The following is a 72,089-nucleotide window of genomic DNA, read 5'->3' on the forward strand; positions in this document are numbered from 1 at the left end:
TTATAGTCCAATTTTGAAGGAGTTGTGATTGCATCGATTTCTATTCGCGAAAGAGCATCAGCAATTATGTTATCTCTTCCGCTAACATGACGAATGTCGGTTGAAAATTGTGATATGTAATCTAAATATTGAGCTGAGTGGCGTACATTTTTCAGGTTTTTGTTTGAATGCAAAAATTAAGGGTTTCCGACCCGTGTAAATTGAGAAATTTCGACCTTCAAGCATATGACGGAATTTTCTTATCGATGCATAAATAACATACAATTCCGGATCATAGGTGGACCATTTTTTCTGACTTTTAGCTAGTCTCCTTGACAAAAAGGCAATTGGTTCCCATTTATCATTGCACAACTGCATCAAAGAGCTTCCAATTTCATCTGATGCATCCGACCAAAGGCTTAATGCAGCACCAGGAATTGGGTATTTTAGTAAGGTAGCATTAGCAAGAGCCTGCTTGGTTAAAATAAATGCTTGATCTGCTTCATCAGACCACTGAAGTGGATTTTCTGGCTTTTTAGAAGGACGAGAGGATTTCTTTTTATTTTTGTGACCTTCTATGAATTTATTCAAAAATCTGAGCAGCTTTAGGAATAAATCTTCTATAAAAATTATACATGCCCAAAAATCTACTCAACTGAGTTAAAGTTTGTGGTCTGGGAAACTTCTGAATAGCTTCAACACGATCAGGTAATGGTTGTAAACCATTTTCTGAAATTTGATATCCTAGAAATTCTAAACTAGATACACCAAATTTACATTTTGAATGATTAATTGTCAATCCATATTTACATAATTTAGTAAAAATAGCTCTCAGATAGTGCATATGCTCCTGATGAGTATTTGAGGCTATTAAAATATCATCAATAAAGGCATATACACCCTCTTAGTTACTTCAACTATAAACCTTTGAAAAGTGGCAGAAGCATTGCATAGACCAAATTGCATTCTTGTACTTTCAAAAAGACCGAAAGGAGTAGTTATTGTTGTTTTATGAATATCCTCGGAAGCTATAGGAATTTGATAAAATGCTTTTACAAGATCGATATGCGAAAAAAAAATTATTACCATGTAAATCACTAGCAAAACTATAAATAGGATTGCGTATTTATCTTTGACTGTTTGGACATTGAAGAAGCGATAATCGCCAACCGGGCGCTAATCTAATGATCCTTTTTTCGGAACCATATGTAATGGAGATGAATAATTACTACTTGAAGGACGTACATATGTGGCCTAAATTAAGCATGTGTTGGAATTTCATTTTGACAATTTTTTGTCTATCAGGTGCCAGACGTCAAGATTTGGCAAATATACGTGCACCAAATGTTTATATATGATGCATTGCATTATTGCATTGATCTATGCAAGGCGATTTAGTTAAGTTAAGAAATTCACTTAATTGCTTAGTATACTGGTCATTGCCACATATAGGTTTTACAGATACAACATTAGCATTTTTAAATACAGCATTACATTTCAATGTAGTATCGTTGTCATGCAAACAACGTTTTCTTAGATCAGCTTTTAAGTTGAAATGATACAAAAAATCAGCACCCATTATTGCTCTAAAAACATTACAAATACAAAAAGGAAATACAAAATTTTTCCGAAGTCTGAAATCTAAAGATATTATTATTATTTTTTTTCATAAACCTCTATTGGTGAGCCATTTCCAGCAAGAAAAAATTGAATGGATTTTGTTTTATTTCATTTTTATTTGCCGGGAATATAAAACAATCCCTTCCAGTATCTATTAGAGATGACGAATATTTTCAGAGCGGTTATTACGTAACCAATATCAAAAAGTCACAAATACAAGTGATCAATACTTTTCAAAGAGGGGTGTGATTCAAATACTTCATACGATCTTACTGATGATATTTCGATTACAAGTTTTGGATCACGATAGAAACTAACAATCGATACGATATCACTGAAATTTGCCAGAGCGGTGACGATACGATCTGTCCAATGGAAGCTCTCGAAAGAAATCTGTGATTGGATTGAAAAGTGAACGGAATGGTTATTGGAATTATCGTATCGTATCATTCAATTGCATATCACTGAAATTTATCGCAGCGGTGATTTCACCGGAAAGTGCGAGGCTTCATTGGAAAGTGCGAAGTCACCGATATTCGTATTTGATAATGCACTATTTCATACAGATCATTTTTTATTGCTCGTGACATGATTGACTTTGATTACATGTACTCTGTTTACTGCTGGCGCCATCTATTGGTAGAATATAGGACTAAAGTAAACATTTTAAAGAAATGACATATATTTTTAACTCATCTTTTCCAGAAAATGGTTCACTCTAATAAATAAATTAAATAAATAGTTTTGAGGAAAAAAATAAAATTTAAGAAGTAAGCTGAAACAGATAAATTAATTCATTCACACGTTAATTAAATTAGTAAATTAAGTATTAATTACAATTAATAAATTTTGTATTTAATATTAAGTAATAATTTTTATATAATAATATGATTGAAATAACAGATATTTGGAACGCATATTTAAAAATAACAATAGCAATATTATTTGTTATTCAAAAAATCGCGGATTATGCATCTCTAGTATCTATAAGGAAAGAAAGTTTTAATTTTTTATCAAATATGAATAGGCGACAATTTTGTGATGGCTCAGCGGTCAGAAGGTGAGTCGCCTCTAAGGCTGCCCGTCGATATTTCCCGAGAAGGAGCACGGCTTAACACACTCCTTGGCGTTGTTTTGGAACTTTTCATGATACTAGCAGATGTCCTTGGAAGCAGAAGAGCTGCGCTTTTGAAAGCGAAAGTGATTACATCGCCGACAGACGCTTTTTGATCTGCGTAAAACCGCAACTTCTTTTCGAAGTGCTCTAATTTCTTCAATAAGATCTGAGTGAGAATTAGCACTATTCAAATTTGCACTAGAATCAGAGCTTGAAATTTTGCTTACTTCTGGTGGTGTCACTTCTAAAATTCTATCAGCTATTTCTGAAACTTTAGTAGCGTTGAGAGGAGTGATAGCTGTTAGAATAGATTGCACGTTACTTGGCATTTGTTGAAGAAAGAGTTCTAACAGTAGAGCATCAGAAATGTGGTGACTTTCCGTACGCCTCTGCATACTACGAAGTAGCTCGCTGTTTTTCCGATCTCCTAATTCCTCACCGTTAAGAAGACTTCAGATTTTGTCAGATTTCGATTCTCCGTATATTTTTATTACCTCCGATTTCAATTGCAGTTAAGGATCATTTTCATCAGGGTAAATTATGATGTCACGAACAATAAATGCAGCTTCAGGTGGAATATGCGCAACACAGTAGCTGAATTTTGTTTTACTTGCAGTTATAGGTTTTGGCACTGCTAATTCAAATGTAGCTTCTACCATAAAAAACCAAAGTTGCGGATCAGCTGATTAAATGGGGGTATAATCACTGCAGATACTTCACCCGTGTCAGAATTCGTTGAAAACGGAAGTATGCTTAATCAAATGACAACTGATAAAAATTTTAACGTCCGCAAGTCACCATGTTGTAATTAGGGTTGCGTGTATTTTTTGTTGACTCCAATTATTACAACGTTTTATAAAAATAATTATATTTACATTTTAACTAAAGAAATTAAACATTTGATTATTATGATCGGGGCAGTGCGCGCGAGAGCGTTCCGAAGAGAAGGAGAGTGAATAGCTTTTTTAGCAATACCCGGATGACGAGCGGCGCGGCAATTACATCACACACAGCCTCGACGGAGCATGTAGTTTAATCATAATTGATATGATTTATATGATTTACTAGCTATTTCCCGCGACTTCGTTCGCGTGGAAATTTTGATGTGTATGAGAACTGAAGGTCTGATCAAAATGTAAAATGTTATCAAACCGTATTTTTATAGTGCTGTTGAAAGCAGAGTCTAATATGATATAATTAAGAAACTTGTAACTGATTGAGAAAGATCTACGGGTAAATTTTAACATTTATTTTTATTCTGATGTATACAACATTAAGCCCTGGTTTGGCCCTGGGATTTGTTGATTGTCATTGTAAAAGCCAATTTTAAGGGAAATTGCAACCTCTTGAAACAAAATGGCAAGATGTTTGGAATAACAGATATGCTGGGAATTAAAACACTGTCTCCTTTATCAGCTCCTGTAATAATGGTAGCTTTTATAATATTACTGCCAAGCTCTCTGATACGAAGTCTGGTGCCATTGCACAGTCTTTGTGCATCAAGATTTCGCATCAGCAGAGCTAGAACGCCAAACCTAAGCTCCAGCTTATGCAAAGATACACCTATTAACTCTGAGGAGTTGAGAAATTCAACGGGGTAAGCAGTATTATCTTCATTAGCTATCACAGTTTCTATGGATGTGTGTAGTTTTGAATTTCCAACGATCCTGTCTAATTTTTTTTTTTTTTATTGACTCACTCGTTCTTTGGCGACAGTACTTCCCTCTCACACAACCATTCTTCATTGCTTATATTAACCTCCAAATTGGAAAAAACTTTCATGATAAGTTCATCTTCTGTAACCACTGGATAGAAAAATTCTTCTGGAAATAGAATTATTCCATCTGCATCTGTTTCTAGATGACCCTCTCCAATATGCAGAATCTTCTTTGCAAAGACACCCGATTCATGGTCGTTGTATAGTTGTACGCGCATGTTGCACATAAGATGGAACTTTTCAGTCCTAGACCACAGAGGCGATGCCTTGAGAAATGCGTTTATTTCATCCGTCGGTGTTGCCCTCTCTTAATTTGGCAGTGTTTGATTAAATCGCCTGTACGCAAAACGACAACGCCGCCCATCACCGCCTGGTTGCCGCGTATGTCCTGCAGGTTGTGATTTAATACCTCTAATGCATGCTTGTGTGACATTGTGTACTCGTCCCATACTATTAACTTGCACTGCTACAAAAGAACTCCCCGGCCACTGTTTTTGGTGATGTTGCATGTTGGGGTATCTTCGCTTGCAAGATTAAGCGGCAATTTGAAAACGGAATGAGCAGTCCGGCCACCATTAAGCAAAGTTGCAGCAATGCCCGAGGAAGCTACAGCCTGAGCTATATTGCAGTCCTTGCGGAGTTGGGCTAGCAGAGATTCAGCACAAACGTCTTACCCTTACCCCCTGGTGCGCCAAGAAAGAATAACCCTCCTCCCCTCTATCACTCGGTGCAGAATCGTTTCGTAGACTTGACGCTACTTGGGAAGTAATAGTAGTGTCATTTCATTAAACTGCACTTCTAAGACCGCGGTGTCGTAGTTTAGCTCCTTCAAAACTTCGCTTAATAATACCCCTTTTCGCCGCGATGTGTGTAAGCTGAAATCAGCTAGACATTTTCCAGATATGGAAATAAATCATTTTATCCTCAATCAACACCAAAGTTCCGTTAATGATTAGGTCATTGTGAGTGCCCTCCAGCCTATGCACGATATCTTCTTATAAAGCGTCCTTGTATGTATCCCACAGCTGGAGGGGGTTTGACAGCCCGCAAGTGCTCACTAAAATTGCAAACAGGTCTTCTAGCTACTTTCGTAGCCCGAGCTTTATTACTCCTCTTCAAGATATTAGATTTGCGATTTCTGGGCATTTCGAAAAAGTATCAAATAATAAAAAATTTTAAAAATTAAAACTAACTTAAAGACGATGTACTTAAAACTATAAATAATTTTTTAAAGTATATAATAAAATAAAATGGAAAATCAAGTCTGTATTTCTTTAAAATCAAGTCAAGTCTATTTTATTTGTCGATCGAGTTTCAGATACCTTCAACAGTATAATACACATAATTTTTAAACTTTTATTTAAAATGAAATATTGTTGTCAACAATCAAAACACGCTGAGCATGCATGAATTTTCCACACCAGATAGGGTAAAGCAATACAGATTAGAAATTTTTTATTTCCTTTATTCTGTTTTATTTTAATTTAAAAATACTTTAGAATGAACCCGAAAGATCGATTCATTAACAATGTTTAATTTTAAATGCATCAAATACTAAGAAAATGAACAGAATCATTTGAAATAATCGATCGAAAACGTATTAAGCCTAGCCTCTTTGACGTGGGAAAGAAAAATAACTGAAGCCAGCCCTACTCATTTGGCGGCGGGGAAATGAAGACTTCTGGCGGGAAAGTTAGTTTTTAATTAATAAAAAATTATCCACTCAATTAACAGAAACAAATAGTAACCTACGTCCTATTACAGACTATAATCTATCCCTGTGCTAAATTTCATCTAATTCCGTTCAGTCGTTCTGGCGTGATTGACTAACAAACATCCATCCATCCAAACTTTCACATTTATAATAGTAGTATAGATGATAGATACATAAATGATTTATGATAGGCATTCAATCCCCCATTAATACTTAACTCTTAACTGCGGACGTGCAGTCTGTGAGACCGCTAGCGATGGATTTTCGGTGACCCCTATTCTATTTTTAGCTCAATTGAATGGATGGACCCTGTAGGTTCCTGTTTTGTGACTTTCAATACACGTGCACTTTTTCAACCAATTTCAGCTGATGCTTTTTAAAATAATTCAGTTATTTCTTTGAATGCGATCTCTAAGGCCGCACCTACCTGTTAGTGTCCCAGTGATAAATAAGGCTTAGAAGATGGAGCTAAAACATGAGCCTCGAAATATTATTGTTGAATTTTACATTATATTGTCATATTATATTCATATTATTGTTGAATTTTACATTATATTGTCTTCTATATACCTTCATATACTTTAAAAATAAATATGATTTAAAAAGTAATATGTTTTTTTAAAGAATATTATTTATTGTAACATGTAATTTGAGAAGAAAATGTATGTTCTAACGCACTTATTTTTTCAATGATAATAGATTTTGAAAAATTTCTAAAACATATCTATATATCAAGAAAAACACCGCCACCGTCCTTGCATTGGGGTAGCGCATCTTCCCCATAATCTGGACGTTCTGGGTTCGAATCCCGGTTCGGGCATGGTTGTTTTTCATCTGTATTCTATCTGTGAGGTGTGTGTATCTGCCCCCCTGTAAAAAGGGGTTGTGCAAGCGAATGTGTGAGTTTCATCTTCATATGAGCTAGAAGTCAGAGTTCTGCCCTCGGGTGCTCAGGGGTCTTTACCCTCAGAAGCTACTTTACCCACTTTCCGTGGTAACGCAGGACACGACATCATCATCATCAAGAAAAATATCTGCAAAATATATTGGCAGGCTTTCATACTAATATATTCATTAGAAATTTAATTTGAATGTAAATGAAATGCGTTCTCGTAGACCGCCCCTCTCCAATTAAATCCTAAAATTTTACCTCTACAGTTGAGCGTTAATGGAAATTTTTAGCAACCATTAATCATGGCCCCAAAAGCTACTAGTTATTAGTAAATAGAAACTAACTAAGCGCGTGTCTGTTCATTGAATAATATGTGAATTCGTTTTAGATTTAGCAGATTTTTTTATTTGTTTATTTTTTAAAATTTAGTATGTATGAAATGCAGTTAGAAATGTAAGAGAGAATAATAATAGCTAAATAAATTAATTTTATTCAAATACTACTTATATGTATTGAGATTGTGCGCCAAAAATTACAGACTGAAGAAACTGCACAGATCTGAGAAATCTTATATTTAGTTCGCAGTATTTATCTAAAAAAATTAGTCAAAAGAAGGAATTCTCAGAAATTGCTTTTCTAGTAGGGCTTTTTAAAAGAAACTGAACGATATATTTAATTCTTTTTGAAAATGTAGTGCAACACAAGTCTTTAAATGCGCATGCACTTTCTGCTGGCTATAATGATTAGATGGGGAAGAAGTATATATGGTAATCGAATAGCTGGGATGAATAGCTGACATAACTACAACAGAGCATTGAACAGATATTTCATATTAATCATTTTTTCCCCTATCTAATATTTTTGCGAAAAATGAATTTTAAAAAAGCGGGTTTTTTTTTCAATTTCTTAGTTTGATTAAATTTAATTTACATACACGACTCCTTTTAAAGATTTTAAACTAAGGGTCTGTGGTGAAAAGCTTATAAGCCAGTTAACAAATACGCTATCCAAGCAGTTGCTTTTGTATTGTGGTCATGTTACTGTGCTGCGAACCACAAGGTCCCAGGTTCTATCCTCGCGCATCACAAACCGCCACAGCTCTTTTGCCATTTTGATTGAGAGTAAAAAAACTTTGAAGCAAATTAAATATTATTCTTTCTTATCATTTAAAAAATAAATTGCTTCAATACAAGAATTTCTTTGGCTAATCCTTAGATTTAAAAAAAAATTTTTTTTACATATTTTTGAACAAATTTATTTTGATTTCTCTGAAAGGCTTTAGAAAGAAAGACATTTAAATTCAATTATTCATTTTTTTTTTTTTTTTTTTTTTACATTAGTACTGAAATTAGTTTAATCCCATTTATCTCTAATTTTCTGAGTTCCATCTTCTGACATTTCATTGGATTGAATTTCTTAAAGTATTTAAATGTTAATATTAATAAGCTGCTAAAGTTAGTATGAATTTCAATTTACATCTTTATACAATTACATTAGACACAAAGAATTTGGAGAATCTCGGAAAATTCAGAAGGTTCCTCAAAAGTTTATACTTCAGGTTTCGCATTTTTAAGCATATAAATAAACACTGCACAAAAAATATTATTTTGCTAACATTGCCATATGTGTGACTAGCATCTAAAGCACAACACGCTGTGTATGAGACGGACGAGTCCATTGAATGACGTAGGGATAAGGTTTAAAGAGGAAGAGACTAGTTTTTGTTTACAAAACTGCAGGAGTTAGCCAATTGTACAGACAAAGGATACCGACGTGCTCTAATTGGTAGATTTCTTTCTCACAGAATTTTCTGTGCTGTATTTGCTGCAACCAATACGTGTTATTTAGTTTCATTTATGCGTTCTTTTTCGTCTGAACTTTTTCAAAACGGAGAAAATAAATCTTCATAGAAATATAAGTATATAGTAATTGAGATTGATGGAAATTTGTCTGTTTTCCGTATTTCCGATATTATAAATAATTAGCGTGAAGAAATATTAAAATAAGACTTGAAAATCAAGCTTTTATAAGCTACTATAAAATATCTATATGCAGATATATTATATTTATTAAGATATTTCGATGACATTAAACGGTATAGAAATCATTATAATTCTTACTGAATATGCATGTGCAAGAAGAGATTTATTTTTTTAATTTTATATTAAAATTATTACCATTAGATGTCTATCTGGAAATGTATTATGTTTATTAAGTTATTTTCGATGAAATTAAATGGTATAGAAATCTTTTCAATTCACTCTGAATATGCATATAAAATATCATAAGAGGAGACATATTGAATCCAGAGAGATTCAAAATAAATGAATTAAAAATCAAACTGTTTATTTTGCTGATTTTTTAAATTTAAATATGATATTAAAATTTATCTATATTTATCTGAAAACAAAATATATAATTTTATTAAAAAAAGAGTTCAAATTTAGATAAAATTCTTACTTGTGGCAATAAAAAAATTACTTCACTTATAAATTCATATTCTAAAATATGAAACGTTGATGGTATGTATCAAGAAAGAGATAAATGTAGTAAAGTGGTGAGCACCAGTTGCTCCTCGAATATTTCAACTCTGTTATGGATAAAAATCACAATATTTTTGACTTATCTTGCAATGAAGAAACAACATTCCCAATGGTTTCATTTTTTAAGGATTGCCCAGAGATTTCTGACTTTTCTTTGAGCTGTAAACTTTTAGGAAGTTCTTTTTTGGCAAACTGGAATTTTCAGAAAACAGAGAATTGAATTCTGTTTAGTTATTAACTTAATATCAAGATTTATAAATATATAAATAGTTTATATATCTCTTTTGAATACTTATTGCTTGCATTTTTGTAACACATATTTTAGGAAGGGATTAAAGAATATGAACAAAAATCAGAAACAGTTAGGCGTGTTCAGAAAACACACAAATCAACTGGGCGCCTTAATGTTTATAAATGTGACTTAATATGCCAGCACAATGTGCGACAAGTAATAACTAATATTTCATATTTTATTGCTTCAAATGCATTACATGTGTGATTTTAGACACTTTTTATTTTATTATTTAGATAATAACAAGGTTAGATTTAAAGTTTATTTGCATGTGGCAAGAGACATATTTGTATCTATCTAGTTACAGATATATTTAATTCCAGCAAATTTCATTATAATAAATATTTGTATTATTCATGTTTTTTAAATTGTTTTAGTGTTACAAATCCTTAAAAGTTTTAGAGCTTCCATACTCTGTACTATATATTGACATATATTTTTAACCAAAGTCTGATCTAAAGTTCATTTTGCTTGAGGCATGAATGATATTTGGTGCCCCCCTTGTTACACAGCACTTAGCAAATGGTGCATAGTTTATATGTATTTTCCTCATAAGGAAATATTTTTTCTTTTTATTCTATTTTCAATCTTCTGATCAGTTCGATGAATAAAAGAAAGTCCAGTGATTTTTTTGTGTGTGTGCTGTTATTTGTGATCTTCACAATGCACATTTCATTAATAAGAGCACATTTTATGTTAAGAAAACATTTTAAAAATTTCAGATCTAGACCTGAATCAATAAAATTTTTAATTTGCAAACATACTAATTATATTTGTCAAAAATTAGAAACGAATGATAACTCGCAACAAAATGTAGATAACATTGAAGACAATTTAATTATACATATCGAAATCACTGAAGACCTAAATATTAGGAAAAATCGAATGATTCAACATTTAAAAGAACTGCAATCAATAATATTAGAATGGGACACATTACATCCTCTTCCAAATGTGGAAGAAAAAATCAAAGCCATAAAAGCAAGTTTTCAGGTAGACACTGCTTCGACTAGTAGTTCTCATAAAGAAAAGGAAATGTTAAAAGTATCCAAAGCTCCACCAAACAAACATATTAGCAAACAAAGAAAATTTATAGTAAAGAGGAAAAAATCAAAACAAAATCCTCAATAACAATTTTTTAAACTAATTATTGTATTTAAGTTAAATGTTATTTTAAATTATATTAGAAATATTAGTCCTTGAGAGACTTTAATAGAAATTTTGGAAAATGTATATTTCTGTATAAATGTGTGTATTTTTTCTTTTTTATTTACATATAAATAAAGTATTTCTATTTTTTTATTTGAAATTTTTATAAATTTACAAGGACTGCCTAGTTATTAATTTAATTTAATTTCATTTTTTCTTTATTTCATTTAAAGGAGTGCAAAATAATAATAAAAAAAACATGTTGACATAGATTTAAGTAATTGAATGAAAATAAGAGAGTAGATATTTGAATAAACAATACAAAAAGCCTTGAGTTTCATTACAATAACAAAAAATGTGGTACTTATGAATTGACAGAGAAAGATTGGCGATTCGTTGGCGATAACACGATTTTTTTTTTTTTTTTTTTTTTTTTTGTATAAACAGCACATGCAAATGCTTGTTTTCTTCTCATAATTTATCGCTTATAGGTTGATGCACTTTGGTGTTACATTTAGAGATTTTTGGCCCTTCCGTCGTTAATTACTATCAAAATATACTTTAAAGGGGAAAGTATTGAGTAATTCATTAAAACAGGAAAAATCAATGAAAAACATAATTCTTGTATGAAAACCCATATGATATTTTAAAAAAATAACATCTTAATGGCAGTTTTTAATGATTGAATAAAATTTTTTAAAAAGCGATTGAGTTAAATGGTTTGAGTCTTAGTCCAACAACAATATATATAAATATATACTTCTTCAAAGGTAAGGGGAGGGGGAAATCTTCGTAAATTACTCGTAACTTCAAAAGAAATTTAATCCACAATTAGAATATCTGTAAATAATATTTAAATCGCAGAAAGAGCGCCTTTAAATGGTATTTAATCATTAGGTAATGTACCTGCAATATATATTTTCATTCAATCGTAGTAAATTATTAGTAATATAAAATTAATTTAATTCACTACTTAAATTTTAATTAATTTTTTATTTTAAAATTGTGGTGGAAACATTCACTAAAGTATTCTGATACAGATAAAAATGAGCTGGTAGATCAAATTGTTAATTAATTTAGAATTTTGAATAGCGTTTGTTTGTTAGTGATGGAAAATACTCGGTTTCGTTTTCGGATGCAGTATTTCTATAAAAAATTACATAACTTGAATTCTATTATTCATAAAAAAAAAATTAAGAAAACACAGATGTGGGGATCCAAATAAATAGGCTTTAAAACAAAACAATAAAAAACTCAATCTTTAAAAAAAAAAACCCAATCTGCCTTTTCAATGAAGTAAGATTCCTTCAATCCTCAACATAGCTGCGGACGAAAGCAGCAACACGGTTGCGTATGATAACCGGACTTACCTACGAATAAAATAGATTCGCCCATCCAATCCACAACCGTGTTGAGCTTTAGCCGCTAGTATATGTGTGGCTTTTGAATAGAATAAATGAGCACAGACTCATGGCTGAGAGATTAGTTTCGATATCATAATAATATCGTAATCGTTGCCAGAAATTGTTATCGACATTATTGTTGATATTTAACGTATTTGTGAAAGGTTTGTGTAATTGATATCAGAATCCAAGTATGCTCCATAAACATCTATTTCCTGTTGCAGTATTATATCTTTTTATCTTGCAAATTGTTTCGTGTTCTGTTGTAGATGGTTTATTAAAACGAGCCAAAGCTTGTGAATCAAAGTGCGAGCAGAATATTTCTACATCTGCACCTGTAAGTTGACTAAATATTGTGCTTATATAAACAAACACTGAATTTCCTTGTTATTACGAAATATTTTAATGCATTCAAAATGTAAAAGTTAAAATTATACAAATCTGATAATAAAACATAGAACTTGAAAAACAGTCATTTCATATATTCTATGATTGAAAACATATATATTTTTTGAAAGAATATAATTAGTAATGAATCTGCATATATACAGTACTGTGCAAATTAATTGGGACAAACACAAAAATTTTCACAAATGTTGTTTAATTATTATAGGTTACCTTACATGCACAGTATTGCAATCTAATATAAAATATGTCCTCCTCTAGCTTGAATGAGATCCTGTACACGGTTTAGCATGGATTCCACTAAATTAGAACATAAATTTTTGATCCCGTCATCTCGAAACCAAACTTTTATAGCATTCTCAATCATTGTTTTCTTTGTTGAGCAGTCCATTTTACTCAGATGGCTCATTACAATGCTCTACAAATTTTCGATGGGATTTACATCAGGAGAATTACTAGACCAATCTAAAACTGCTATTTTCTGTTTTTGAAAAAAATTCGTTGTTAGCTTAGAAGGATGGCATGGAGCAAGATCTTTTTGAAAGATACCAACACTACCAGCGAACGTTTCCATCATAGACAAAATTTTACTTTCTATTATAGAAATGTATTGTTTAGAGTTCATCATCCCTTCAACTGGTACTAAGCTGCCAGGTCTTTCAGAAGTAAAATAACAGTAAAACATCTGTTTCTGAGGGTTCTTAACTGCTTGAATAGGATGTTGTTCCATGATGGGTTCTCCACCACTTCGTCTGACAAATCTTGGTCGAAACCCTTGCACAAGAAAATGCGTTTTGTCGCTGAATACAACCTTCTTCCAATCTTGTGCAATCCAGAATTGATATTTTCTATCCGAATCCAAATGTTTTTTCTTCATTGCAGGTGTCAATAACTGTTTTTCTATTGGTTTTCTTGCAAATCTCCCAGCTTCACTAAACCTTCGTCGAACTGTTGATCAATTCACGCTCACACCAGTAGCTAATAATTCTCTCTGAAGATCCCTACTTGTTTTGTAAGGATGCATTGTACTATTTCGTGCAAGAAATTTGTCTGTTCGAAGTGTGGTCTTGCGTTTGCGTCCACATTTACTCTTTCATTTTGGAGACACTGCCCCAAAATTCTTTTGCTGATTAATAATCCTAGAAACACTGGATTTTCCAACTCCAATTACTGCAGCAATATCCCTCACAGCCATAGAAGTATGCTGACTAAGGGTAACAATTCTATTCTTTTTCCTGGGAGTGATATCCATTTTTTTTTAATACATGTCAGAAGGACACAATTGACACAAGCAACCACTTTTTACAGAAACTGAAGGGAAAAATTTTCGCCATGTCATGATCACGTGGTCAAACCGGTTTAGATTAGTCAAGGGCAGTCGCACATTCTAAGAAAATACAGTTGAAAACGGTTTCAGGCAGAAAATCTCCGAGAAAGGAACAATTTTCTTAAAAAATCTGTTTGTCCCAATTAATTTGCACAGTACTGTACTATATTATAATAGAAATTGAATTATAATCTTAATTTAATCAACTTTTATAACACCTTATTTTGTGAAATAATAAAATTGTTATTATTTTCCAAATCAACTGTTGTGTAATTTATATAAACTGAGATTTCAGGTAAGATTTGTGCTTAATAATGCGTCTTCTTAAAAGAATGTGTTTATTCTCATTAAATTTGATTTTTCACATATGTTATGTTTTGAATCATGTCAATGTTAGAATATAGTTTCCTGAAGAAAAAAAATTAATTTAATAAATATAAATTTATTTTAGGATCTGAAGCAACCCTGTGCGGAAGGATGCCGTCTATACATGGTGTTTGGTGTGCGCAAAGATTTTCGTGATTCAAATAAAACATTAAAATTGTGTGAAAATGGTATATATTTACATTACTTATTTGATGCATTTTGTTTAAGCAATAAAATATTGATTAAGAAGGTATTTAAATAGAGTAAAAAAATCTTGCATACAAGTTGCAATGACTTAAAATCTGAGATAATTTTTACAAATAATAAAGAAAAATGTGCATGTTGGCATCTGAAAGGGGAGATTTTTTTTTAACCTTAAGTTATTTGGTGTCAATGTGCCTTGAAGGATGGAATGTACATCTCAGAATGTTTTTAAAAAATTTAATTGGAATTTAAAATAATGGAAAAGTTGAGAGTCAATGTTTTTCAATGAAACTTCCAAATATATTATTTTTAAAAAATATCTTTTTGTTGATGCAAGTATAATTTCTTTGAAACAATTTTTTTAACAATATTGAAACAATTTTTTTTTTTTTAATAATTCCAGTTAATTTCAATAATTTTCATTGTTTGAACAATGAAAATGTTGCTTCATTTCTTAATCATGTTATTTTTCTCGAGTGTTAAAAATTAAAGCGGAAAAATACGGCTAATTATATATGAATGTTATATGAGGGATAAGAAAATGAAGCTTCTGTGCTGTGAAAAACAACATGTAATTAGATATTAGAATAAATAGATAATCATATTTTTAATTGCCTTATGATATTATAAGATTTGACTCTTCTGAGCTGCTTCATATGTGCTATAAACAGAACAAGTTTAAAGTAATTAAAATAATACAGCTCTAATATTTTTTTAGAATTTGGCCCTTGAAAAGTTATTAACTTGAATTATTTTAATGATCACTTTTCATATATATTTAATTTCTTTTGCATGCTTAAAACATCTAATGGCATTTCCTTTTGTAAATACTTTTGCCTTTTAGATTTGTATCTTGTGTTTTAATGAATTTCTTTTGATTGATTGCTTCTTCAAATAGTTAATTTGAGTTTTGTGACAGTCAAATTTATGAAATCAAATATGATCAACTCCTTTTATGGAAATTTTTCTCCCACAGAACTTTCTCATAAAAAAATAGCATCACATGTCCATGGGAAATTTGATTTGTATATATTAAACAGAATATATTTCTGCCTACACACTATGTCATTCATAAATTAAATTTCTGTTGTCTACGAAAAAGTTATATGTTTTTATTTCTTCTCTTAAATTTTAACCATCTGTTATAATTTTCAGCTGTTATTTCTTAGATTTGAAAAAATGCCTTTTAAATTAAGTAAATTGTATTGTTTTGTATTCAATCAAATCCTTGTTACCTTAAGAATAATTTACCTCTAGAATTTGGATTTGTGGACTATTTTAAAATTGAAAGTGAAAAATCGCAAACATTGTTTTGACCAGATTGAGAGTTAATTATATCATTTTATGAAATGGCTATGACATAGGGCATTTTACTACTCAATATAAAATTATCTGTGTCTCAATTTGTTTGTATAATATCTTAATAATTTTTTCTTTCATCCTTTTTTTGTCTCTCACTTTTCCCCTCGTATGTGTGTAACTTTGTGTAGAACAGTTCTTTTACCTTATTAAAACTTACGGTTTTTGTATGCAAATTTTAATTTAAATGTTCTTTTTTTGTTGAGTTATAATTTTGTTTTTGCTACCTAATGATTAAGAATAATTTACATGTGTTCCCTTTTTTGATCATAAATGCTCTATTAATAATTGTCCATTAAAGTATCTTATATGATTGAGCTAAATAAAAACATGAATTTTATTACCAGTAATTAATTATATAACAAACCAAAACATTAATCATCATTAAGAAAGTCCGCCACTTTTGTTATATCTTGTGTTTAGATTGTAGTCTTAAAAATCTAGAAATAATGTATTGTTAATAATGCTGATAATAAGTCATAGAACTACATTAAATACTTTTTTTTTAAGCTTGCTCTGAAGGATATGTCAATGAATCACATGCAAATGCTTGTAGATATGGTTGCAATTCTCAATCAGAATCTAGAGAATGGAAAGTAAGTATTAGGTATTTTAATTTTATATTGCAAATCTTTTATTTTATGATGCATTTTAAACCTAAAATTCATTAAATAGCAATTTTTTGTATTAATTATCCATCTGAATTGAAACAATTCTCAGAAGCATTTAGTGACCATTTTGATAATTTTTTACTGTTCCGTTAAATATATAAAAAAATGAGAGAATCATTTTTTATTATAATTGTTACAAAAACTTTTGTTGAAAAATCTGTTTTCTATATTTGCTGTATTTGGTATCTAAATATCAATTATGATCAGTTTCTCAGTACTCCATGGAGAGCACGTCTTATTAAACTTTTTTCTTTGTGATCCATTTTAATTTTTAAAACTTATTTCAACTAACATTTATTTTACTTCTAAATATTTTTGAAATGCAAAGTACACTTGGCACAGTTTGAACCACTTTTAGATCTTGTACCATAAAAAGACAGTCAATCAAATAAACATTTACTTGAGAAATGGAGGCATATAAATGAATACTTATTTTGTAATAGAAAATATTCATATCATTTAACTGTTTGATAAATTCTTTGTTAGTTTTCTCAAAAATGTCAACTCGCATTTTCCACCATTAAAGTTTGGGCTTATAGCTTAAAAAATTTTGGTGTAGAAGATCAATAGTTAATATGTTAATGCTTAACCCTTAACTGGGGACGTGCGGTCTGTGAGACCGCTAGCGATGGAATTTCTGTCACCCCTATTCTATTTTTAGCTCAATTGAATGAATTGACCCTGTAGCTTCCTGTTTTGTGACCTTCAATACACATGCACTTTTTCAACCGATTTCAGCAGGTGCTTTTTAAAATAATTCATTTATTTCTTCGAGTGGGGTCTCTAAGACCACATCTCCCTGTTAGTGTCCCAGTGATAAACAAGGCTTATCAGAGGGCGCTAATACTTGGGCCCCGAAATATCATCCAGTTTACTGATCCTATTATGAAGCAGTGCTCCAGACACTTTTAAATGAGGCAGAAAGTGGTTTTAGTGATAAGAATAATTGTACAGAAGAGTTTTTCGATGAAAGTTTGAATTCAACTGATTTTGATATGTATGTTCAAACATAATTCATTTTTCTAGTGATAATGTATTTTGAAAAATTTATAAAATATATTAATATACCAAGATATATATATATATACAGAATTTATATACTCTGTTTCACCCTAACTTGGCAGTAGTGTATATTCTAGGGATGCCGAATCGCAGTCGTTATCAGGTTACTTTAAAGTACAAAGTTGCTAGAAATGCAAATCACTGGCGAAACTTTATCTTGCAAATTTTTCGCCAAATAGTAAATATTTATTTACTTTATTATATTATCACTTTATCGTAGAATTGTTTCCTTATTTTCATTATTTTTTTAATATTATTGATACATTATTTAAATAAATCATTAATGTTATTTCATTTCGTTTCATTGTTTCTGAAAAGAAAACCCTAAATCTTTCAATATTCGGTAAAGCGTAGTTCGGCTAATGTTTTTCGAAAAGATATCTGTATAATCGTTCACATCTTTTAAAAGTTTATCTAATGTTGGGATCTCATTTCTACGAAAATATGCATAGATTTTTTGTCAAATACAGGATAATGTAAAATCATCATATTTTACAAGACCTGAATGTTTGGCGGAGATGTAAAAGAAAAGAGTGCCAAATATTTGACCTTGAAGACCGGTTCTAGCCAAAGTGGAATTCATTATGTCAATCTTTTAGTTTTATTCGTTCGCTTTATTTACAAAATACTTAACATATAAGCACTTCTAACTTGAGAATAATTTTAAATACATATTGATAAAAAAAGGATTTCTGTAATTTATGATATTATTTGATAAATTTCTGCTCATTTTAACTATTTTAAAGTCGGAATTGATGGGGAACTCTTTCCCAACGCGGAGCATCACATTTTCTACCTTTTACAATACTGCCAAGTTAGGGTGAAACAGAGTATAGGTTGATTTTTATACTATTTCTTAACTTATATGTTTAAAATACCCTAGAAAACTGCGCTTTTGAAAGTCACACTAGCCAATAAAAAAAGGGCAAATTTTACCTATTGTCAATTTTTTTATTTTTCATATAATTGCCGATTTTTATATTATATTGTTTTCTATGTACCTTCATATACTGTAAAAATAAATATGATTTAAAAAGTAATATACTTTTTCAAGAATATTATTTATTGTAACATGTAATTTGAGGAGAAAATGTATGTTCCAACGCATTTACTTTTTTCAATAATAATATATTTTGAAAAATTTCTAAAACATATCTATATATCAAGAAAAATATATTGGCAGTTTTTCATACTAATATGTTCATTAAAAAATTTAATTTGTGTGTAAATGAAATGCAGTCTCGTAGACCGCACCTCCCCAGTTAAGGGTTAGCTTAATTTAAAACATTTATTCATTGTGAATTTATTTAAAATTATATTTAGAATACCAAGATTAAAATCATTATGAATTAAAGTCAAATCCTTTTTCTTAGCTCCTCCCCCTCCTACCAAAATATTTCAGTGCTATACTTTTCTCCATTGATATTTGCTACCTAATGGGTAATATAATCAATGGAAAATATTAGGGGAATATATAATGACTTATTAGACAAAGTAAAAAAAGAAACCATAGAATGCAATAAGTTTAGCTACAGAAGTGAAATATAACTGCTTTGAGAATAGAATGCTGTGTATTAACCAGTTAATTGTAAACATATGCATAAAAAAAAGAGAAGTAAAGGAATATAAAGGTAATGATTAGACAATTTTGATAGTATTTAGCTCCCTACTGTCATCATTTGTAATAAGAAAACAAAAATAAGTCAAACCTTTATGCCATTCTCTGTATCTTTGTTTTATATGAAGGATTTTGTTATTTTATTATTTATTTAAATTTTTCTGTTTGGAGAATTATTGTTTTCTATTATGTATATGTTTTCATAGGACGAGGAGGCACAAACATTACACCTTGTCACTCCTTGGATGTATATACGAAGTGCTTACAGCTCTTTGGCTCATCATGTAAAGCAGTTCATAACTACAAGTTGGATGGTATATGTACAAGAAGATTCTGGAAAGATGGTGATTGTCCAGACTAGTCCAAAAGTTGTTGAAAGTGTGGAATATTGTATGTTATTTTTTTATATTTATAAAAATTTATGTTATTCTTATATTTGTGTATCTTTATATTTTGCATAAGTGAGAATAAGAGGCTTATGGCATGGTGGTTGGTTCTCACCACCCTTGTGGGTATACGAAAAGGTGAGGGTGGCTACCTCAAATTGATGACGGGATGTACTTCCTTAGGGAAGAGTTGTACCGTGGGTCTTAGTTACCATGTATCCCACGGTTCGCGCCAGTGTTGCTGTTGCAGCGGTCCACACATTCATTCCAGTGTGTCCACAGGCGGGTTAAAGTTGTCAGTCTATGATGCTTCTTTATTCCTCACTTTAAAATTATTTTCTGTTTAATTATCTAATGAAATGTTAATCCCTTTATGGTATTGGGACTCACTGGATTTGTTTTATTTTATTAATTTTACTATTCTCTCAATTTCTGAATGAAAGTTTTTGAATGAATAATGTCTTTTGAATGATGGGTTTTTTTCATTATCTTTATATTTTGTTCTTTGATTTCAAATAACTTTGTTTAATCACAAATTTATATGTAGGTTTTGTGTGTGTGTGTGTATGTGCATGCATCATATTATGTAGCTTCGAAATCACCTTTGTTTTAATACAACATTCAGCTCAAGGCAGTGCTACTCAGTGTATTTTGTGTTTGATATAAAAAAATTTTTAGCATTATTTAAATAAATAGATTTTAACATTTGGCAAGTAAAAGGTTCCATTCTGTATTATCAACATTTTATTTATATATGTAACATAGTTATGCAGATGAATGTCCAAAAAGAAAACAAATTGGGAATTCAATTTATTTTCCTGGATGAGCATGATTTGAACAAGGGAATGGCCAGTGAAACACATCCTTTTACATCAAGACACTCGCACACAAAGTGTATAAAGTTTCTCTCTTAGTGCTTCTACTAAGAGATTCTTATAGGGATTTCTTTTGACTAATGTCCATTCAGGAAAAAGAATCTTGGGTATCTTTGGAAGTTATTAAGGATTTTGTTTTGCCCCTTTGCCTGCAGATTGATAATTACAGGCTCGGCAATTTTTTTAAAGTTGATGTTAGAAATAATTAAACAGAAAAAGTAGTATTTGGATCAATAAGTAATAGAAAGTGTTAGAGTAAAGTAATATGAGCTGATTTTCTGGTTTAAAAATTAGAATTAGAGATATCATTGAATATATATATACATATACTATTGTTTTAGATTTATACATATATAACTTAACTTTAAAAAAAAAAAAATTGGCTGTGTAAAAAGAGCTGACAAATTTTATTGTAGTGCTCTGGATGTTAAGAATTGAACAGTTCAGCTGCGCAATCCCCCCCTTTTCCCCCTTTAATTTCATATCCATTTTTTAAAAATATATGTTAGAATTCTCAAGGTAATTTTATGAATTTCTTCAAGCATTGATTTAAACTTATGTAATAATTTGTAATAACACTAATTACTATACTGTTTCTTTGACAATAATTGTCAATATTTTACTGAGAAAATGAGGCGGATATTGAAAATATTTATTGTTATAACTTTTATACATTGTTTTTTTATTACTAATGTCTAATTGCTTACACAGAACTTAGTAAATAATCCATAAAGAAGTATTATTAATTATTCATTTAAAAATCTAACAGCAAAATAGTATGGCATGGCAATGAATTGACAAGGAAGAGATAAATGCTTCCTGTTAGTAATCTTGTGGGTATTTGTATCTGAAAGCAGTATTATTGTTGTTGTTTTTTTTCAGTCAGAAATGAATGAATGAATAAGATGAGAAAAGCCAAAAAATAAATACTATGCATCAGATGCTATTTAACCTTGTTGCACCATTTCAAAAAAATTGGATTTTAAACAGGTTAATTATTTAGTCTACAAAATTTTATTGTGTATATAAATTCTTTTGCAGGTATAATAAATAATTTTTTTAAAAAAATTTATTTAGTTAAAGACTTTTTTACCATTATATAAATTCTTATAAAAGTACCAAAATAGAATATGTCGAGTTTTATTTATTGAGTAGTTTTCATCAAGAATGCCAGTTAAAATTCAACTAGAAACATTTAAGGGAAGGGGGTGAGTTTAATAAATTACTGCAGTGATTAATTAAAGCTTCTATTAAATCCACCAGTACATGGAATTTCAGGTTCTTTAATAATGCTTCTAGTTGGTAAGAGCTTGTTACTCAGAAACTGAATCGAAAGTATTAAAATCAGCTGTAACAATGCAATTTACCATCCATTCTCCTGTGTTAATGAATAATTCATATTTTCAGCTGTATCTAGTGATGATGACAACAGTGTGAAAGATTATCAACAAGACTGGCAAGAAGCTAAACTTGATTGGATGGATTGTATTTCACATCAGTCTGGCATTCCACGCTGGCTTTTAGTTGTAGTTCTTTTTGGATTCATCTTTGCACTCTTGTGGCTTTGTTGTGCTACAGCTGTCACAGCTCCTAACCATTATTTATCACCATCAAAGGTAAAAATTACAAAATTTACTATTATTAATAATTTTTTTATTATTAGTTTCTTTTTCTTTTTTATTTTGATAGTTGTCAATTTTTAAAAATATTTCTTCAATATAATAGCCATAAAAAAAAAGTTGGTATTAATTTTGATTCATGCAATGCAGCAAAATATATTTTTCACTTATTATAGTTGGTGTTGTGAATGCAATAATTGACATACTGCTTCACCTGGATAATTTTTAAAAAATTATAATTAACAAAATAAACATACTAAGTATGTTTCTCTAAGGTAAATTCAGTAACTCAAAAATAAATGCATAAGCGTGGCATTAAACAAAATGGCTATATAGCTTTCAAACATTATCATGTAGATGTTTGAAATATATTTTGTATTGAATATTGCAAGACCATTCTTAAACTTTTAACATCCTTATCTTGATATTTTCAGGTAACTCTCTCTCTTAAATCTTTTCATAAATGTATTTAAAAAATGTTACTTATTCACTAAATATAAATTCTGACTTTGTAATGATTTTGAGTCATTCCATTATGATCAACACGTCATTGAAAAGATTTTGACAAGCTATAATATGACAAAATATTCTTAATATTGAAAATATTCTTATTCAAATATATTCTCTGAGACAACCTTTTATCCTTATATTTTATGTAACATTAATCAATATAACATATCTAAGCATGACATTATTTTTAAAGATAATGTTTTAATCCTTTCCAGGGCGGTGGTTGTAAAAGAGGACACGAATTTTAAAATTTTGTATTAAAAAAATATATTGGCTTTAAAATCTTCAAAATTGTTGGAAAAATAGTATTTAATCCTCTTTTAGCAAAATAGATGGCAGCCTGAGCAATTTTTGCTTCTTTTATGGCATTAATTTTATGTTAAAAATACCTTTTTTTTTCTTCTTTTTTTTTTTTTTTTTTTTTTTTTGCCTAAATTTGAGAATTTACTTTATAAGAAATTAAATTTTATCAAAAGCAATCATCCATTTTCCTGAAATGTCCATGAGGTTTTTAATAATACTTTTGTTTAATCTTCAAATTAATTTAAGAATGAACCAAACTGGCTGATTCACAGGAATCCTTATCTTGAGGAACTCTGCCCGTCTAGGACCTCTGTTTCTTCATTTGCCTCTTCCTTCCTATGAAAGGTGTAAATTTGATATTTTTCAGAAGAGGATGGTGATGTTGATTCTAGGGAGTTTTGTTTATTTATCTTCAGATTCAGGGAAAAGAAGTACATGCTTGAAGCCAGAAAACATTTCACATTTAAGATTTGTCTTTTTTTTTTTAATTATATTTCATCCTCATGTTCTGTTTTATTTTATTTATTTATTTTTGATATCATTTTCTGTAAAAATTTAGTTTTATAGAGCCAAAAATTTTACAGTAAAAGATATAAAAAAAAAAAAAAATGTTCAAGATATGCCAATCGAGTGACTCTTTCGAAAATATTCGCTGTGCAGTATCATAAAAATGTGCACAAAACACGAAAAATGTGCAAAACAATAATTTCCCATTATATGCTAGATGAAAAGACACTTCCAGATGCTTTGAGGAATTTCATGCCAAATAATAAGTTTTTTATTTGATATTTTTCACTTTATTAACTATTAAAATTAACATTTAATCAATAAAATTTAGTTATAAATATTTATTTTTAGCATTTTAATTAAATAATTTTTATTCTTAGTTGAATTAAATTATAATTTGTATTTAATTGTAATAGTTTTTAATTATTTATATTTATAAGATTTAGTTTAAAATTTTTGTAGTACATATATATTTTGTATATTTAATATTTTAAATATTTCAAATTACCTAGAACATAAATGAAAATGTCTAAATATTCATAATTACTGTTGTTGTCGTCATAAGGAATTTGTGCAATTATTTCGAAAGATTTTCCTGCACAGAGATGCTCTAGGCAAGTGATGTCCTCATTTGAGGACATGAAAGGAGGCAAGTTAAAAAAAAAATGTTTGAATACAAAATCTATGTGTATACAACCTATTAATCACATTAATTGGGCTTATTCATTATATTTCAAAAATTTTAATGACCCATGTTGGAAAGGGTTAAACAAATTAAATTAAATTTTTATCTTTGTGATTAACATAGCAATTTAATTATCACAACAAATAGTTTAACTTTAGTCCTAGATTTTTCTGAATTTTTATTATATAAAAATCTGCAATTAATTACAATGGCACTTGGGGACTTTTTTCTACATAGCTTTAGCGTGTATTATTGCTTATTATGATTTTTGCATCACTTTGAAATTCAAAAAATAAGCTTTTCATTGATACCAATTTTCAAATAATTGCTTCTGCATTTTAATTATTGCAATTATATGTACGTACGTTGCAGCAGTGCTAAATATACATTTTGTGTGTGCATGCTGACCTATCACACCTGTAAAATTTAATAAAATAAAACAAAAAAAATTACAGTATTTTAGACTTGAGATTCTAATCTCCTTTAAATTCTTTTAAACCATAGTTTGAATGCACTACAGTGAATTTCTATTTATAATTCATTTAATTTAATCTGCAATTATATATAATTTTGTGGATTGAGATAGCTTTATTTAAGAAGATTAATCAATATTTAAAAATATGTTTTTGCTATAATTTTCTTGCTCATGATCTTTCATTTATCTATTTTAGAAAAAAGACATGGGTTACATTTTGGTGTGTGAACCGAACAATGAAATTAAAGTACCAATAGCACCTCTCATTGATGTAAATGAAGAAGCTCCACCTCTGCCACCCAAAGTTTCTCTAATTTAAACATTAATTTTTGTGTTTGTCAAAATTTAACTGTTTAAAGCATTTCTTATTCTATATAATATTCTTATTTAAATCATATTTCTTGTTGATATGTTAGATTAAAATATAATTGGGCTTTCAGTGTCAGGAGGTGATTTAGGTGTATTTATGTAGGCATGTGAATGTGCATTTTTGTTTTCAATTTCTCTTTTGTGATATATACAAAGTTTATTTTTGGCAATTTATTTAGTCTACTAGTCACATTATAACCACACATTTTGAAACTGTATATTCTTTTCAAGGTCTAAGTTTCCCTCCCCCCTCAGATGATACATAATTATAATCAGAAATCTAAAATATTATTCATGAAATATTTGAACATTTTATCTCTCAAAGCTTCTATTTATTATGGAGCTAAACATAATCAGTATAATTAAACTTCTATGTATCTCTGATATGAATTTTTTTGTAATGATATTTAAATCCCATTTATTTGTAAAAAATAAAATTTCATTTGAATTATTGTGTGGCTTATTTTGATTTATCTACATAAAAGTAACAGGTAGTGTAACAAATTTTAAAAATCTGCTTACTTGTAAGTGCATAACTTACAAATTAAATAAATAAGGAACATTTGTTGAGATTTTTATTAAAGCTAAAAGACATTTATAGATCAATAATAAATAATTGAGCTACAAGCACTAGGAAAGAATAACATCAGGTAATCTGCACTTGAAATGTACAGATCATTTAGAGATATCCTACATCAACAACAGTAATATTCCAAGTAAATCTTTGAACAAAATACACTGCAACTAACTAAATAAATACATGCAAGATGTTTAAAAGAATTTTTTGATATATTCACTACTACAAATGTCATTGCAATTTCTCAAGATTTTAGATAATCTTGGAAGTACTTATTTAACTATAATAAACTGTGCTTTGATAATTTTCATGAAATTAACAAATATTTTAAAAATTCGATGAGAAATAACAGTGGCAAATTGGATTTGTTTGCACTCAGATTGAGAGGTATAAATTAATAATGATTGTATGTCATCAATGAATAAATAGTAAATTGATAAAATTTGAGAAATATGTACTTCTTAAGTACATGTAATTGAAAAATATAAAACAGAATTTTCAATCTTTTTTTTTTTTTTAACTATGACCTTATTACTGTAAATTGTTTACACATCAGACAAAATTCTATTGAACTGTGAACATAATTATCACATGGAATGAAATACATAAGTATTCTATCACTTATTTACATCAAACATAATATTCTCTAATCATGAAATTGGGAAAACCCAAAACAATGTATCTACTTAACAAAAACAAGCATTTTTAATATCACAAAGAGCATGCATGTGTAAAAAAGAATGCAGTACAAAGAAATAAATTAGAAACTGAAATGATCTAAAAATTCTCTAGGGAGAATGTCCAGGGAACAAATAAGCATGATGCAGATCATCAAAATAAATAATATTTCATTACGAAATATTTTTAGAAGCATTTATGATATCAGGGAATCATCCATGGAATCTGTAGATGATGGACTATGTCTATATAAGCAGAAATGTTGAACCATAAATATAACATCAAAAGAAATGGAAGCTATTCCTAATCCAAATTTAGTGAAATTTCCAATAAGAGAATACCAATCATCTGTAAAAGGAAAGAAAAAACCATATTAAATAAATATATTTAAACTGTTGAGTATATATATATTAGGAACACATTGAGTTTTTCTAGCTCAATGCATACGTTGATCTCGTGCATCAGATTGCAGAATTTGACATTTAAATTTTTAATTAAATTAAAGTAGCAATTTAAAAATAAAATCATAAACAATCCAAGTATCTTGGGTGTCTATGTTCTTAAGTAGATTAAAATAGCAGTATATTTTTCATCTGATTAGGAGCTTAAATAAATTGGTATGCTAAGGAAGTGAGCTAGTATCCTTAATTCACCAATCCACATATATTCCAAGGAGGTACAATTCATATAATCTGAACTTAATAAAATTACTTCATAGCAGAAAAAACAGAATTCAGTGAATATAAGAATGTCTAAAAATTCAGAGGATTCCTCCCCCCCCCCATCTTATGAATGTTTGAATGCTGCAATTAAGAATGGGAAGCACATTGTTTCCAAAAAATTGATCTAAATTTAAAAGCATTAAAAAAATACTCAATTGTTAAGAGTTTAATAAATAATATGGGGTCAAAATTAAGAGGTTAATCCATATGTAAGTAAATATGATAATATGCAGCTTTTTTTTTGAATAATTGAACAGTATATCAATACTTTTTGAAACAGTGACATCTGCAGTAATATAAGTTAAGGTTAGTGGATTTTTTTAGTTGATCAAAAAATGTGAAGGGTAATTAATTTAACCTTTTTCTTGTATGTTGTATAGATAACTATATCATTAAATGATTCAAATTTCTTTTCTTATTCATAATGAATCCTTTACTGTTCTAAGATACGAAACCAAATGTACTTAATAGAAATTTTTATCATCCAAATCTAAAAAAGTGAGATTCATTAGCAAGGTGTTAACAACTAATTTATGCATATTAATTGAGTATGTACTTTTCATTAATTACAAATTAAACAGAAAATGTGACTCATTCTTTTAAAAGCAAGAAAGTTCATTAGAAGTTTCAAAGGGGGTGTAGCCCATTTTCAAAAGTTCAAATGGCATTTTGATTACTAAACAAAGTTTTGATTTACCAACTATTTTTTTAATAAAATAATATTGAAAATTAGATTGTAAATTTCTTTTTACCACTTAATGAATTAAGTAGATAAATACTTCTAAATGCATTTGTTTTGAGAAGCATTAATCCATAAACATTCTTTTCACATAAGAAAGATTATGATGTTCTTTAAATATTTAGTAAATATGATAAATCAAGTAGTAAAAAGCTAAAAAAAAAGTTTTTCCAAACTTTTCACTTCAAATTTGAATGCTAAAATATTGTATTGAATATTGAAATCCTATTTCTCGCTATAAAAACACTAAATTGCAATGTAAAATATAATATGAATCAAGATATAAGAGCAAAATGGTACTTCATAAGAAATAATTGTATAATATGATGACATCTGGGATCAGCATTCAACTGTACAATGCTTCATGAACTATAAGATATAGTATGTCACCAAAAATTAATAAAAAATAGTTTGGAAAACATACAATAATATTTTATTATTTGTAATTTTATTTTCAAGCAAAGCTTTTATACTTTGGACATTGGTTATAAAATAAGATTAACTTCCTGAAACAAGATGGCAAACATAAATTCACACTGAAGAAAGTGAATACTTTAGCAATATCAATGCTTTGGAAATTATAAGTTCTTTACAAAATATGCTCATTTATAAATATATTTTTAGTTTTTTAAATTACCAGTCTAATTATTTAGTCTTTCGTTTTCTTATCTGAATCTGGTATCATAAACATGTGAGAGGTGTTCATTAAAAACACTATTAGTAATAAAATATCTGGGCTGTTATGGTGGATTTTTTTGGAAAAACTAGACTTAGATGTATTTTTTCAAGCAATTACATTGTTATTTCATAATCATATAAAGATGATAAAATAATTATTCAATATATTTTACTAGTTTCTTTTAGTACAGTTACAGTTTAAAAGAATAAGCATTATAAAGTACACTACTCTTCCATAAGGACGTCATACTGTTTTTGTTTTTGAAGGATATTACTTTTGTTATTATAGATTATTAATATTGCAATACACTCTTTCAAAAAAATTACATGGGTTTTAATTCAATGAAATATGAAACAAAAAAAAATAATCACAGAACAAAATACAGCTACCTTTTTAATTTCGCAAATGTATTAACAATTTTTTAAATTCTTCTTCGACAGGCATGTCGCATAGGCATAAGCTGCAAATGTTATCTTAACAGTCAAGTATGTTGTGAATGAGACACCATTTAAATTGACTCAGTAGATGGGTATATGAATCTTTTGTATTGTTTAGCAAAATATATATTACACCTAAATGGCAACTGAAAAAGATATTTTGAACTCTGCTGGTAATTTAGATTTTAATGAGTACATGGTAAACATTAACAAAGGAGATGCAATCATGATCCATCATCTAGTTATTCCAAAAAACTACAACATAGTACAAAAAAACTATCTTTTAGTTTCACGGACTTGCACTCAAGAAGACCCATGTTCTTTATAACAAAGAAAAAAAAAAAAACTTAAAAATATGGATTAAAAGCACCCTTTCTGAAATTTAAAATGTAAGATATGGAACAATTCTTTGAAAACTAATAAGGTTACAGAGTCAGAGAAATTCACAGCAATATCCTCACCTCACTTTTAAGAATTTCAGGAAGAAGCTTCCCTATTTTAATTCTAAACTAAAGTGAGGGAAAATGTCATAGATGATACATAGTTTGCTCAGAAACAGTCATAAAAATGAGTAAACAGCAGATATTCCATTTTTCTAAGATATACAACATGGGACTTTGCATACACGTTTCAAGGAATATCATACACTGTCACCTTTTGAAATATTATTCCCTTTTCACCTGTTTATGCTGATTTTTTCTGTAATTGAAATAAATTTTGCAATTGTTTGAATATTTTTGTACCATATATATATATATATATATATATATATTGAAGTAGATGAAAAATCTTATTATTCTAAAATTTATCACATTATCATTATATTTCCCTTACAAATAGTATAAAGTTTTAAAATTAATTCTAATCACTACTTGAATTCTTCTTACATAACATACCAAAAATTGGAATGCAAGTTTAAGTTAATTTTTTTACAAAATTAACTTAGCAGTTGGAACTGCCTATCCCCAAAAGACAGGACATCAAGTTAATATCTTAAGAGAGTGGTTCAATGACTGCGATACTCATCATGAAAGCGTTAATATATCACAATATTTTAATAACAAATATTTATTTTTCTTAATATATAACGTTAAACCGAGTTTTTATAAATTAAAACACTTATTAACTGCAAACTACTCCATATAAAAAGTTTACAGCTAGACAACAACAAATCAAGTAAACACCTAATTCTCTGATATTCAAAAAATCATTTAGTGAAGTTGTTTTTGAAAGTATATATTGTGAATTTAAATTGATTATGATACAGAAAATTTAGATATTATGACTATTTACTATTAGTATTAATGATAATAAAGATCAAAAGACTAAATTTCTTTTGTACTTTAAATCTTTAAATTTAGAGAATTGGGGGGGGGGGGGCAGTTTTGAAATAGAAAGGAACATACACACATACAAAAAAAATTGGGTAATTATAATTATACAAATTAACATATTAGATGTATAAATAAATAAATAATAAATGCTACTAAAATAAATATTTCATTTACATATTATGAAAACATTTATTAAAAACATATATTGTTTTTAGGTACAAAAATACAGAAGCAACTCTTTTGTTGCATGATAAAAATAAATGCATACATCAGAATTTAACAGATTTAATGAATCTGGATTTAAAAATTAAAAAAAAAATCATTAAGTTGAATATAAATATAGGAATATGATAAAAGAAATACATTAAAAAAATGCTGCTTTGAATATCATCACAGTTTAAATCATGAACACACTTGCTATATATATATAAATTTTTTTATACTAATTAGCTATGCTATGAAATTAAGCTTGGAAGGGAATCATTTAGATGATTTGCAATTATTTAGTTTCAAAAAGATTTCAATAATACGATATAAGACTATATTTCGAACATAAATATGATATATCTCATTCATATTTTATTAAATTCTTTTTTTTTCTTCTTCAATATAGGAACAAAATATCACATACTACAATCAGTATTTAATTACAGTTGAAAAAAAATCTTTGGTGCCCTTTTCAAAATAAAAACATACATATAGACAACATATACATATAGACAAACATTGCAAAAATATTTTCAAAACTTTAAAAAAAAAAAAGTATTTATGAAATATATTATACTGATGCGACAAACCTTACAATATTACAATAAAAAAATACTGTAAAAGATCATACTTAAGTTTCTTTTTTTCTGATACAGTTGACAGAAGAGATATATTAATTTTATACCAATAAAATATAAGAAGTTGCTTTCAATACTTTCATGGTTTTCTTATAATTAGAATGTATATAAATGCCAGCAGATTACAATAACAAATACAAAATTAATGAAAGCATCAACATAACAAAATCAAAATAACAGTGTAATACTTTAACAAGAATATCTTTAATACTATTTTGATACAATTTTATGCACATAATAAATCTCCGACATTTTAAATTGCTTAAAACAAAAAAATATTAAAGTTTGGCACTCTCTATTTAATGTATTTCTGCATCCCTAAATCAAACTTGCTTTTATTATCACAATCATATAAGTATATAGCATTTTTATTAGAATGAGTTTTACTAACTCTCATTCACACAATATTAAAAAAAAAAAAAAAAAAAATTGAAATTTCTGATTTAAAAAAAATCTGTGATAGTTTTTAAATTTTAGAACAAATAATCACAGAAACACACCATATTACAGGAAACAATCAATTGCCTCACATAAAATCATATGAAAACAAGAATGACATTTTTAGTAAGCTGCAAATGCACATATAGTGGTGCAGTGACAGTTAGCAAGATGGGTATAGATGAAACTCTATGTAAAAAACTTTAGTACATTTATTCACATTTTAAAGAAATGCATGGTTAAAAAAAATAAAACCATGTTCAAGATGCCCTTTACACTAGTAAATAACTAAGGATAAGTTGATGATTGATGACAAGAAACTAAAAATATATATTATGCCCTGGGTACCACTTTTCTTTGGTATGCTAATGTTCAGATCTTATTTTATTTTAATTAAATATTTGCACAGAAACAGCTTAATTAATCTAAAAGGCAGATTATAATCAAACTACTCCTTTATTTTTTAAATCTTATAAATGAAAATTTCTTTTTAAAAACTTCCATGACAGTATAAAAAAAAGGGCACATTAAGTTTTCCTTCTTAAAAATATGAAAATATCATTCCCCAAAATTTTGCTCTATTGCATATTTATATTAACATATAATTATAAAAGATGCCTTTCAGAAGGAAAAAAATGTGGAATGTAGTTGTCTTTCTTCAAACAACAGAAATATAGCAACAGTTTAATAATAATTAATACTTTATAAATAATGCATAACTGCTTATAGTTATGCATGATATCTTACATTAAACCACTTTTAGTTTTTACATTTTCAAGTACCAGGAGTTATCAAGTTCAGCATGATACAACTTTCTCTTTGGACAGAAATGTTAGCTACCAAAAACATAACACACACAAAAAAAAAACTGATATATCAAGACATTTTTAAAAATTACAATATCTCTTGAATAATAAATTATAAAGTTTTAAAGCTGATTTCATATTTCATCTTATAGATCACTGTTTCAGCAGAATAAAAAAAAAAGTAATTGTTAAGAAGAGTTATCATCAATAAATTCTTTAAATTAGAGTTTTTTATTTTCCTAAAAAAATTCTATGTTATTTTTTTAATTATAAATATTATATATATAAAATATTTTTCAGGATTCAAGTGTATATAAGAAATAAGTCTCATTGTAAAATTATTATTATTTATATTAAACATGAAAAAAGCTCTCATTAATATAAAATACCTTTAAAGCTACATTTCAAATTTGGTATTTTACACTATTTTAGTAGTTTTAATAGAAGATTTTGATAGCTCTTTCTAAAATTATTTTCAAGATATCACCTTGAATGAAGGCACAAATTAAAGAGCTCTCCACAAAATTAAATGAAATGTATCTTGATTTCAGAGAGTTGCTTTTGTCAATGCAGTTCAATATTTTAATATTAAACATATCATTTTATATTAGGGACTGAGCAAGCTAATATTTTTATGAACAGAATTAAAAGTAAATCTATCAAAATCATAATCAGCTTTCTAATGCTTCCATATAAGGTTTAAAAATATATCCTGTGTAAAAGCAGGGCAGTCCAATACAACACAAATATAACTTTTGGAAAATAAAAACAAATAAGAAGAAAAACATAAAATGCAAACACAAGAAATAACTGCAGTGAACAGTGGACTCTTAACATAGAAGAAATTTCAAAAGTTAAAAATTCACAATTAAACAAAATAGTCAGTTTTGCATGGAATGATTAATTTTATTTAGAAATTAAATATAGATGTTTTTTAGATAATGTCAAAATCAAATAATATATTTTTTTTAATTTATAGCATGCAACTTAACATTTAATAATAAGGGTCTTTCAAGAAAAAGGAATTTCATTATTAGTACAGATGCACAGATGAAGAAAAAGATGTTTATGTAAAAGTTTTTTTTTTTCAAAAAATTATAATATATAGTTGCAAAGCAGTTCCATCTGATTTTCATTATGAATATCAGAATAAATTAGACAATTAGTTGCAAGTTAATAAATTTGAAAATAAATCGATAATTAGAAATCTACAATTTTTGCGAAAGCAATTTTTAGAACTGCTTTTGTCTAATCTAGGAAAAACTTTTTAAAAAACCCACATTTTGCTTTATTTCTCTTCACAGAGCACCCAAAGTCAGAAAAACTGAAAAAATAACATATTTTGTTTCACTTTTTTCCACTTAGCACTTAAAGCTCATAAAAACTGAAATAATACATTTTGCTTCACTTCTTTTTCCACAGCACCCAAAGCTCACAAAAACTGAAAAACATTTTGTCTACTTCTTTCAGCACAGCACCAAAAGCTCACAAAAACTGAAATAATACTACATTTCGCTTTACTTCTTTCTGCAAAGCATCCAAAGTTCACTTCGTTGCAAGGGGAAAACTTAGAATAGTCATATTAGATCATAAATGAAATAATGAAAGCAATAAAACCTTTGCCATAAATTTTTCTTGATTTCAACTTCCTGACCACTACCTTATATCCAGATAATAATTATTCATATTTCTTCCATAAAAACAATGCATCAAATGTCTGAGACTTTTGAGATTTCATTTCTGATGTCATAAATAATATTTTTATAAAAATCTTCGCACAAAATTATTCCCAAAAAATATCTATTTTTTTACTATAATATTATCGTTGATAAATAGTAATTTTCCTCATTGATTTTTCGATCATTTAATACTACTTGAAAATTTGTACTTGTAAACTAAGTAATATTTTAAAAATAATTCATTTCAAAGTTACATTCAATATAATATGCCCCTTATTTAAAAGAAAATTGAATTTTAAAAAATAGCTTAAGGACAAAAATAGTTAACAATATTGCTGAAGATAAGAAATAAAACAGAATTATATTCAAGAGGAAGAACTGATAGAATTCTAATAGGTCTGACATACCAATTAAAAAAAATTCCTGTTCCCTATTTCTGTCAATAAAAAAAATTTTTTTTTTTTTTAAATGCTTAAGCAAAATTAAAAATATGATTTTGTCAAAATACAGAAAATTTTTTTCTTCATCTTTCTGTATTGTAAATATGAACACACAATTTGTCTTATTATTATTTTTTTTTTCTATCAAGAATCCACTGTTGAACAAAATGGCACACAAAAAAGCTTAAAGTAAAAAAAAAATATCAAAAGCTCTTATTTTGATAAATGCTAGTTTTAAACATGGTACTTCTTCAAAGTTCTCTCAGGGTAAATAACATAGTGTTGCACGAAAAATATCAGATCAAAACAAATAGATATTGCTCCTAATCCGAATTTGGTAAAATTACCAAAGATCACAAACCACTGATCTAGAAGGAAAAGATAATAAATACTGTGGGAAAAGGGTAAATGACAAAACAACAAAGAAAATTAAATAATATGAGTCTAAAAAATCAAAAAGGGTGAAAAATAAAGTAAAAAGTGTTTTAATGGAATATAGACAATCTTATATGCAGTGAAAGCTTTTTATAATTTTCTTATAAATGATGCAATTACCAGTAAAATTCATAATATAATATTATATATCATGAAGCCATTTATAACTGTAAGATTAAAGCTATAAAATAATCTAAAAGCATCTTATCAAATGAAAATTCTGGTTGACAGATATGAGAGAAAGTTTTCCTTTTTGACATATCTAGCAAAAAAAGATATGTTACTTTACACTGCTCATGAGATCATTACTCACTCATGAGCTATACATATTCTACTTTGATCTTCAAATAAGAAATCTAACCATCGTATTTACAAGTAAACATTTATCTAGATAAGGGAGTAAATTTATTGGCAAAGTGATAGGAGCAGCACAAAAATTTTGTACATTATGAGACATCAGTATGTCATATTTTAGCAGAAAAATTAAATTTTACTCACCAAAATTAGCAGAAACAATGAACATCTGTCCAATACTGAATAAACCTCCAATAAAATCCAATAAAACTGTTCCAATACTCCATCCAACAGTTGATTTTCGTTTATAGTTGTAAACAACCTTAAAAGGAAATAAAAATATAAATTGATAAATTTCATGTGAATATGAGATACAAAACATACAAGATAAATTTCCAAGAAAATTACTATAGCTTTCCATAGCAAACATAAAAAATCAAATGATACACGGCCTTTTTACCTGTTAGTAAATCTGAGACAGGATAGGATTAAAATTTTGAAACTAATACATCCATAGAAACAATATTTTTCATCAGTTCAGTTTTCCATTTCAGTTGAAATTAATCCATACTTACAAATTAAAATTCAGATTTAATTTACAAATACATTAACATTCTATCAATTCATCAAGATGTTATAGTAACAAAATTTAACAGTACAATATTGAAATTAAAGGATACTTCAAGGCTATTTTTAAATTATGCCAATATTAAATTAAAATGAGAAAAACTTCTGTTAACAAACTCTTTGTATCCTGTACCAGCACTATCGACTTAAATTTTATATTTTGCCATTAATTTTATCATTAATAAGATGTTAACTTCATGTCCATCATATCTCTATTAATTGGCTATTTCTTTCTGGATCACATCTGTTATTTTGCATCACTATATATCAACTGTGAAAGTTCTATCATTTCATTAATAAAATATATACAGTCTTATGATTCAAATGAGTAGTTAATTTCTTGATGTAAGTTATCTTAGACATTTTTTAAATTGCTTGAATAGACAGAATTAGATTTCCTAATTCACTCTTATTTTTTATTACACTCTTATTTGAATTCCTAATTCAAATAAGAATGTAAAATCAATAGAAACTTCCTTTCCTGCAATAATCCAAGGTATATAATATTAAAAGAAAAAAAATCCTTAATAAAATGGTAAAGTTAGTAGTTAAATGACATAAAACCTGCTGATTATCTTAAGTGCTGATTTTAGAAACAAATACTTACATTAAAATACTTTTAATCAAGTATTAAAAAATGCAATTCAGTTAAAGGGAAAGATATGAAACAGATATCATGAATATCTCTAACTATATTAACAAGACAACAACAACTGTTCTTTCAACCTTTAGTTTAAAGCAAATTTATATGCATAGGTAGATCATATGAGCATTTCTCCCAAAATAACAAGAAAATATTGGCAGATAACTTATACTACATAGCCACAATCAGTTAAAATTTAAGGAATAAATATAAATAATTATTAAACTAAAAAAAATCCATAAATTTAATCAAAGAAAAGTTATTTTGCTGATCATTTGGTGAAAATAGGCTGTAAACAATCAGCGATAATAATTCACAAAAGAAATTTAAAGAATTAGCCTAGATTATTTTAATTGGCCTAATTAATTTATTAGCCTAGCAATATTTTAATTAAACAACCAAATATTACTGATCAATTTTTTTATGGAAAAAAATGATGAAAAAGATACTATATTGCAGAATTTTCATCGAAATATTTTCTTTTATCAAAAGTCTTCTATCAGGCATCAGTGTAAAAATAATAGAATTTTCAGCTTTTAATAAGGGAATATTTAAAATAATTCTCATGAGCCAACAGCATATGTCATGCAGTTGTCTCAATACATTTTTAAAATGTTATATTGTCAAATGTCTTAAAAAGTTGAGTGCATTTGAAACACACAAATATGAAATTTGTAATCAATTAAATTTTCTTCACTACTCAACTTTTAAAAGGATACAAATAATCCAATCAAATTAGAAAAATACTCTCATAGAAAAAAAAAAAACAGTATATGGAGGGTTTTTTTTTTTTTTTTTTTTAATGGACAAAAATTCTGATTTCTAATTACATTTTTACTATTTTTCAATATTGCTAAAATAAATGCTGACTTACTTGTGGAATATATTTAGTGAGTGTTACACCAAGTTTCACATATGAGAAAAAATATAAAAAGGTCAGCCATGGTGTGTATTTGTTTACATGTAGAGATGTAAGCAACAGGAATACACCAGCAGTTGACCATACCAGAGCTAATACTGCAACTGTAGATTTAGCGATTACTTGATCACCACGCTGAAATGCAACAATATTTCAATATATAAAAATTTATGAGCCTTTTTAACCATAAATAAAATTATAAAGGAGGTTCAATAAATATAGAGCCAAACAGTAAAAACTTTTTTATATCTCAAAAATATTTATTCAAACTGTTCAAACAATTACCTAAAAAGAGAAAAATGTTTTCTATTGTCACCCCTCGCCCCGATAATTACCACTAAATCATTTCATTTGGATCAGAATCAGATCCTTATCAAATCAAAAGTTTTCAACACATCAAACATCATAAAATCAAGGAATAGGGATATTTGGAAACCCCCTGGCTCAATTGGCTGTAAGTACACAATTATAGTCAGAAAAAAAACAAGAAAAAACTAATTCTGTGTAAAATTCACAAGAAATTTTGAATTGATTGATAAAACTTGATAAAATAATTATAACTTTTTTACTATTCTATCTCTATTCTTTAAGCTTGCATAACTTCTTGTTCCAAATATGCCCAAAATATAATAAATTAATTTGGATAATGTGGCCATATGACAATTATCTGCATGTGTCAACCGATTACCTAACATACTGTCTTTCATTCTTGAGTGAATTATTTTTTTTAAGCCTCTCACATTCTATTAGCATTTTATGATATATTGATGTCTTGTGTCCATAAATAATATTTAAAAAATATATTCTAACATAACTATATAAAATTTTACTTATTAAAAAATACAACAATTTAAGTATACTATATAAGGAATTCCTGTAACTCATCAATTAACTTCATTTAACAAAATTCTTGCATAAAAAAATACATAAAAATACTTAATATAAAAAAATATTCACAAAGCCTTTAATATATTACTACTGATAAAGTTACAGAACTCACTACAGTTGTAATGTATCACTTTCAATTCACAAAAGGGAACAAATGACAGCATAATAAATACTAGGTGATTTCTTAAATTTATCCTTTTAATTTATTGATACTAAAATGATATAATTTTAGAAAATGCATTTGAGAGACAAATGCATTTTAAGAATTTCTTGATTAGAACAATTTAAAGATAATGGGAAAAAAAACTTGTGTCTTTATTTCTTATTAATCTTTAAGAATTTACCTTTACTGGCTGATATTTTTAGCGAAAGTGTTTAGGATTTATATATATACATATATAGTTCAACTTATATTCCAGGAAAAATAATGACCATTGAAATCTAGAATATTTTCAATTACTAAGATAATAAATAAAATTGTTAAGCCATTGATTGCCTACATCAAAAATAAATCAAAACTGGTGAAATATAAGTTACAAAAAAACCCTGAAATGATGTTTGATTGAATATTGATCTAAAAAAAAAAAAATTCAACAGCTGCAATAATTGAAGTTTTTAAAAAAAATAATTTCACAAACATTTCTTAAAAATATAATATACAATTAATTCATTTATATTTCTTACCTTCCCCATATTTCCTTTTCTGTAAATTTCATTTCAAATTTTATACTAGTTTTTATTCTATCTGCACCACATATCTATATATTCTTTATATAATAAATCTTTTCTTAGGATGATTCGAACAATTTTAAATATCAAATGAAAAAATTATAGCTAACAGGGTCAAAAATAATACATAAATTTATCTTCATTATAATAAGATAAGAAGCACGATGTTTTGGTAAGTCCAATACTCAAAATAATGCCTATATTATGTATATAGATGAAAAATAAAAACTTTTGTACTTATTTAGCAAATTTACAAGCAACATTTTGGATTATTTCTACATATTTAATTAATTTTAATAAAGAAGAATAAATATTTACCTCATAAATAAAACACTGGGCAATAGTAACAGCAGTAATAAAAGTAGCATGAACAGAAAATCCCACATCATTGTCTTCTACAGGGATTACACCAGTAGGATGTGCAGTATGATACTCCAACTACAACAAAAAATATTGTCAACAAACATAAAATTGTCAAAACTAACAATTAGCAAAATTAGTAAATAAAATAACAAGTTATTGATTTATGTCATTATAATGTGAATATATTTTCACAATTTTATTTACTCACACTTTTATAAATGCATTTAATTTATTGCATCAACTACAAATACTTTCGAGATCACAAAGTTCCCATACAGAGAAATATATAAATTAATTAGATTTCTTTTAAGCAAAGCTACAGAATATCTACAAGAATGTCTGAATTCTATCTTTTTTTTAAAAAATTTATAGCTACTTTATTTTTTATTATATCGAAAAAGCAAACATTTTGCATTGTTTACCATAAAAATATGGATCCAAACGTCTTTTTTATTTAATATTTCCATTATGAAATGTTCACTATATAATACAGGAGAAACACTTCCAGATTCATTTGTTAAATTTTTTATGTAAATAGCTTAAATAAGAATTAAGGCAAAATTGCAAGCATTTTCTCTTCATGCAAAAAGACTTATTTACAGCATTCATTTAGGGAGAAATCAGGAATAAAAACTAAACATGAAATCTAGTTTTAGGTAATTTACATGTAAGGCAATACATACCTTTACTTCTTGAATATAACGAAGACCTATGTTGAAAACAGAGTAGGCAATAAACCCAGTCAAATTTAGTCCCAAAAAATCAAAATTCAGACCTACAACACTAAAAATAAAGCAGAGTGAATAAATGTTGAAAACTAAACTTAAAAATTAAAATATTGAACTAAATTTTAAGATCTATATGTAAGTTGAATTAAACTACAGATAAATGTGATACAATGGTCAATTAAAATTTTAATTTAAATAAAACAAATTTATAAATAAAATTTCATTTACTTAAATATGTTACAGATCTAATAAATATGATATGTGGGACACCTTTTCTTCCTTCAAATTATTATTATTTCTGTTCCTAATTATTATTACTTAATTACTCGAAAAAATAAACAAGTCACGAAACAATTCTGCATATACATCAAATCAGAAGAAATGAGAATTAAAAAGTTCCTACTTCAAAAACGAACATAAAACTTCTTTCTATTACAATTTCCTTCTTCCTAAGACAGTTCCAAATATATCCATTCATAAATACATATTTTTTTACACAAATAAATCCGACAAACAATGGATAAAGGAAATATTTCTTCTGATCCTTTTGTTCAAAAGCAACAACATATTAATTCCAAATTTTTAATACCTTTCTTTTTATTTTAAGGATCTTTCTTTTAACTTTAAATCATTTGCTCTTCAAAAAATGTCACTTATTGTGACAGAAAGATGTAAGTTTAAAAGGAGGAAATAGAATTTTGTCATTATGATCTTAAAAAAAAAAAATTTATGCGATAAAAATTGTTAAAAGACTTACAAAAGAATTATAAGTTATTATTTGAATAAATTGTAAGTTATTGTTTTTATAGCTATAATTTAATTTTTTTTAAATGAAATCACTTTGAATACAATAGAAGATCTTTCTTCAGTACACAAAAATATGAAGAAATTCTTCAAGATTCAAGAAATTCTTGAAAATGCACTAATACTTTTATAAAAGCTTATAAGTATACTTCATAGATAAATATTATACTACTATACTATACAATAGATACTATACTATACTTAAATATAATATAAAACATATAGTCTAAGAGAGGCATATTTATAATATAAGTGGCTCATCTCATAAATGAGCAGCACCCATGGTTGATACTGGTGAAATTTTTTGCAAGCAAAAATTATTACCTTCTTTTTCAGTTTCTGAATAATTGACTTCAGACTTTGATAATGTGTAAGAGGCGGGGACTAAGTTTCTTCATTGCTATTTACAATGTAAAATAACTTTGCACCTAATCCAACAAGTTAAGCTTCACAAGATACTGGATCAGGAAGATTTTCTTTATAATGAGCCAATATAATTTCAGATGTCAGAATTATTTACACTTTTCAAATACATTGTTGGATTTTTCAGACTATGTTTATGGACCATTTTTGTTTAGAAGGTTGTTTGGGGAGACAAACAAATCTGTTATGAATTTAGAATAATAGTTCAGTAAGGTCTAAAAATGATTTAAGCTGTGACATTTTCTGGAATTTAGATATTTCGAATTGACTCTAGTTTTTCTTAGGTGATAAGAATATCACTTTCATCAATTATATGCACAGATGATAATATTATTACATAACAGATATTACACAATGTACTTACCTCTTTCTACGGTAGTTTTCAATTACTTGTGGGTAAAAAGAAACTGACCAGCAAATAAAATATATCCAACCAACAATAGTGCTCATCACAACCCATCCATATGATTTATAGACACCTACTCTTACAAATGCATCTTTTGTACTAAAAATTTTTAAAAAAAATTATGTTTTGATTAAAAAAATAATTTGCACGAAAATAAAAACAGTATTTCTAATAAGAACATATTTATTTTTATATACATATAAGAAAGCTTCCATCTCTATTTAATGATTATCAATTCATGTCATTTGCTCAATATACTCCATTTACAAGATGTATAAAATTTAAGAATTTATGACATACACTGAAAAGGAACAGCAAAAGTAAGGCAACAAGCACAATTACATCCATCATGTGAATTAATACCATTCAGTATTTGAATGCCATATATTAGATAATATTTCAGAAAATACTATCTAAGAAAATGCAAAAGATATTTTTTAAAAATTATGTTACAATAGTAACAAATGGAATCAAATACCAAGATCATCTTTATACATAACATAGATTAAGTACATAAATTAATTCTATATTACAGTGAAATATAGATTTGATTTATTACTGTACTGATCAATGAATGCTTTGTGTGAAAATATATCATTAGAGGTATAAATAAGCATGCATGAAGGAGCACCTGCATACAATTAGAAAATAAAGGCAAAAGTTGAAATTGTATAATTACAAGAATATGCATATGATAAAAAATAATCAATGAATCAATATATGTTAGTAAAATATTTAAGATATCGTACAGCATTAAATGAACAGGTTAAATATATTTATTTTAATTATAAAAATTCAAATAAAGTCTGAAAAAAACATCAACAATAAAAATAAACTAAAAATTCAGACTAGCAGATGGATCAATTTTCAGAATTTGGTCTTCCCAAAAGATAAAAACACCACAAAATTTTTTCTCAATTACATGATTAGATAATTGAAAAAGAAAAAAACATAATCAATATATTATTTACAATTTCTTCAAAGACTACTTTCTTTTTCTAAATATGTTACAATTAATAAAAAAAATATTTGTTTGATCCATGACACATTTTAATGAAACTTTATCATGAATCATGGATGGATACAAATTTTAATTTAATTTAATTTCTTTAAATTTTAACTTCCAATAACATACTTAGAACACTATAGAAGTGGTTATAAATAAATAAATAAAGGAAATAATTATATTAGATCCCCATAAATTTCACAATCATAAAAGAAAAAGCACAGCTTGTTTATTATAATAATCATTTCAATTATAAAAATATTTTAAAATTTTTATAATTAAGCATTTATTTACAATATTCATATTTTCTTGTGCAGTGAAATACAACATACTGATAAATTTAGAATAAAACTCGAAACAACAAAATTTAATAATTAAAAAAAAGTTTATATATATATATATATATATATATATATATATATATATATATATATATATATATATAATAAACAAGAGATGATTACTCAAGATTAATGAATGTACTGAAAATAAGTATTTGCAATCTCTTAATTTTATTAAAACTTTTGCTTTGTGTTGCCTCTACCACTTTTTTTTTTTTTTTCCCTATCATTTTAAATCGAATTTTCTTATATGCATGAATACAATAATAAGAACAACTGATTAAAAAAAAGATTAATTGGGATTTTTTTCCTACAAATTTATTTAGAATTTCAAAGTAAGGAAAAAAAAAGAATTATAGAAGATTACTAGTAAAAAGACAGATTTTGGATCTTTTCCCAAATGTTGGGTTTACACAACCTTTACTGCTTTCCCATTTTCAAATATCATTTCTGTCTTTTTTTTTTTTTTTTTTTTTTCTTTCTTGCAAACATAGTTTTAGCATCATATATCTATTTACATAATCTTGAATGAATTTACATTAAATTATTGTAGTTCTAATGAATTTTTATCCAGCAAATCAAGTACAAGAGATTTAAATGCTCAAAAGAATAAAGCCTTTTTTTTTCATTTAATGTTCTGCTCATAAGCAAGATTAGTTTAGTTTAATTAATATTGTCTAGATTTTAACCAAACTTTTTATAGAATTATTATAAAATTGAAAAAAGTGATATTTTCAAAAAAAAAAAAAAAAAAATGACAAATTTGTCTCAAAAACTGAATAAAAATATATATATAAAAAAAACTTAAAATTTGCATATTAAAATAAGCTACTCGTTTTATTACTTAAAGAAATATATTGAAGTTATTACTGATATTTATTAATATCAAAACAAAATTCTGCCACCTAATTAGCACTTTGCAACCAACGAAAAATCACATGCATTGTGAAATAATTTGATGCATTAAATGCATTTTAGATGCTATTGAGATAATGGGAAAGAAACATTTATTTTTAATAAGTTCAAAACTGAGTTTACTTACTTAATAATAGGTGGTGACGCATGGATCATAATGGTTGTATGGCCAGCCTTAAATGCTCTTACAGTGAATTTTAAATCTCCTGTTGTTCCATTCTCAATTACTGAGTTATTGGGTAAAGGATATAGATTGCTGTCTTCCGAATAGCTGAACCATATGGCAATGCTCTCTGATACAGGTGCACTGAAACATAAACATGTAGAAAAATAATTTAGTATTTTATAATGCATATGGCTTTTATTTATAATAAATGCAAAAGTGGGCATATGATATTATACACTTACATGAAAACTCATAAGCAAATCAAAATTTGCATTTTGTCATGTTATAAATGTCACTTTAATTATCAGATAAAACTATTATGGAGTGCAAGCATAGCATAATTGCAAACAATCAAAAATATTACATGATGCACCTATATATATGCATAACAATTTCATTGGCAAAATAAATGTGAATATCATTTTAAATAATGGTTCAGTACAGTATTTCAAGAAATTATACAAAATGATACTACTCAATATGAAATGTTGGCTGCTTAATGAAGGGACAGCATTAGCTTCTAAATCACAGCTTCATTTTATTTCTTCAATAATAGTCAAAAAGCTTTAATATTATGTGTTTTCAGAATTCAAAAAGTTTTGTGATTCATTTGAATAGCCATGAGCAGGAACCTGAGTAGTATAAAATTTGCACTAATGCCAAGATTAAAAAGTATTGGAATGTGCTCAAACCTTTTATGCAATCCAACAGGATTTTTCCAAAAAAAACCTGATGCAATTTTTTTAGCATATGATTTTACGAGAAATGGCATTTTAGTGTTAGACAACAGAGGTTTTAAAAAAATAAGAAGACACTGAGAGACATAGAAAAAAAACCCAGAATCTCAAGCAATTCAGAAGTAACAGTATTTTTAAAACTCAAATTTAAGTGGTTCAAAAAAATTTAAAAAATGCTAATAATTTGATATAATATATAATATTAGGTAAATTTGGCTTAAAGAAGCAATTGTTGAATTATTTAACTTTTTATTCTTCATATTTCAAATGAAATAATCCAATTCTTAGCTTTTGTGAAGACATCTTCATCCAAGCCATGGTATCAGAAGTGTAGTAAACCAAACAGGAAGGCAGAAAGCAGGGGAAAGCGATGGAGAAAAATTTTGAGTTTATAGATTTAGAAAGAATTTGTTGATTTGGTGTTTTAACTTCATGGAAGAATGAATAGCCTATGTAACTAAAGTTTGAGTTATTAGAAAATTATTTTTAAAAAATAGCTCATTTGAAATTATAACATTTAGATATGTATTATAATGTTTTAAAAATAATAACCAAATTTAAGTTGTTTTCAGATGGTTTAAGCATTTGGAATTACTCCATTTATATTTTCTTTATTAACAACTGTAATCTGAGTAAAATTAATAATAAAAGTTAGCAATTTGAATTAGACAGCAGGGTTATACATTTCAATAATAAGATATTTCATTAGGAAATTTGAAATTATTTTTATTTTTGCACCCTTTATTTTCACTTATATAATGGTAATTGTTGTGTTTTCTTTCAAAGTTCTTAATCAAGTTTGTGTTAAACTTGATTAAGAACTTTGAGTTCATATACTCAATGACCAATCCCTCAAATTGACAAAACAATAAGAAATTTCAGTGTATTTATTCATATATAATAGTTATGAGGAATTAACAGTAGGAAAATTATAATTCATGAAATGTAGAAAATAGAAAGAAATGCGGAGCTATTTAAAAGGTATAACAACAATCTTTACCTATAAATTCATGAGGAGGGTTTTCAGAATGAAAAATTTTATTTAAGACTCTGATTTAATAAAACAAAACACAATTTAATTTCCTTCTCTATGCAATATTTTTTAAATAAACATTAAATAAATGATTAATGTTCTGCCAAATATCACAAATGTAATCTCTCTTTCTGTTATATCATACAAAATATTAATTTCTCAATGACATATTTATTTTAAAGAAAAATCGGGCAAATATAATTAATTTACATTTGATAAATACTGAATTTGAAAGAAAAAAAAAGTTTTAAAAATCCAATATTTGCACAGAAACACCGCTCAACTTAAAAAATTATAAGCAGGCTAATCAATCATGCTAATGAATATTTTCTCGAAGAAATGAAATTCAAACAGATGTACTATGAATTTTGAATCAATATTTTATATATATTTGTTTCTATACAAAATTCTTCAAAATGAAGGGGGAGGGGAATTAATGAAAGAATTAATTTTGATAAAATTACTTTTCTTTATCCTCAGCTCAAAGAGCATTTTTTTAAAAATTAAACACAGTGCTGAAATTAAGGACAGAAATTTAAGATGATATCATTTTCAAAAAATGGAATTTCTATAATTTACAAAAGATTTACTATCACCAAGGCTTGAATGAATATAATTACTACACTTTTAAACAATAAATTATTACTTTTAGGCAAAGACAGGAAAATAAAATTAAGCATTAAAAAAACAATAATGTCATTTTGAAAACTGTCAGTAATAATAACATACTGCATGAAAAACCATGTTGCAAAGAATTAAAATGTTAAAGATTTGAAAGAAAGCAGAAATGAAAAAGAATCAATATTTCAAATAACAAGAAAAATTTTCAAATGGAATTTTGCTATGAAATATATTATTAAAATTGTTCACATTTTTTACCTGGTAGACAATGAAAATGTTCCATTTTCATTTATTTCAAATTTCAGATCTTGTTCTGATACTTGTAGAGTATTACGAGCTGTTGAAGATCCAATAATAAAAACAAGAATGCATTAAATTACATTTCTTAAAAACATAATATTTTATTGTAATGAAGGTAAAATATTATAAAATAATATATTTAAATTTACAGACCTGATGATGAGGATATGAAGCAAGTAGCAAATGTGACTAGAATAATTATGGCAGAATTCATTTTCTTCCTAGTTTCTGTAGAATCAGGATGGTTAAATTTTTAGAAGAAATGAATCTGGTTTTAAAACAAAAAAATAATCACTCACAATTTTTAGCAAAATAAAATAAACATAAAATTTTGACAAACTAAAGTCTCTTCTTTGGAATAACTATATTTAAGTAGACTTACAAATGAGTCATATATGTATATCTGTGGGTGGTATGCTATTTAAATTAATAAGTTTTTAATATATAAACAATGACTAAATATAAAGATTAAACATATGAGATAATCTTTAAAAAGAACATTTTATAGAATAATACAACAATTTTTAAATCGCATATAAAAATCTATAAATATAAAAAAAAAATGACAGAAAAAAGATGATACTCACCTTAAAATAATTTGATTGAAAAGAACGAGACAATGAGATTCTGGGTGTTTTATTGATTCATTATTACGTCATGATTCAGAAAACACTGATTAGATTTTTTTGCACTTGATTGATTACAGTAATCACAATAAAACAAAAAGAGCTTTCTGCGTATTTTTCGTCGACCTTTCTACAAACTGTCAGTCATTGCAGTATTAGCGGTCTCGTGAGCAGTAAACAAAACATATGACGTATTTACCACTTCCTGAGAAATCGATGGCATTCGATTTCATAATCGAAATGAGAAAGAGATTCTTCCCGAAATGAATTTAAAAATTCCCTAGGGAATTTTGACCTGCATTGAGAATAGAACAATAATAATAAAAAAGGAAACATTCTATTCAGTTAATCTTAAGGAAGACAGTGGAAAGGTATACTCCTCCCGCCTTTTTTCTTTCTTTTTTACAAGAGATATGAAGAGATTCGCCTTCGTATCTCTTGTGCTTTCACAATATAGCTCATTTTGGGTTTAATTTCGTAGTTTAGTAGTATTGTCGAATACTCGATATATTTTAGAAAAATACTTCTTTCAATTGATGGATTTTATCCAACTTACAACTGAAATCTACAATTTTGATGTAATAGCGATTGCAAATAGCAGTAGTTACTGGGGACAGGATATTATCCCCCCCCCCACGCCTTTTACATTGTTGACTTTTTAAAAAGGTGGCAAAAATAACAGAATGCATAAACGCGTTTTTTTTTTTTTTTTTGTCTATATGACACCATTTAAGACTGTCTTTCGAGTTGTCTATCCCCTCAACGTCGATACCTCATTGTATGTAAAGATCACTTTATTACAAAAAAATGACCAAAAACATTCTTTACACACATTTATTTCCGGCATCAAGAGTATTGAACATCACGGTTACTCTGACAAATATCGGTACAAATATATTGCTCTTTTAGGACCCATATCAAATTTTACTCATTTTCCTTTTGAATTACCATTAAACAGAGTTCAACAATTGCATTGATAAGACCATGTGATAAATTTCATTCATCTTGCGCTACATTTTTTTAGTTATTGTGCTTAGACATCCATTGTCAATGCATCGTCTAACAGATATTCCATTTCATTGGTTTCATCCAAAATTTGATATATACCTACAACTTTGTGTCAAAGATTACATATCAAATTACGCTTGTCCCATTAAAATAAATTAATGTGCTCAAAAAATTCCAGAAATGTTTTTTTTTTTTTTTGACTCGGTACGGTCTAAAGAGAAATCCGTCTAAACGACGAAAGTGATATTTATTATTATTATTATTATCATTGTCTTTTATGCAAAAAAATATTGTAATCGTCAAAAAAAAAAAATCGAACTCGTGAGTTTGTCGAATTTTCATGTTTTAAACCTCTCTGTAAACAAAAAAAAAAAAGGAATTTCGGACCTATTTCTATCGCCATGTTTGTCAATCTATGAACATGATAACTCAAAAATGCTTTGAGCTAGATAGATGAAATTTGGTTTGTGTTCTTTTCATCAAATTTGTAGATTTCTATCGAATTTGAACTCAATCCATTTTCAAGAAGTGTATTTGTCTGTCTGTTCACGTACAAAAGAACATAGTAACTTAAAAACCGAAAGAGAGAGATAAATACAACTTGGTATACAGATTTAGCATCTAAAGTGTAGACCTGTACAAAATTTAAAACTGATTGGTCTTCTGTGTGTCTATACTTTCACATGCATGTAAACTCCATAACTCAAGAAAGTATCAACTTAAATCAATGAAATTTGGTAAACAGTTTTAACATCTAAAATTTAGATCCTCATCAACAGAGACGATTGAGATCATGAGGGTCATGGTCTTCCCCCAATCTTAGACCATATTTTATAATCTGGAAGAAATTATTCTTTGATAATATATGTGATACAATTATATAATTGATAAAAAAAAAAATTTGAACAAAATAGTTTAGATAAATAAATTAATTTCTTTTGATAATCCATCTTTTTGTGGCTTTAAACATCCAATCATTTCTAACAATATCAAAAAATTTAGTTAATAAACAATCTATTCATTATAAGAGGCTTTCGTGTAAAGTTACTATTATGAGCAAGAGATGTAATACATTCTGTACAATCGAGGCTGGAAGCGTGTCTATAAAGATGTACTATATGCCATATATCATCAAAGAAATTCTAACTTACTCTGTATATTACAGATATAATCGAAGCTTGGAACCGAAATAAATTAATTACCTACATTAATTAAAGTTTGAAAATATCAACTCTAATTTTGCATTTAAAATAAAGTCATATGGCGTATAATGACACAATTTAGTCACAAGCACTTTTTTTTCCCAGCTGATTTTGGATTTTTTGATGCCCCCCCAAAACTCCTTTAGAAAATTTACAAACCCAAGACTATACTCTTGAGCATGAATCTCCCTCCCCCTCTTCCCTCTACCTAAAACGTTCGCCTGAATCCGCCCCTATTTTAAACTAAACATTTCAAAGGGTTGGCCTCTCTCAGTTTGTCCTTTCGCATGCACGTAATTGAGATAACGCAAAAACTTAAACAAATGAAATTTTGTACATAGTTTTAGCATCTAAAATATAGATTTGTATGAAATTTTGCATCGAATCAGTAGAAAAGTTGACTGTCTGTCGGTCTGAACAGTCTGATGCATGCAAATGAGATAACTACAAAACGCTTCAACTTAGACAAATGAAATATAGGGCATGAATTTGTCGCTACAATTGTATTTTTGTGCCAGTTTTCTGTCGACAGAAAGAAATTCAGAAGGTACATTCGGTTTACTTCCCTGTACTATGCAGCTCAAAATTCTCAAGAATAAGACTTTGAAAATAAAAATCTGAGGATTTATGATGTTTAAGGCCCTCACAAAGTACACAGTTTTATGCGGAGAGATGGAGAGAGGAGGATCGTATTTTTATTAAAGAGAATGCGATAAAGTCTAGGGGAGAGTACTTACTTTTTTTTGTTGTTGTTGAATATGATATATTTGTGTGTGTGTGTGTGTGTGTATGTACTTTTCTACATTAGGAAATAAAACACAATATAATGTATTGAAAAGACATCTTTTGTCTTTAGCAAAAGAATTTCGATGAATTTGTTTAAAAAAATGGATTTCTGACTTTCTCGAACTGTGATAATTTTTACCAGAGAGCAGGGTGGCACCTGCATAACATGATTCGAAATTTTTAAAAGAAAAAAAAACTTATCAAGCTATATGGAATGCTATAAAAGATCTACAGACATCTGAAATATCTTTCTAACTGATCCACAAACAGCATCGGGTAAATTGTTTATTTCACATCTTAAAAACAATGAGATAATGGAGACACGAAAATAACATATTTTTTCCCATCTCTTTTACTATTGTCACGTATATACTTTAGTGTGGAACGCAATGACACACACAAGAAGTACAGCTAAACCAATTTATTAACTCAACTCTGAACTGAGAAGACAGTGACTGACAAATCTTCTGCTTTTAGACTAGCAGGGAAAGTTCCAGAATGCTTTTCTGGAGACGGCAAGAAAAGTCCAGAACACTTGTCTGGTAAACTAAAGAAATGTCCAGAATCTTCTGGAACATGAAATAAAGGGAAACATAAAATCAAGGAATTAAATGTCCACACAGACTGTGAATTGCATTGTCTTTAGCGGGATTCGAACTTACAACCTCTTGATTATGATATCAGTGCTATGACCATTCGGCCATGAAAAGTCAACTGCCTCATTTCAATGCGGCACTATTGCTAAAACGAGAATAATGAATTCATTCATTAGTTAATATCTTATTTTTCCAAACATCATAAGGAAGGTTTAAAAATAAATATTTTTACTTTTTCGAAGTGCACAAAGAGAAAGTATTGAAATCGGCAAAAATTCGAAGGCAAAATCGGCATTTTGACTCATTTTCATGTTCAATGCTGTATTCGAAAAATACATTTTAAGAATTATGCCTATGGCTGTAAGTACAATAAGTTTGAGTTATAACCTTCACATGTAAAGACAAAAATATAGATCGATAGATGGTCAACCCCATGAAGAATTTCTTTCAAAATCTGATAAAGATCAACATTTTAGATGTTAAATCTGTGTAGCAAATTTTATCCATCTAGCTTTTTACATTTTGTATTTATCGGCTTCATTCATACTTGGGCAAACAAGCAGCCAAACTTCCTGTGTATATTTTTAAAATATAGAAATTTATTATGAAGACCATATACCAAATTTCATTCATCTAGCTCGAAATGTTTGTGAGTTTCCTGTTCATAGACAGGAAGACATTGCCTCAAAAACGTGTAGTTAGGACTAGGGGAAGTCTGTCACACCAATTTTTTTTGAAAATTACACTACTTTCTTTTTTATATACCCCGATTTTTTTTTTTTTTTTTTGAAGATTACACTACTTTTTTTTATATACCCCGATTTTTTTTGAAGATTACACTACTTTCTTTTTTGTATACCCCGATTTTTTTTGAAGATTACACTACTTTCTTTTTTGTATACCCCGAATTTTTTTGAAGATTACACTACTTTCCTTTTTGTATACCCCGAATTTTTTTGAAGATTACACTACTTTCCTTTTTGTATACCCCGAATTTTTTTGAAGATTACACTACTTTCCTTTTTGTATACCCCGATTTTTTTTGAAGATTACACTACTTTCCTTTTTGTATACCCCGAATTCTTTTGAAGATTACACTACTTTCCTTTTTGTATACCCCGAATTTTTTTGAAGATTACACTACTTTCTTTTTTGTATACCCCGAATTTTTTTGAAGATTACACTACTTTCCTTTTTGTATACCCCGATTTTTTTTGAAGATTACACTACTTTCCTTTTTGTATACCCCGATTTTTTTTGAAGATTACACTACTTTCTTTTTTGTATACCCCGATTTTTTTTGAAGATTACACTACTTTCTTTTTTGTATACCCCGAATTTTTTTGAAGATTACACTACTTTCCTTTTTGTATACCCCGAATTTTTTTGAAGATTACACTACTTTCCTTTTTGTATACCCCGAATTTTTTTGAAGATTACACTACTTTCTTTTTTATATACCCCGATTTTTTTTTTTTTTTTTTTGAAGATTACACTACTTTTTTTTATATACCCCGATTTTTTTTGAAGATTACACTACTTTCCTTTTTGTATACCCCGAATTTTTTTGAAGATTACACTACTTTCTTTTTTGTATACCCCGAATTTTTTTGAAGATTACACTACTTTCTTTTTTGTATACCCCGAATTTTTTTGAAGATTACACTACTTTCCTTTTTGTATACCCCGAATTTTTTTGAAGATTACACTACTTTCCTTTTTGTATACCCCGATTTTTTTTGAAGATTACACTACTTTCCTTTTTGTATACCCCGAATTTTTTTGAAGATTACACTACTTTCTTTTTTGTATACCCCGAATTTTTTTGAAGATTACACTACTTTCTTTTTTGTATACCCCGAATTTTTTTGAAGATTATACTACTTTCTTTTTTTGCATAAAAGGAAATAAAATGCTGAATTTTGGTGAAATCATATCCCCAGCCTGCAAATGTCTGTTTCGAAATCAGGAAATTCATTCTGCTTCTTTTTGAAAAACATAATTATTGTAATGATTTTTATGAAATTATTAAATTTACTATTGTTTATTATCGAGGACATATAATACTTCTTTTACTAATGATTTAGACTTAATACTTATGTCTAAATCATGAAAAAAAACATGCAAAATGTTTTTTAAGAGTTAATGTGGCAAATGTTTTCACACATCCTACCGGAAATCATATTTAACTCCTTACATGTAAAGGGCAAAAATTTGTCATGGTCGTTATTTAACTTAAATGACTAGAAAACTTAAGAAGGTAGACTGCAAAACATTAGTTTGTTCTTATATAATATAGACCACTATATGAAAATAATATATAATTAAAAAACAATACATACAATGATTACAATGAGGTATAATAATACAGAAGTTTTATTACACCTCATATCAAATTAAATCTTTTTTAATATTCAGAATAATAAAATGGCCACACATTACAATAAAACAAATAGGATCTAGTCTGTTTATTTATTTATTTATTTATTTAGTTTATCGAATTCGCTTAGTCCTGCCCTTGAGACTGGTTACACACGCACAGCGTCTTTTTCCCCACTATCACTGCTTACAGAAATCGAACGTCTACGCAAACGGCGGCAAAATTTTCTTCATCGTCGTAGGAGTCGGCGTTATTTCATCAACAAATAAATTAATTATCCTTGAGTCTGGCGCCTTAGACCGCTCGGCCATCCTGACACTAGCCGTTTAGACAGTTCTAATCCTATTGCACTACTGGACAAGACAACAACAACAAATAAATTAATTTACACTACTGATCAAAAGTATTGCAAGTTTGAGAAATTTCACGTTTTCTCAAGAATAAGCCCCCCCAAAGTAATATTTTTTTCATTTAAAGTGATATTTTCATGAAAAATGTAGTGGAGAAGTTTAAGGCTATTGAGTCATCCATTGTGAAACAATCGTCTGCAACGATTGTGTCATCCTGGTAGTTTATTATAAAATCGCTCCGATTGCGAAGGATTTCATTTCGATTGTTACGCTGTCAAAGTGCATTCGCCGTGCATTGCTTTTCAATTTAAACTGTTCATTTCGTTTTAAAATGTGTGAATTAACTCGTCAGAAGCACCAAGGTGTTATTTTAATGCATCAAGAAAACATTTCAAATGTTAGGATTGCTCATCGTTGCGATTGCAGTGAGTCGACTATTTAACGCCTCCTAGAGATTCAAAACCGAAGATAAAAAAGCCTAGAAATGGTTGTCCGAGGTTATCTTCTAAACGCGGTGATGCTACATTGATACGATTATGAAGTAAAATTAGATATGCAAGTTCTGCTACACTAGCAAGAGAATGGAATGAGTCCACATCTGTCATTGACAGACCCAGGAAAGTTCACAAGAGGTTCTGTGAAGCTGGTTACAAGGCACAAGTACACAGAAAAATAGTAGTACTGACGAAAGCAATGCCGAAAAAACGATTAAAGTGGACCAAAGTGCTCAAAAATTATATTATATTCAGTGACGAAAGTCGCTTTTCTTTAATGTCTGACAAACCTGGTCAAGTTTGGGGTAAAGCGAATGAGAGCATGAGGCCAGAATGCCCGGTTCGTATACCAAAACACCCAGAAAGGGTTATAGTGTGAGGGTGCATGTCATATGGGTCAACTGGATGACTTCATTTTTTGTACAAGGAACCATGAATGGTGGTGAGTATGTTGGCGTGCTGAGGAATCAATTGCTTCGTAATGTTTGTGATATGTTCCCAAGGCAGAAAAGGATATTTCATCAAGATCTAGCACCCTGCCATACATCGAAAAAGATAAAACAGACTTTACAATTAATTTTAAATTTCATTTCAGTTCAGTTCTGACCTCTATATCGAAACATTCGTTATTTTAGGTTGAAACTGCATTTGCAAAACAAGGTATTAATGTTCTCGCATGGGTAGGAAACTCGCCAGATTAAAACCCCATTGGGAATTTGGTATCATGACTATCCGTCTGTCTGTGAACACAATAACTTAAAGATAGCTAACCATCTTTGAGCTAGATGGATGAAATATGGTAGATTGGAGTTTCGATCAAATTTGTAGATTTTTATTAGATTTTGCACAAATTCCATTCTAAAGAAATCTGTTTGTTTAGCAGTTAGAGTACAAGCAAAATCGATAACAACAAAATGTAAAGATAACGTTTGGATAAAACTGGAGATAAAATTGCAAGATTTAGATAAAATTGGAGATTGATAAAATGTGACACACAGATTTAGATATCTATAAATTTTTTTTAACAAATGCTTTCACAGCATTTTTAATTTTTTTCATGCGAAAAATAAAAAGAGAAAAAAAAATCATAAATATAAAAAAAGATTGACATCGGCATAGTGATAAAACGCCAAAATTTAAAACATCAACAGAAAGGAATTTTTTTAAATACTGTAAATGTAAGTGAACACCATAAATTAAAAATATAACAAGTTAGATAAAATGACATTTAGTATGGAAATTTTCCATTAAAATTCTCGATTTTTTTTTTTTTTTTTTTTTTTTGCTGACCAAACGAAAAATAATTTAACCTCATGTCTGAAATGACTTCTTTCATGCACCTGCATAGAAGAATACAACTACTACTAAAACCAGAGAGACATATCTCCCCTCGGCTTTCTTGTGTATTTAGTAATGAATACGATATTCCTCCCCCGCATAAAAACTGTGGGCTTTGCGCAAAGCCGCGAACTTGAACAATGCTAAAATTTTCGCATGTGAGTGTTTTGTATTTTGTGGTAAAATGATAAAAAGGCAAGTATCCATTCTCTATCGAACGCCATTAAGATTAACAAAATGACAGATTAAAACAAATTTTGATATAAAATTGCAATTTTAGTAACATCACATACCAAATTTAATTATTCTAAGTATTTGCATTTTTAAGTATTCGCGTTTACATGCATGCCAATATATAAACTGACGGCTGCGCCGTTGAAAGATTAGATTCAAAATTTAATAAGGATTAACATTTTAGATACTAAAACTGAGCTCCAAATTTTATTCATTTATTTTCTGCGTTTTGTAATTAATTTACTCGGGAAATCGGACATACATACCAGCATTCTAAATATGGATTTTGGGAATTTGATAGAAATGTAAAAATTTGATTTTAAAACAGCATACCTGAATCCGTCCGTATTGCTGAAATCATTTTTCGTTTCTCTCTCTCTTTCTATCGTATTCACAGATATACAGACATAATCTCAAAAATAATTTTTTCAGAGACTTAGGGAAGGTGGAAATTCGTCAAAATTTCGAGGTCTAATTCTTTGATTATTACAATGTTTTATCTATAGGGTGCCCCCAAAATCATGAAACGCGATTTGATTCTTTATCCATTAAATATAAGTGGGCAATGGAAATTGCAAAATTGTTCAAATTAAGGTACGAAATAAGATCACGTTAATAATAATTAAAAAAAATTCCTTTAATTTTCAAAAGATTACTTTTTTTTAATTTTTATATAACCCCTCTAGACAAATTCGGTAAATTAGAAAGTTTTGCTTTTCCATCCAACAAGATCATTAGGAAAAACCACATAACTCCATCTTTAAAACCAAATGAATTATGATACAGGGGAAAAAATGACTTGTGTCATTTTTTAGATCGCTTAAAACGCTATTTCTTCGGTGAAAATAGCGGCCGTGTACAAATTTATAATGGAAATCATAAATGCGATAGCGTGAGTCAAAAAAAAAAAAAATCACAAGTGCCCTTAAATAAAGCTTTAACTTACTTTATTTCACTTACTTATCGAATGTTAGTCCAAAAGTTTGCAGAGAAATCTGCAATAATGTCAATTTTTTCGTCTTCAGTGTACAGTCGCTTTCTACCAGGTGAAATGAACCAGTAATTCTTTAATGGTTTCATCATCAGATAAACAAATGCTCGTGAAATTTCATGTGAATTCGGATATCGCCGTCCAAATTCTTTAGAAGTTGCGTCATTAATTTTAGTGCATATAAAATGAATCATGGCAAATTCAAATAGCTCTTTATTTGTTATAAATACCATACTAGACAACCAGTTTTTCTATGTTCTTAGTTCGACAATAGAAAAATAAACATCGTTGAACGATTTCCAATCTTTATTTTGTACGAGAAAAGTTAAGTTGTACTGAAAAGAAATAATTCTGAGAATAAATAAGTAAATTGAAAAAGAAATCTTTTGCATTTCACTATGCGGTTAAAAAAATATTTTAAGATAATCATTTTAACGGCTACATTACAAATTAAAGAAAATAAATCGTTCATGAGTTAATTTGATAGAATTTTTTTTGAAAAATTATTATAAATTTGACAACAGATTACTTGCGTGTATTTATTTTGTATTTTAATTTTTAAAAATGAAAATGGTAGTCTGAATTTTAAAAAAAAAATAAGCCTTCAAGAGTACGTGATAGTGTCACTAATCTGCCTTAAATAAATAAAAAAAAGGTCTTAATGAAAAAATTATGATATATTTTATCTTTTTATAATATGCCACAAATTTTATTTCTACTTTGACATATAATCTCTATGAAGCGCATTCAGTTTTTAATTAAATATAACTCACTCATTTTTAAAGATACGTAGTAGTAGTGATGTTGTTGCATAAAAAATTAAAGCTTTTTAATTGACAATTTGTCTAGAGTGGTTGCATAAAGATTTAGAAAGTGTAACTTTTGAAATATTAATAGGAACTTTTTTTATTCACATGGTTTTATTTCGCACCTTATTTTGAACTACTTTGCAATTTACAGTGCCCACTTATCTATAATAGATAAAGAATTAAACAGCATTTCAATCTTTGTAAAACACTCTATATATTTCGTACTAATCGCCTTTGGCGACCAATTAATTTGCCGGTAATTACTTTCAATTAAATCTCTTATGCATAACTTAATATTCATGGTTCCTTCAAAAAATATTTTAAAGCATCAAATTGTGACAAATATAAAAGCCAGATTATTTCAATAAACTTATATCTGGTCGTTTCATTACATATATGAAACCACGATATCGATATCATAGTGCTATTAACAACGTAACTGCCCGATTCTTCTCACTTCAAACATTCACGTTACTGTAACGTTTCCTTCTTATTCACAGATATTAAACAGAATCTTTCTTCTTTGGCTTTAAACAATGGAAGAAAATCAAAGAAATAAATATTTGACAGAACATTAAAGACAGTTTGAATTTTAGTTCATCAGAAAAACATTTCTTGTAAATTATGAAGAAAAAAAAACTAATTGCCAAAATCTAGAAAAAAATTCCTCACAATCAATTAAGTTAGCATCAATAAAAAGATAATTTTTTTTTATTTTAAATGATGATACAAAAATTAGTTTTGTTCAATAATATTTTCCGGAGGTATTGAAACAACACCAAGATTTCATATAAATTTTAATTAAAAAAAAAAGACACTTCTCAAAGGTGCACATTCCACTCTTCAAAATTTTTTAAAAGACACAAAAAGTTTGAAAAACACATTTCTACTCTAAAATTTTTTTAAGTACCAAAGTTTGAGACTATTGGTAAAATGGTGAAGTCTATAGTAATGGTCAAGTCTATCTTACGCATTCATGTTTATTATTAATAGTAATACTAGAAAACAACAAAAAAATCACAAAAATAAGAATCTTAAAATTTAAAATATCGAAGAAAGTTAGCTATTAGTTTCTATATATCTATACTATTTAGCTATTAGTTTCATAACGAATTTATTTATAAATCTAAAATTGATTAAACAGAATTTCAAATATTGATCTGAAAATTAGAAACTTTTTTTAGTATTCATTATCAACATTACTCTTTCACAACCATCTTCTGAATGAAATAAATCTGCCTAGCTTTAATTTATAGATCTTAATCAATTTTATTCTTCGATTACACATTGGTCATTGTCAAAAATTCAATTATTAGCACCAAATAAATCTTACCATTGCCAACAGACGATATAGTATCCTTCTGAACTTGCTAACAAAATGCATAATTTCGTAGCATGGCGGTCACATGTAACAGGAACAATATTATATAACTGCAGACCATAAACAGTGGTTCTACTGCTTTTGAAAACTGTATAACTGTCATGCGGGAATTTATCACAAAATGTAACGAGGTCACGCTTCTTATCAATGATCAACGCGACCGAACAGATCTTTAAGCCTGTTACGAAATTTCTAAATCTCTGCTAACTTCGCACTTAAATATTATTTGTTTTAAAGTCTTATTACTTTTGTGTCATCTTTATTTATTTCATTTTATTTATTTATTTTGTATATGATGCAAAGATAGAGGTAATACGGTAATCATTGAAAGATTCGACCTCAAGATTTTGACGAATTGCTTTTTTTCAGGCCTCACTGGGATCGAAAAACAATTTTGAAATTATATCTGCCTGCGAACAAGATAATAAAAAAATTATTTAAACTAGATAGATAAAATTTGGCATGTACTTTTAACACCAAATTTGTAGATTTCTATAAAACTGAGCAAAATCAATTCGCAGGAATTTTGTTTTTCTATTTATTTGAATGCAAGTAAGGCCTCAAATCACAAAAGAAATGAACTCGATGTATAAAATTTGGTACACCAGTTTCGTCATCTAAAATAAAGACCCGTATGAAATTTGAATCTAATTCGTCAAGAAGTTGATCGCCTGTCGGTTTATACATTAGCATATATGCAAACACGATAACACAAAAGCGCAACAATTTAGATAAATGAAATTTGTTTTGTGAGTTTTTTGCTTCCAATCGTATTTTTAACTATTTATTATTATCATTGAAAATTTCTTTAAAAATCGTCTTCCGCTTATGTATTATACTCTCAAATATAAAAACAAAAATCTTTATTTCGGGAGCAGGGTTAAACGAGTTTATAAAAAGAGAGACACCTAATTATTGTTCTAGAATTATTTAAAGATTACTATATTTATTCTTTGTTTTCTTATAAAAGAAAGTGAAAAGGGGCCAAAACGAAACTAGGTATTTCGTACACTCTTTTGTAACCGTAATCTAATCTAATAGCTAATGGAGAATACAATAGTTATATTTTAATCTTTTTCGATAAACTTGCTGTTGAAAATCACACTTTCACATACGCATTTTAATTTTACGATATAATAGTTTCGGTTATAACTTTTTTTTTTCGATTAAAAAATAGAACATTTTACACTTTATTTTTCTTAATGACCCAATATTTTTAACTACATAATAGCGACCATCATCTTTTATGATAGTTTCTTGAAACAGATAAATATATTGGAAGTTCTGTGTAGGTTTTAATACAGTTCACCTATCCGCATTAAACGATTATATTTATTTTGTATAGCCCAATTAATTGCTGTACCAAAATTTTTTTTTTCATATAAAAGAAATATCCACATTAAAAGATTAAATATTTGGGGAATGTTTCCTTTAATAGGAATCGAGTTCCAATTTAACAAAATGCAAGGCATTGGTGGCTTCCCCAAGATCCGCAATTTTTGCCGGAGTGGGAGGTGGGAGATATTTTTATTGGAGAATATGCCAGAAAGTTTTGGAACATCCACTCCCGATGAATATCACAAAATTTGCACATTTGCAATAATTTTTTCTAACCATATCAAATCCATATAAGAATCGACTGTTTATCTGTCTGTCTATCTGTTTATTTGTGTGTGAAAACGATAACTTAAAGCGCAAAAAATGAAATTTGGTTTGTGATCCTAACAGCAAAACTGACGATTGGATAGAAATTTGGGACGATTGAGATTGGTTTCAAAATCCATATTCGTTTCTCATCATTATATCCGAATGAAAGATTCAGTATATCTCAATTCTTTAGGATGATAGATCAGTGATGTTCATTTAAACTGATGTCCATAAATTAAACGACAAAAATAAAATGCTTATCTAGGTACATAAATGTAAATTGTAAATGGCCAAGAAAGTTGATATAATTGACAGATTGGTAAAGGGTTTTAATGAATGATTGATGCGACTATTTTGAGTCGCATGATATTTATCTAACAAAAGAGGATAATAGGTCAAGTAAGGCAGTGTGTGTTAAACAGAGACTGAACTGATTAAAGCAGGCCTGAAACATATCTTATCCTGTCGCGTATTGTAGTACTTTCGCGTAAAGAGTCAAAATAAAAGAATAGAACGAAGTTGCTCTCAATTTAGATGTTTGATCATTTTACTTTTTAAAAGCTTTATTAGGGGAAAGGGAAACAGTTTGTTTCTGCAAATCTCAACAGTGCGGTAAAAGATTAATTTCAAGCATTTTACTCATGATTTAGGGTTTTTTTTTATTTACTTTGATGTAGCAAACGATATGAATCTAAGAACATATGTAGAATGATTGTGAAGAATTGCAGATAAATTAGAAAAAGAATATTCGATTAGAGAAGTTCCTTATGAGCTGGGAATTTGTAAAGGGATTACAGCACGGTTGTGGAAAAAATTTTTAAGAAACTACAAAAGTTACTAAATGTTATAGTTCTGATGGACCACTAGAAATTTCTATAAATGAAAGTAATTATAGAGAGCTAAGACCCAAAAGATATGATCAGATAATTACTGTGAAATTGGTACGAAGAATATAGATAAACACAGGTGAGATTGATACAGACAAACACTTTTTTTTGGGGGGGGGGGCAGGCTCAAGGATAGAGTCTTGGGTACGGAATATATCCAGGGAAGCTTTGGAGAGTTAATAAAAAGCACCAAATTGGCTGGAAATTTGGGATTAGGGTTTGAGACTAGACTATACTATTATATGCCGTACAACCTTATTTCAAATGCAGAACTAGAACTGATATTATCAAGCAATAATAAATTAATTTCATAGGAAAAATAAAAGAAAGTATTAGTGCAAATCAATACTTAAAACTTCCATGATTGCCAATTATCAACAGTAATTTTACCCTTAGCTTCGACCATATAATCATATATTTGGGTATGTATATAGATAATATATAAAAGAATATTAGAATTTTAATAATGTACAGCAAATAGTACCCTTTTATAAATCTTGATTCTATTATATAAAACTGTTTTAAACCTAGTGTTGATAACAGTGACTTAATATGAGGTTTCCAAAGGCGATTCTTCATCAATAAAGTTTATTTATTAGGAGAAAATTGAACATGTAAATCCACACATATACAAAAAAAATGGGTTATAAAAAATACAATTTATTTTATTCTTTTACTTAAAAATAAGATTTGCTCGAAACCTGTTAATTATATACAGCCCAATCAACTTATCAAATGTGATCAACCAGCATTTCTTCCAGACTACAAATTTTTGTCTACGATTTTTTTTTGGGGGGGAAGGGGGAGGGGGAGGATCAAGATCCCAATGGTCAGAAAGAAAATGTATAAATGATGCCATGAACACAAAAACGGGATTGGGAATGATTGGGGCTGATCGGTAGTATGGAAATGAATTCATATTACAATGCAAGTATTATAATAATTGGTATAACATATCATGCTAACGTTTCATTAAAGGAACTCAATGCTTTTATGCTAATTTTACTCATTCTTCTAAAAATCATAAATGCTTTTTAAAAAAATGAGCAAATGGCTATGACTTTTTTTTTTATACAAGCCATTTCCTATGTATTTCTAAATATTTGTTATTTTCCCTATTATATTTCTGATTTAAGGTTGTTTGCATTTTATTTTATTTCTCTAATAGCATGAAACTCTATCAAAATTCCTTATCTTATAAAATGTTGTTGTTTCTTACTTCATGGTCATTGATCTAGGTCAAAATCTAACAGTCTCTTTAAATACTTTTTAATTAATATATCAGGGAAATTTGGAAATCAGGAGTCCACCTTTAAATCCTTTAAATTTTGAAGTCTACCCTTAAAAGAGATCATTATTCGAAAAGCAACATTAATCTAACAAGTCAGTTTTATCAGTAAATTTAAATTTCAGAAATCGCTTAGTCATCATGAATCAGCGAAAGAGTGCTATTTTGGGGTAAAGGAGAATTTAAACAGATAACTGAAGCTTTTTTTTAGATTATTTGCCTTGAACAATCTACTAAAAACGTGAGATTCGAACCCTTTGAATTTTTTTTCACCCTTTCTTATTTATTATGGCTGTGTTAGCAATGGGATTCTCGAGAATTAATTAAATGTGTCCTTTTGAGATTTGAAGACCATGGTGATGAGTAGTTTGATGACTTGCTGTGAACGCGAATTAACTATTTAGTCATTTCTATATGTGCTTCTGTTTTTTAAAATAAGTTTTATGATAACATGATTTTTTTTTCTTGTTATCTATTCATATTAGCTCGTTCGATCGAGATTCCATTGGAATTTATTTTGAATCACTTACATAAAGATCAACTGAATTAGTTACTTTCTTGTCTACGAAGTATAAACTGAAAAATTACTGTGATGTTCGAAAATTTCGACCTCGAATTTTTGATGAATCTTCATATTTTATATATTTCTGATAATAATGAATTTATATAAGTTTTGTAATTCTCTATGTCCATTTGCAAATGAATACAATATATATATATGTGGGAAAAGGCAACGACCAGCATTAATATGTGAAATATATTTATTAAGATTAAAGTACAAAGGACAAAACATTACTACATAGAACATAAAAGATACATGAGCGTGAGCTGCACGTCTTGCAGTCTCACTGCCCAACTCTCGTCTGTCAATAATGGCGGGAAAGCATCACGTGATTAATGACGTGACGCAACATGGCCAGCATGGCGCCATACAGGATACGGGATCTGTCAGCGCTTCCCACATCGGCCATCATGACAGGATAGGCGACCTCGCCTTATGGTATACAGTACAATGAAGTAAATATATAAAACAAACAGCAAATACAGGAAAATAATTTGTAAAATTGAAATATTCACAAGATAAAACAAATAAAATAGTCATACCATCCGTGACAGCATAAGTATATAGCAATACAATAGCGTGCACTGGAAATATCGAATAACTAACTAAAAATAAAAATAATATTAGTGTTGAACATATAAAAATATAAAAACACAAAATAAACAGAGAAAAAAAAAATCAAAGTCTATATCGTCCAAATATACACACACAAAAAGAAGGAAAATAGTTCTCTTTCTCTTTAAGTAGTGTTCAGTGTTTTCTTTTGAAACACAATTCAAGTGATATGTTCTATATTGCTGGACCATGGTTTCATATATTCTGCACAAGTTGAAGTTTTTGATGGTCCATCGAAGAAATCATACTTTTCAACATCGTATGTGTCGTTTGCTTTAATTTTGATCACTTTATATGGTCCGAGAAATTTTTGTTTCAATTTCAGACCAGGGCCAAATTGAGTGCGCTTGATTGCGACGAGATCATTCAATTGAAATTTTTGAGCATGTTTCCTACGCAGATTGTAGGTACGGCGATTTTCTTCTTGGATTTTGAGGATTTGTTGTTTTGCATCTTTACGGAGCTCATCACGCTGTTGGAGAAATGCAGACTGGATCTCTTCGTTGACGATTTCGAGGATTTTTATATCATGCTCAGATTTCATTTTAGTTCCAAACAGAATTTCGAATGGAGTAGAATTGATACTTCGTTGAAATGTAGAATTAATAATTTGCTGAACGGAAGCAACATGGCTATACCATTTCTCAGGGTTTTCTATGGATAGCTTGGAGAGTACAGATATGACAGTAGAATTAAGTCTTTCTACCTGACCGTTTGATCTAGGAAGTCCAGCTGTAATAGCAATGTGGGTGATATGCTGATGTTCACAATATTCTTTGAATGACGTAGATGTGAAAGCGGTACCTCTGTCCGTAATAATCCTTGAAGGATTACCGAAAAATGATCTTTGGCATTCGAGCTTATTGAGAACTTCAGCGGTGTCAGTGGACTTGGTCGGGTAAAGCCACACAAACTTCGTAAAGGAATCGATGATCGCCAGAATATGCTTATATTTCTTAGAAGTGCTGGGAAGAGGACCCAAATGATCAATATGATATGTATGAAAGGGAGTATCGTCTTTGTCAAGTGGATGCAAAGTGCCATCTAATTTGCCACGTTTTCTGTTATTTAGAATGCATGTTACACAGTTGCGTATGCATCGTTCAATTTTCTCTTTCAAGTTCGGAATAAAGAATTCTTTGTTTAACATTTCCTGCGTGCGTTTTACTGCAAAATGGCCTCGTTCATGACAGAATTTAATAATGTTGGCCTGCATATCATCAGGTACGACAAATAAATCGATTCCGTCTAAGTTCTTATATAAAATGTTGTTTTTGACTATGTAGTTCTCGTAAGGTGCATTTTGAAGTAATGCTTTTATAGCTGTAATATGCTCATCTGTCTGTTGAGCTTTGAAAATTTGAAGATTGACACAGTCTTGAATGATCATGCAGCATGGGCTTCGGCTAAGAGCGTCGACATGAGTCATCTTTGAACCGGTTCGATGCTCTATTTCGTAGTCAAAATCCTGAAGGTATAATGCCCATCGCGAAATGCGGGAATTCATTTCTTTTTTATTTAACGTTTTGACGAATGCATTACAGTCAGTGATAATTTTAAAGTGTGATCCGAGGATGTAAATTCGGAATTTTTTAAGAGCTTCTACAATGGCGAGTACCTCCAGTTCATAGCTGGTGTATTTTCTTTCGCTGTCAGACGTTTTCTTAGACATATAATACACTGGATGGAATTTGTTATCATCTTTGGATTTTTGTAGTAGGACTGCCCCCAAGCCATCAATTGACGCGTCTGTATGAATTTCAATGGGACTGCCTTGATTAAAAATAGTTAAAACGGGTTTATCAGAAAGTAACTGTTTTAAGCGTAAAAACGCAGTTTTTTGCTGAGCTTGAAATAGAAAGGGGCTGTCCTTACGAAGAAGATCACTAAGTGGTTTTGCTATAGTAGAGTATGAGGGAATAAATTTTCTAAAGTATCCCGTAAGACCTAGAAAACGTTGTACGTCTTTTGCATTTTTTAACTCAGGATAATTAAGAACGGCTTTAGTTTTGGAGGGTGAAGGGAGCAATTTGCCGTGTTCTACTACGTGACCCAAAAATTCAATCTGACTATGCAAAAATTGACATTTTTTAAAGTTTATATCTAGTCCATAATCGCGAGCTACTTTTAGAACAGTGTTAAGGCGTTCGAGAGCCTCAGATTCATTATTTGCGGGAATGACGATGCCATCCATATACGGGAGGACAATGCCTTTTGCAATAAGATCACGAAAAACGGCATTTATGTATCGCATAAAGACAGGAGGACATGAACTTAAACCGAATGGCATATAACGGAATTGAAATTGACCTGTATTTGTGACGAAACTGGTGTAACAACGACTTTTTTCTTTTACCGGCACATGAAAAAATCCGTTACGCAAATCGAGAGTACTGAAAATTTTAGCATTTTGAAGACGATCTAAAATGCCATCAATTAATGGTAGTGGATAATGGTCTTTAACTAATTTACGATTTAATTTTCTATAATCTATACAGACTCTATGTTTTCCATCTTTCTTACGAACTACGACAACTTGACTAGCATAGGGTGAAGAACATGGTTCTATAATTCCATTTTTTAACCACTCGTCTATCTGCGCATTTACTATATCACGTTCGGCAAGGGGTAAACGTCGAGGAGAGTGGAAAATTGGCTCATCGTCAGTAAGCGTTATATCAAGTGCGATGTTCGTGGTTTTGGTTTTGTTAGGTTTATAGGCTAACAAAATCTGTTCAACCTCATTGCGAGTTTGTTTAGAAATATTCGGACCTATATCAAACGTGGGAGTTTCGGCAGAAATAGCCATTATAAAACTGTCAGTTTCAACAGGATCATCAGATTTAGAAATTTTGGAAAATACAACACCGTCAGGTTTAATTGTCAAATTTGCCTGATTTATTACGTCGCAACCTATTATTAGGTCATAAGTAGTACAATTATTAGGTACCACAGAAATAAAAACAGGAAAACTTTGTTTGTCAATAATAATTTCAGATTCAAAGGAACCTATTATTTTAGTTTGGGAAAAACCGAATCCAGTTAGTGTCATCTTGTTATTCGTCAACGGCGGCGATCCTAGTTTAATCCATGCAGAATGTTTGAGAAGTGTCGAAAAACTACCAGTATCGACTAATCCGGAAAGTGTATTATTAAGAATAACAACCTCTTTATGCATATTCGACGGAGAATGCAATAAATGTAAAGTGTTGACATTATCACGTGGGGTAGAACTGTCATTTCGAGTAGTACGGTGACAATCGGAAGATTTATGTCCGAAAAGATTACAAGAAAGACATTTAGGACCACGATTACGATTAGGGCAAGACTTTGCGATATGTCCAAAATCGTTACAGTTAAAACAACGCGTCTTACTGTTAGTCGGATTACTAAGATTCAATTTTGATTCTCTTTGTTGGACAGGGATTTTATGTATTGTATCACGTCTTTGGCCGTCATTAGCATACGACATCTTTGAATTATTTGCGTTCATTGCACTTACGATAGTTTCGAAAATTCGTAATTTTTCTTTAAACTCAGAATAACATTTTGCACCATAAAGAATAATTTTATCAGAAGGAGAACCCTGTATCCCATTTATTGTGTATTGAATAACAGAACATTCATCAATAAGGGTTTCAGACTGATTCGCAATTTCACGCATGGCAAAAAAATATTGCATAAAAGTTTCTTTCGAGCGCATTTTACGTCTTTCTAGTTGTTTATGTATTTCAATCGAAGTTACTTTATCGGAAAATTCATTAATGAATGCACTTTTAAAAGCATGATAGGAATTTAGATTTCTTTGAGAGAATAAAAAAGATTTAGCTGCGCCGGAAACTAATCTCTTTACAAAGATTAATTTTTGTTGTTCGCTTAAAGAAGGAAAAAGAGAAAAATTCTCTTCAACATCATAAAAAAAACTTTTAATCGAATAGGAATCATTTCCTGTGAAGTTTCTACAACTACTACAGAGATCGCGTAATAAAAAACAAAACTGAAGGTTTATTTCATTCATCGTTTGTTTATTCGAGGGATCATTTTCGAGTGATTCCCTTTTGGCGCCAGTAATTAATGCCTGACTGTTATTTATTAATGTTTCGTCTGAAGTTACGGGGATGGGGAAGGAAGAATTATTACCCCCATTACTTGTTGAACTTTCGGTTTCAGAAATCTGTTGAGGAGATAAAGGTTTTTCTTCTGTTTCCGATAAAAAACTAATATCTAGCGAGTTCTGAAATTCATTTAAATTTGTTAGGGCTTTAAAAATATTTTCACACATAGCATCTTTGTCGGTCTCAGTTACTTCTAAGTGTAATAAATTAGAAACGGAGATAAAATCAGATAAAGAAAAAATCTTCAGCAATTCTTGTTTATGTTTTTCTACATCTAAATTTTCAAATCTTTCAAAATTTCTCATTCTTTTTCGAGAAGAATGGTCAAAATTACTGTAACCTAACACAGAGTTAAGCAATTTTACGGAATTAGTTTTTGCATATTTAAGGGAGTTAGCGATTAATTCAATATCGCCTAGTTTTAAAGACATTGTAATGAATTAAAACAGAACTAATGCACATTCACTCGGGATTAAAATTTAAAGGGAGAATGGAATAAAGTAACGTACTATACTATAAATTACAAACTTGGGAAAAAATTGCGCCTACCTGGTTGGGAGCAGTCTAATTATTCACTCTTAAAAGTTCCTTTTTTTTAAAGCAGCCAGTATATGTCAGCACAGTTGCACAAGAACACGAAGTACTTGAACCTTTAACGTTTCCACTTGAATCATATCCATCCAAAACGTGCACTAACGTCCATTAAAATATCCACGGCAAAAATCCACTCTTATCAAAATTCTTAGCATCAATTTAACGTCTTAAATTGTACTAACGTCCACAGCTTTTCAACAATTTGGCGGGATTTGCTAGGGGTATTCACGAGAAAGGCCGAGCCCCCGAAAATGTGGGAAAAGGCAACGACCAGCATTAATATGTGAAATATATTTATTAAGATTAAAGTACAAAGGACAAAACATTACTACATAGAACATAAAAGATACATGAGCGTGAGCTGCACGTCTTGCAGTCTCACTGCTCAACTCTCGTCTGTCAATAATGGCGGGAAAGCATCACGTGATTAATGACGTGACGCAACATGGCCAGCATGGCGCCATACAGGATACGGGATCTGTCAGCGCTTCCCACATATATATATATATATATATATATATATATATATATAGAGAGAGAGAGAGAGAGAGAGAGAGAGAGAGAAATTTGACACATGTGCTCTTCAAAGTAAGGGAAAGATTGCTAACATATTTTCAAAATCCAAAACTTAATTAATATACATTAATTTTAACAATTATATATAATTGATTAAAATATATAATTCATTATCCAAAAACATATTAAAATATATATTAACAAAATTACGCAAGATTTAAATGTTTTTCAGTTTATCCGAAAATATTATTTCATGAAAATGGTTCCTGTTCCGCTTTTAAAACTTTAAAATTAAGCAAAGATTTTTAAAACTTTAAAATGAAGCAAAGATTTTAAAAACTTTAAAATGAAGCAAAGATTTTAAAAAATTTAAAATTAAGCAAAGATTTTAATGTTTTTTAATTCATCCGAAAATATTAATTCATGAAAGTTGTTCGTGTTATGCTTTTAAAACTTTAAAATTAAGCAAGATTTAAATGTTTTTCAGTTCATTCAAAAATATTATTTCGCAAAAATGGTTCTTTTTATGCTATTAAAACTTTAAATAATTGTCTTTTTGATAATTTTAATTTCATTTTCATACATTTTTTTTCTGATTTTAATAATTTTTTAAAGCTATTTCGATACACAATATGTAACAATGCTTTTATTGTTATGGTGAAATTGAAAGCAGCTTCATTTTCCTTCTAAAAACATTGAGTCACATGTTTTTAGCAAAGTTCATATTATGATTTTTTTTTAAATTGTTTTCTTTGTGCATTAACTCCGAAGTAGGAATTTCAGTTCCGCTTTTATTTCGTGATATATTATGTTATCGTTAAAAAAGAATCCATTATTTCATAGAACTTATTTCATGAAATAACTAGGAATCCAGGAAATAAACCGAATTATTTCCAGAATTCTCCAACTACACTCATGTCAAAAATTAAGGTCACAAACATAAAATCTGCGAAAAATGAAAAGCTATTCACTGTGTTGCCACGAAATTCGGCACCGAGGTACACTACAATGGAAGAAAGAACATAGACACATAACAACATGGAAAAGATTTTAATTGGGAATTAAGAAACAGGGTATATCAAAAAGTGATACATTATGAATCAGAGATAGAGCATTTATCTCGGGAAAAGTCTGTCTAATATGGAGTGTGACCACCGTGAACTGCAATACAGCTCTACAACGAGCTTTCATACTGTTTATGAGGATGTCCATAAATGCTTAGGGCAACAAAGCCCATCATTCTCCCAAAAGCGATGCTTTTAACTCTTGGAGGATATAAGGAGGGGGGTTACGCTGAGCAATAGCTCTTCCGAGGCCATCCCAAACATGTTCAATAGGATGGGGATCCATAGACCTCGAAGGCCAGTCCATACGTCGAATATCCTTTCCTCAAGAAAATCATTAACGATCTGGTCTCTGTGTGGACGCGCGTTATCGTCCATAAACATGAAGTCTGAGCCAAAAGCACCCCGGAACAACCTTACATAGGCTTCAAGGATATCATCCCTATAACAATGTGCATTGGAAGTACCCGTATCGAAGACGTGCAGTGGTGTACGACTGCCCAACATTATTCCACCCCAGGCAAGGATTCCTCTGCCACCAAATCTGTCGATTTCTTTTACTAGGAGGATTGATAGCGAACTCCTCGTTCTCTCCAGAGGAAGATTCGACGAGTATGACTCTGTGCGGTAAATCTCGACTCATCACTGAAAAGAACACGCCCTCATTCTTGCTGTGCCCAAGACTGATGTGTTCGGCACCACAACAACCGGGCTTTTCTGTTGGATGCAGTCAAAGGGACTCAACTGGTCGCCGGGCAAAAAGGGCCCTCTCTGCTAGACGTCTGTATACTGTTTGTCTGGGAATTCTTATTCCAGACGCAGCAGCAAGGTCACGAGCAAGTTGAGGAGCCGTTGTCAGCCTATGCCATCGTGCTCTAAATGCCAAATAGAGATCCTGTGCAGGCGTCGTTGCTCTGTGACGGCTTTGTCCGGCCTTCCTGGTTACAGTACCACTTGTTTGGAATTGATTCCACAACCTGGATACCACTTTCGGTGCCACTTGTAATCATCGAGCCACCTCCGCTTGAGACTGCCCAGCTTCAAGCCTGCCAACGGCTCTCCATCTCAAGGAATCGTCTAAACCATAATGATAATTCATTCTCACTGGAAACAGGTTAAATTTTTGGTTTTAATGCAATATTCACAAAATGTTTAATGCAATATTCACAGTAGTTCCTCAAAAACTAATGCTAAACAACATTTTTTTCCCACAACAAAGGTCAATATCGTGTTACCGGTCCTTCACAATATATAAAATATAGTTTGTTTACATTTTACTGGTAGCCATTTAGAATTACTTTGAAAAACAGTTTTGTGACCTTAATTTTGGACATGAGTGTATATTAACTTTAAAGGTAACAATATTTTTTAAAATTTTCATGCATAATTGTATTAGATTAATTCTCTTAGACCGATAGTTTTTCAGTCTTGTCAATGAACTAGGTAAAATTTTTAATAATATCCCATATTAATAGTTTATGGTCGTGAAAGGCAGTTGATTTTTAGATTTAAAAAAAATGAATGCCATAGCATTAGATACGTTTTGCATTACAATGAAAATAAATGCTATGTGATTCATCAAAATCTTGACTTGAAATTTTCTGACAAAGGCAATATCTTCTCTTGGAATAAATCGAATGAGAAAATAAAAATAGGGTTTTCTTAAACTATTGATCCCCAACTTCAT

The 72,089-nt window shown here is 28.9% G+C and overlaps 3 protein-coding genes and 1 long non-coding RNA gene across 6 annotated transcripts in view; 1 reads left to right on the top strand and 3 right to left on the bottom strand.

The window, feature by feature from the left end:
* Positions 1-3,989: 3,989 nt before the first annotated feature.
* LOC129975510 (uncharacterized) lies at positions 3,990-4,942 on the bottom strand. Its single transcript, XM_056088572.1, has 2 exons — positions 4,843-4,942; positions 3,990-4,288 (listed from the first exon to the last, which is right to left on the bottom strand). Exons 1-2 carry the CDS (start codon positions 4,940-4,942, stop codon positions 3,990-3,992), a joined length of 399 nt encoding a protein of 132 aa, XP_055944547.1.
* A 7,565-nt stretch (positions 4,943-12,507) lies between these two features.
* LOC129975847 (transmembrane protein 59-like) lies at positions 12,508-25,619 on the top strand. Its single transcript, XM_056089096.1, has 6 exons — positions 12,508-12,763; positions 14,610-14,712; positions 16,598-16,683; positions 19,645-19,828; positions 22,107-22,315; positions 24,995-25,619. The coding sequence occupies exons 1-6, from the start codon at positions 12,620-12,622 to the stop codon at positions 25,115-25,117; spliced, it is 849 nt and encodes a 282-aa protein (XP_055945071.1). The 5' UTR covers positions 12,508-12,619; the 3' UTR covers positions 25,118-25,619.
* A 106-nt stretch (positions 25,620-25,725) lies between these two features.
* LOC129975846 (cystinosin-like) lies at positions 25,726-59,195 on the bottom strand. Of its 3 annotated transcripts, none has more exons than XM_056089094.1 (10): positions 59,067-59,195; positions 47,073-47,187; positions 46,878-46,956; positions 44,190-44,369; positions 41,759-41,899; positions 40,123-40,222; positions 39,395-39,514; positions 37,415-37,594; positions 35,475-35,592; positions 25,726-26,770 (listed from the first exon to the last, which is right to left on the bottom strand). In XM_056089094.1, the coding sequence occupies exons 2-10, from the start codon at positions 47,131-47,133 to the stop codon at positions 26,619-26,621; spliced, it is 1,131 nt and encodes a 376-aa protein (XP_055945069.1). In that variant the 5' UTR covers positions 47,134-47,187; positions 59,067-59,195; the 3' UTR covers positions 25,726-26,618. The 3 variants fall into 3 exon arrangements, with proteins under 3 accessions (XP_055945069.1, XP_055945068.1, XP_055945070.1); XM_056089093.1 differs by lacking the exon at positions 59,067-59,195 and adding an exon at positions 47,507-47,691; XM_056089095.1 differs by lacking the exons at positions 25,726-26,770; positions 59,067-59,195 and adding exons at positions 34,756-34,909; positions 47,507-47,696.
* Positions 59,196-70,371: 11,176 nt separating this feature from the next.
* Positions 70,372-72,089, bottom strand: part of LOC129975848 (uncharacterized) — a 15,169-nt gene continuing 13,451 nt past the window's right edge. The window contains exon 3 of the long non-coding RNA XR_008785050.1: positions 70,372-71,506. This is a non-coding gene — a long non-coding RNA (uncharacterized LOC129975848). The remainder of the gene's footprint in view (positions 71,507-72,089) is intronic.

The sequence above is a fragment of the Argiope bruennichi genome, chromosome 7 (assembly GCF_947563725.1).
Source record: "Argiope bruennichi chromosome 7, qqArgBrue1.1, whole genome shotgun sequence".
Lineage (NCBI taxonomy): Eukaryota > Metazoa > Arthropoda > Arachnida > Araneae > Araneidae > Argiope > Argiope bruennichi.

Excerpts from the sequence above, each read along its gene's own strand:
- LOC129975510 (XM_056088572.1), bottom strand. The coding sequence starts at position 4,942 with ATGCAACATCACCAAAAACAGTGGCCGGGGAGTTCTTTTGTAGCAGTG. Across the intron at positions 4,289-4,842 it reads CACACAAGCATGCATTAGAG|AGTTAATAGGTGTATCTTTG; the intron begins GTATTAAATCAC and ends TCAACTCCTCAG.
- LOC129975847 (XM_056089096.1), top strand. The coding sequence starts at position 12,620 with ATGCTCCATAAACATCTATTTCCTGTTGCAGTATTATATCTTTTTATC. Across the intron at positions 19,829-22,106 it reads TGTTGAAAGTGTGGAATATT|CTGTATCTAGTGATGATGAC; the intron begins GTATGTTATTTT and ends TCATATTTTCAG. Across the intron at positions 22,316-24,994 it reads ATTATTTATCACCATCAAAG|AAAAAAGACATGGGTTACAT; the intron begins GTAAAAATTACA and ends TATCTATTTTAG.
- LOC129975846 (XM_056089094.1), bottom strand. The coding sequence starts at position 47,133 with ATGAATTCTGCCATAATTATTCTAGTCACATTTGCTACTTGCTTCATA. Across the intron at positions 41,900-44,189 it reads GCGTCACCACCTATTATTAA|TACAAAAGATGCATTTGTAA; the intron begins GTAAGTAAACTC and ends AAAAATTTTTAG. Across the intron at positions 26,771-35,474 it reads CATTGTTTCTGCTAATTTTG|ATGATTGGTATTCTCTTATT; the intron begins GTGAGTAAAATT and ends TTCCTTTTACAG.